Below are 72,089 nucleotides of genomic sequence, written 5' to 3' on the forward strand. Positions count from 1 at the left end.
TTACTTGAGGTGATTTTTTACCACAAGGTGTGGGACTGCCCCCCAACTGCGCACCTGGAACCAGATTACTGAGTTAATGGCGGACCTGGCAGAACATAGTTTATCCACCATCCCTGAATCTTGTTTTCTATGACTTCATACTAAATCCAAGGGAGACAAATTTGTTGACAGGTTTATGGATTTGGCATGCGTACTCTTCAAGCGCCCAATAGCAATGCAATAGAAGGCTTGTACTACCCTGGATATTACTAAATGGATACAAGCCTTACTACACTTGACCCATGTGGAGGCCTGTGTACTGCAGACTATGGAAGATAAAGACCTAGCCCGATGCAGCAGCGAAATATGGAATGCGTTCATTATAAAGATTGAAACCAAAAATGATACACATCCCACTTGACCGGAATGGTTTATCTCCTTAGTTCTCATCCTATACTCATAAATGACCCGCTACCTCAGAGGACCCAGCAATGTCTCTGCATACAGTAATTCAAGATACGCCTAACCGCACACCCCTACGGATGTCATTACCCCCTTACTGACTCAGGTCACCTCGGTATCTCACCCCCCATTCCCTTCTTTTGCCATACACAATTACCACATCGATCCATCCCCATTACTCTCTGCGTAGGGTACTCAACAATTTCTTAATCTCACCCTCACTATGCATGATTAAGTACCTATTTCCAATGTAATGGGATTCATTGTCGGTGCCACCCATGCAAATATAATGAGATTACAGATGGACATTCTGAATTCCCCTAAAATGCTCCTAACCTATATCCTCCCCAATCCCCCTTTTCTTCCCTCTTCCCTTGGACTCCCCCCACATCATGTTACTGCAACTGTTTACGTTTGTTGTTTTGACCTCAATAACAATTTTAAAAAATTTACAAAAAAATCCCTATGGTCTGCTTGCATCTAAATCGGGCTGTGGGATTATTATCTTGGTGGTATAGATACTATGTTGCTGTTGCAATGGAATATCTATACTGCCAAGATATAAATCAGCCCCTTCTTGTGGTAAGGCCGTAACATTGTCAAAAGGCACTTTTCAGGACAATGCCCTGCAACGGTCAGACAGAAGTATTCTTTAAAAAATGGTTCACCTTCTCAACCAAACAGTTGGGCTGGCGGACAATGCGATGCAGTCCATTGGTATTCAACCTCTAGTTTTATAAAGAGTGAAAGTTTCCTTAGCTGTTCCTGGAACTTTACCAAACCTCCTAAAGGACGTCCAGTTTAAGCTCACTAACATTTTGAGAAGAATACATCTCAAATGCCTAATTACATCTTGGTGGTTGCATGCTAAAGGACTGTGTTTGATGAATAGATGCTGCATTGAAGCCAGTTTAAGACTGTGGTAATGTACAGGTATTTATAAATGCTCCAGGTCTATGCACCTTGGCCCATATTGAAGAAGAAAAAGTGGTGCATCAGCTACGATGCGCCACTTTTTCTGTGTCCCCTTACTAGCACCTAATGACACCATGGTCCCGCTGTATTTATAATACGGCACACAATGGAGGTCGTTAATACAATAGTGTTAGAAATTGGGTTTTTGGTTGGCAGTCAGGTTACCCTCTGTCCAAGCAAGAACCCTCACTCTAGTCAGGGTAAGTCACACACAATCCAAATTATCCTGTGCCCACCCTCTGGTAGCTTGGCACGAGCAGTCAGGCTTAACTTAGAAGGCAATGTGTAAAGTATTTGTGCAATAAATCATACAATAACACAATATAGCATCACAAAAATACACCACACAGTGTTTAGAAAAATATATAAGATTTATCTGGATATTTGCAGGTCAAAACGATAAAAGATGCAATATGAAATTGTAGAGATATCACTGAAAAGTGATATAAAGTGTCTTAAGTCTTTAAAAAGTAAACAAAGTCTCTTTCAAGCACAAAGTACCTGGTTTAAAGTGGAAAATCTGCGCAAAGGGCCGCAGAGGAGGAGATACGTGGAAAAATGGTGTGTGCGTCGGTTTCACCCCTTCACACACGGACTTGCGTCGTTATTTTTCATGCAGGGAAGTGGTGCGTCATTTTCCGGCGCGCGGACAGTCTTCTTCTGTGGTTCGCAGGATTACCAGATGTCCTAGTGGTCTGTGCATGGAATCCTAGGCTTGTTTTCCGGCTGCGCATCGTTCCGGTGGGCTGTGCGTGGAATCTTCTCTCTCATGGCAGGCGTTGCGTCGATTTCCTCTCTGAAGTCGGGCGGCGTTGTCCAGACGAGGCCGTGCGTCGAAGTTCTGGTCGCACCGCAGGCGTTGCGTCGAGCGGCGTCTTTCCGGATCGGTGTGCAGTGAATTTTTCACAGTGGAGCAAGCTGTGCGTTGAATTTTTCAGCGCACAAGGCGTCCAGTTGAAAAAGAGAAGTCTTTTTGGTCCTGAGACTTCAGGGAACAGGAGGCAAGCTCTATCCAAGCCCTTGGAGAGCACTTCAGCAGCAAGGCAAGAGTTCAGCAAGGCAGCAGGGCAACAGCAAGGCCGCAGTCCTTTGTAGAAAGCAGTCAGGTGAGTCCTTTAGGCAGCCAGGCAGTTCTTCTTGGCAGGATGCAGGTTCTGGTTCAGGTTTCTTCTCCAGCAAGTGTCTGAGGCGGTAGGGCAGAGGCCCTGTTTTATACCCAAATGTGTCTTTGAAGTGGGGGAGACTTCAAAGAGTGGCTAAGAAGTGCACCAGGTCCCCTTTCAGTTCAATCCTGTCTGCCACGGTCCTAGTAGGGTGTGTGGCAGTCCTTTGTGTGAGAGCAGGCCCTCCACCCTCCCAGCCCAGGAAGACCCATTCAAAATGCAGATGTATGCAAGTGAGGCTGAGTACCCTGTGTTTGGGGTGTGTCTGAGTGAATGCACAAGGAGCTGTCAACTAAACCCAGCCAGACGTGGATTGTAAGGCACAGAAAGATTTAAGTGCAAAGAAATGCTCACTTTCTAAAAGCGGCATTTCTAGAATAGTAATATTACATCCAACTTCACCAGTCAGCAGGATTTTGTATTACCATTCTGGCCATACTAAATATGACCTTCCTACTCCTTTCAGATCAGCAGCTACCACTTCAATAATGTATGAGGGCAGCCCCAATGTTAGCCTATGAAGGGAGCAGGCCTCACAGTAGTGTAAAAACGAATTTAGGAGTTTTACACTACCAGGACATGTAAACTACACAGGTACATGTCCTGCCTTTCACCCACACAGCACCCTGCTCTAGGGGTTACCTAGGGCACGCATTAGAGGTGACTTATATGTAGAGAAAGGGGAGGTTTAGGCTTGGCAAGTACTTTTAAATGCCAAGTCGATGTGACAGTGAAACTGCACACACAGGCCTTGCAATGGGAGGCCTGAGACAAGGTAAAGGGGCTACTTAAGTGGGTGGCACAACCATTGCTGCAGGCCCACTAGTAGCATTTAATCTACAGGCCCTAGGCACATATAGTGCACATTACTAGAGACTTGTAGTAAATTAAATAGTCCAATCAGGTGTGATCCAAGGTTATCATGTTTAAAGGGAGAGAGCATATGCACTTTAGCACTGGTTAGCAGTGATAAAGTGCACAGAGTCTAAAAGCCAGCAAAAATGAGGTCAGAAAAAGAGAAGGAGGAAGGCAAAAAGTCTGGGGATAACCCTGCAGAAGGGCCATTTCCAACAAATAGCATCAAAAATGTTAACGTTATTGTGGCGCTTTGCTACACTAGCACCAAAAAGATTGACTATAGTGTACCAAAGTGTAAGGAGGCCCATAGATTTCCATGGGTGCGTCATTTTAATGCCTGCCCTGAGCAGGCATTAAAAATTATGCCAAAAATGATGCTGTGAAATTTGTTAAATTTCACTGCACCATTTTTGTTGGCCTCCTAGCGCTGGAATGCCCCTCTTGCATACATTATGCCTAGTGCTGGCACAATGTGGCGCAAGGGGTTACAAAGCAGCACAATGCTTGCATTGCGTCACTTTGTAAATATGGTGTGGGAAAAAGGCCACCTTAGCGTCCAAAAAATGACACTGAGGCGGCGCTAAGGCGATGGAAGGGGCTCTTAAATATGCCCACTAGTATCCTAATTGGGTGAACAAACCCTTTTGATGTATGTGCCGGTTATCAAGTCCTACACATACAGTACTACCCCCAGCTAAAGTTAGCAGTGGGCAGAAGGAGAATACCTATAACGTCTAGAACGGGGGTGCTGCCATTTCGATATTTCACTGGTATATGACACAACAGTTATGGATTCAAGGCTTCTGATTGCGGAGGCTTAGCAATGAGACTGAGCAACGCAATGTGAGTGCCCTGTCGTTTACATTGTGTACTATGCATATATTGTACCTATGATACATGACCAGGTTTTGAAAGATGAAAATCTTAATAGGAATTATGTCTAATTTTGCCACTTGCCAGGTGTGCTACATAATTGGTAACAACTAAAAATATATGAATTGTGTACTGATGAATCTGCATCAGCTATTGGCAATGTTTTCTCTTCTTCCTGCATAGCATATTAGAGGAAGTTCAGTTGTTTCCTATCTTTCTCTACGTGTTCAGCTAATGTTATCTAATTTCCCATGTGCCCGATACCAAATTAAAGGACTTTAAAGGGCCTAAGGCCTTTCTCAGCCACAGAATAAATTGATGTCAGATTTACTAACCTCCATGAGCAAATATGATGTGCACAAATCAGGATCTGGAAATATATGTTCAGCTTTCAAGCATGTCTCTTATGTTTGAAGGAAATATCTGTTTGTGACTTATGGGCATGAGCCAGGTGGGAAGAGCAAGTCCCTGAAAGCCTGTCCTTCAGCACATGAAATCATCAGATGCATGGCCCTTGTTCATTGTATTGTTTTGCAATTACATTTAGATAGTGCTTCATACGGATACCCTTAAAGTAATATGTCATGTTTAGCTTGATATACCCAACAGTTCACACATGTGCATGCGTCTACTGTTCAGCATGCAAAAAGAAAAATAAATCATGGATCCGAAGGGCTGCTATGTAATTTGACCATTGTGGCTTCAGGGCGATATCAGCCTCACCAGGCTTTCCACCTTCACTTGTACTACAGACTCACAATCTTCTGAGTTACAAAAGTAATTTTCAAATTGCTAAAACTCCTTGGATATCTTCTTGGCTGAGTCCTGTGCTTTCAAGCAGAGTCCATTATGCCTAGTGTGAAGGGATGGACACAATTTCCTTTTCCCCATTTACGATAAGCAGATGTGAAATTGCAGACAATTCTGCTGGTCTGCATCTGATGGTCCCAGGTTGGAATAAGGGAAGAAGGCACGCAAAATGCCTTGCAAAACCATAACTCCTCATTCCAGATATTGAGGAATGCAAGAAATTAGGAATTCTTGTTTCGGCCCTGAATGGTGAGGTGACAGCTATTGTAGCACATTTAATAGTAATTATAGTAAGCTATTTTCAATGCCTGGCCCCTGATAGTGCTCATCAAAGAAACTTTCCCAGCAGGGGAGTTTATGTGTGGCATCTGCCTGAGCACCCAGTATCAAGGTGCTGCACACAACCTTCCCTGTTGATCCACCTACACAGACCAATGGTACCAAAACACTCGGGCATGTTTACAAGCCCTTTGTGCCTTGTGCATTTTGCAGCACACATAGAAAGAGAAAACGCCTCCATGGATTGTTTTTGTGCAGCCCTTGCAGCAAATATACTTGCGGCACTGCCCTACGCCAATTCGTTGTAAATATGCCCCTCAATCTAGCAAGGTCCCCTTGTTGTGCGTTTCCTATTATAATAAAAGGACTGCGTGTTTAGGGCAGCAGCACCACCAATTGTGGGAGACTGAGCCCACTTCACACTGTTTGGAAGCTGTCGGCCTGACTCTTGGCTAGACAGCATCTAGACTAAAACCTAAAACCTGACACTCTGACTCCTCAGGGAAGTTGTGATGAAAAGATCACCCCCTTTCGCTCATTTACTCAGAGACTCACACATGCCAAGGCAGAACACAAGATGGAAACTGCATTTCAATGCATTTATTGAAGCAACTGCATCCTACTATTAAAAACATGAGCTGCGATAATAAGGCAGATGAAACATAGGCGGTCATTACAACATTGGCGGTAAAAGCCGCGTCCCGCCTTGCAGAAGACCGCCAACACACCGCTGCGGAATTCCGCCACAGGTATTATGACCCACATCTCGGAATCCGCCAAAACTCAGACACCCACACAAGTCCGCCACACCAAAGGTCAGTGATAAACTGGCGAAAACAAAACCGACACCGTCATGCCAACAGAAATACGCCCACACTATCACGACACACGAATCCACGCGGCGGTCTTTCAACCGCGGTATTCCATTGGCGGTACATACTGCCGTGCTCAAAATACACACACTTCTAAAAAACATTCCCACATTGGACAATTCAAAATACACACACCTGAGACACATACACACACCACTCCCACACACCCATTACAATATAAAACACACACCCACATCACCCACAAACCCCCACGACAAAAAATTCAGAAAGAAGGCCAGAGAGAGACACCACCAGCAAGTACAACAGCATCCACAGGCACATAACACCATCACCCACACAACTTCCACTCACCTCACACAACACCCCACCACATATCACCACACTTATCACCAAACACTCCACCCCACACATCACCTACACCACCCCATGGCACGGCAAAGACAACCCAGGTTCGCGGAGGAGGAGCTCAGGGTCATGGTGGAGGAAATCGTCTGGGTAGAGCCACAGCTATTCGGATCACAGGTGCAGCACACCTCAATAGCAAGGAAGATGGAGCTATGGTGAAGAATAGTGGACAGGGTCAACGCAGTGGGACAGCACCCAAGAAATCGGGAGGACATCAGGAAGAGGTGGAACGACCTACGGGGGAAGGTGCGTTCCGTGGTCTCAAGACACCACCAGGCGGTTCAGCGGACTGGCGGCGGACCCCCACCTCCTCCCCCACAACTAACAACATGGGAGGAGCAGGTCTTGGCGATTCTGCATCCTGAGGGCCTCGCAGGAGTAGGTGGAGGAATGGACTCTGGTAAGTCAAAGCTTTACTATTACATCCCCCACCCTACCTGCATGCTATCACATACCCCCACCCTCACCCCCAGCACCCCAACTCCTCACAAATGTCCCAATTTCACAAACCACACATCCCAACACCGAGGCCTGCATGCAACACCAAAGTATGGACACCCATCACCAAAGCATGCCCACTGCATACCCCCCTAAACCACCATCACACAAGCTCCCACACAGGAATGCTAGCACTGGGGTACACGGTCACCCACCCATTGCACACCATTACACACACAGATTTAACAAACATCCCTTTATACCCCTGCAGGACCCCTACCCAGCGTCACCGGACAGGAGGGTCCACACATGTCCACACCACCAACAGAAGAGGCCCACAGTGATGACACCACCTCTGTCCAACTGGATCTAGATGACCAGCCCGGACCATCGGGGACCTCGGGACAGTCGGTTACCCTCACACAGGCACAGGCCACCACAGACCTTCCCCCCTCTGGAAACACCAGCACAGCACCCACCCAGCGGGCCCATACCTCTGTCCCCAGGACACGTCAATCAGCTGTGTGTCCACCACTACAGGGAACCCAGGATAACCCACCACCCCAACAACAACAGGGACCTGGGGGCAGTGGCAGTGGGCACACGGTCCAGGGGACGGCGGCCCAGGAACACAGGGGAACTGGGAGGGCTGCTGTGCGACAGGGGGAGGACAGGCCAAGGGAACCCACTCTCCACGAGGCCCTCTCCTCCATCATGGGAGCATACCACCACTCCCAGGAGACGATGGCAACGGTACTGGCCACGTTTCAGGAGACCCAGCGCATGCAGGAGGAACAGTATATGGGCTTCAGGGAGGAACTCAGAACCATCAGCTCCACCCTGGGCACCATCGTAGGGGTGCTGAAGGAAGTACTCAACACCAGGAAGGACACTGTGGCACTACATGAGGCCTTGGGCCTCATTGTAGCGTTCCTCTGCCCTTGTCCTGGGATTCCTGACTGGGGTCAGTAGCCATGACAGGTTGGGGTAACCAGAGTCACCTGCAAATGGCAAGGGACAACTGTTAGACACACACTAACCTGTAGGGATATACCCAGACAACCATTCCCACTGTCTTGCTTCCAGGTGCTCACCTAATAGCCACACACGGTGCCTCTGGAGTTGACCCATCACATAAGGGATGCTGCTATTCCGCAGGATGTAGGCGTCATGCACTGAGCCAGGGAACATGGCATTCACATGGGAGATGTACTTGTCTGCCAAACATACCATCTGTACATTCATAGAATGATAACTCTTCCGGTTTCTGTACACCTGTTCACTCCTGTGGGGGGGGGACCAAAGCCACATGGGTCCCATCAATGGCACCTATGATGTTGGGGATATGTCCCAGGGCATAGAAATCACCTTTCACTGTAGGCAAATCCTCCACCTGAGGGAAAACGATGTAGCTCCGCATGTGTTTCAGAAGGGCAGACAACACTCTGGACAATACGTTGGAAAACATAGGCTGGGACACCCCTGGAAATGGAGCACTGACAGCACCTGCACTTGAGGGGGGATTCCTGTGGGATGGCGGATTGCTGACATCAGGTCTGGCTCCAACTGGGTACACAGTTCCTGGATTGTGGCACGGTCAAACCTGTAGGTGAATATCAAATGTCGACAGGTCCACCAACGGTCGGTACACTGGAGGATGCCGCCATCTCCTCACATGTCCCAGCGGACGGTGCCTATGAAGGACAACAGCGAGCACAGAGTCAAACAACTCAGAGGTACGTGCCCACAGTTTACACAGAACACCAATCATACACAAAAGGTGGCCTGTATGTGTGTTGAGACTAGGCCTAGGTATGTGTGACGCAGTTGAAAATGAGGCCATGTGGGCCCCTGAAATGGCGGCTGCCTGACCTGTAAAGTGGGACAATAGGATGTGAGGTAACTGCGCTGGCGTTGTACACCATCGCGGTACGCGGTCGGAGACCGCGGCGCAATGCTGCATTGGTTAACATTGGACCCTATGGGTCCCAGGAGCCAATGACGATGGACGCCGGCGGTGATGGTACGCACCGCCGCGGACGTGACCGCCGCGGACGTGACCGCCATTTTCTATCTGTTCAATCACTCGATACCTGATCTTCGACATGAGAGGACCTACACTGCAAGTGCTGCTGTGACCTCGCTCTGGAAGAGACAATGGCTCGTGCGTCTGGGGAAAGGGCCTCTGCCTTCACATCGGAGGAGTTGGAGAAGCTCGTGGATGGGGTCCTGCCCCAGTACACGCTACTCTACGGTCCTCCAGACAAACAGGTAAGTACACAGGGAGCATGTTGTATGGGTAATGCATGTGTGGAGAGGGCTGGATGTAAGAAGGAAGGGGGCAGAGTGCTGCGTGCATGAGAGACGGTGAATGCATGTGCCACATGGCAAGGGTAGGGATGGGGGCCAATCACTTTGACGGTGCAGTTGGTAATGACTTCTCTTCTTCCCCTGTTCATTTCATGTAGGTCAGCGCCCACCAGAAGAAAGATATATGGCGTGCCATCGCCAAGGACGTCCGGACCCTGGGGGGTCTACCACAGACGGAGCACCCACTGCCGGAAAAGATGGGAGGACATTCGCCACTGGAGCAAGAAGACGGCGGAGGCTCAGCTGGGGATGGCCTCCCAACGTGGGAGGGGTGCCCGTCTCACCATGACCCCCCTGATGTTCAGGATCCTGGCGGTGGCCTACCCGGAGTTGGATGGGCGCTTGAGGGCATCACAGCAGACACAAGGGGGTGAGTACACTCTCATTCTGCTGACTTTGCGTGCAGTGGAGGTGTCTGAGTGGGGGAGGAGGGCTGTGGGTTTCCCTAGGCCACGGCGAGTTCCGTAGGCAAGGCCCCTCCATAAGGCAGGCCATGTGGCACCACAGCCCACCTCTGTAGATTGCCAAGTACAGCTATTCATGCCCCTGTGTCATCTATGTGTGCAGATGTTGTCCATAGGCTTGTAGGCCATTTCCCAGTATTTGCACAGTGGAGCCTAAGAGCGCGGCGTAGTGCAGGGGGCTTCTGTGTCTGTCTTGTCTGCCAACTGTAGCAGTAATCCATGCACTCAACATGTCTTTCTTCTGTCGTACCCCCCCTTTTTGTGTTCTCCCTGTTCTTGTGTGCATTAGCATCATCAGGCAGAGGAGCAGTGGCACCGGAGCACGAGGGAGCTGCATCCCACATGGCCCTGGAGGGCGAGACTACGGACTCGGAATTCACCAGTGGGACAGAGGGCGAGGGGAGCTTCACGGCGGGGACAAGAGCTGACACCAGCGACACGGACACGTCCTCTGATGGGAGCTCCCTTGTGGTGGCGGCAACATCTGTGCCCCCGCATCTACAGGTACAGCCGCCACCCCCCTTACCAGCACCGCCCTCCCAGCAGCCCCTCTGCCTTCGCCCCGTGCCTGCTCACCCAGGAGGGTGGGCATCACCTTCGCCCCAGGCACCTCAGCCCCTGCCCCAGTCACCCCTGCTGCCCTCAGTGAGGAGGCCATTGACCTCCTCAGGTCCCTCACTGTTGGGCAGTCTACCATTTTGAATGCCATCCAGGGTGTAGAAAGGCAGTTGCAACAAACTAATGCATTCCTGGAGGGCATTCATTCTGGTCAGGCGGCCCTTCACCGAGCTTTTCAAACTCTGGCCTCAGCCAGATGGCAGCCATTGTCGCCGTCTCTAGCCTCCCCCCTCCAACTTCCTCCACCCAGACCCAATCCCCTGTACCTCTGCCTATCCCAAGCACACCATCAGACCAGCCTGCACACACCTCACCACACAAGGGAAGCTCAGGCAAACATAAGCACCACACATCCCACAGGCACTCACGCAAGCAACACACACATGCAGACACACCAACATCCACTGCCTCCACTGTGTCCCCCTCCTCGTCGTCTCCCTCCTCCCTCCCAGTCTCGTCTACACTCACACCTGCATGCACTACCTCTATAGCCACTACGTCCCTCACCAGCACACCCACCAGCACACCCGCTCACGTGCAGTCATCACCCCCACTACCATTCACACGTCCCCTGTGTCCTCTCCCAGTGTGTCTGTGACGCCCCCTCCCAAGGTACACACACGCAACCACACACCCACCCAACAGCCATCCACCTCACGACAGCCTCCAGCGCATGCACCTGCACCCAAAGTCACCAAACGTACACCTCCTACTACCACCACCTCTTCCTCCACTCCCAAACCCCCTCCAGCTACCCGTCCCAGTGTGTCCAAGAAACTTTTCCTGTCCACCCTTGACCTCTTTCCCACACCCCCCCCACCCCGTCCATCTCATAGGTCTCGAAGTAGCACCTCAGCCACATCATCTCCGGGACCAGTGGTGCCTGTAGTCACCGGTATGTGGAGTGCACCGGCCACCAGGACAGCCAGCGTGGCACGGAGCCACAGCAGAGACAGTCCCCCACCTGTGAAGCATCAGAAGTTGGCCAGTGCCCGGCAGGAGAGGGGGAAGACTCCAGCCACCAAAGGCGCTCCCAAGGGTCCCGGTGGGAGTGTGGAGTCAGCTGTGACACCTCCCAAGGTGGGGAAGGGCCACAAGAAACCCGGCAAGTCTGGGAAGAGCTGCACGGTGGAGAAGACCACCATCCTCCCCGCTGTCCAGGAGGCCACCGCCAGCCTCAGCCCAGCTGCCCAGGAGGCCACCACCAGCCCAAGCCCAGCTGCCCAGGAGGCCACCGACAGCCCCAGCCCAGCTGCCCAGGAGGTCACCGCCAGCCCCAGCCCAGCTGCCCAGGAGGCCACCGCCAGCCCCAGCCCAGCTGCCCAGGAGGACACCGCCAGCACCAGCCCAGCTGCCCAGGAGGACACCGCCAGCCCAAGCACCGCTGGGCCATGAAGGACCACCAGCACAAGCACCGCTGAACAGGGCACCATCAGCACAAGCACCGCTGGGCCATGAAGGACTGCCAGCAGAAGCACCTCTGGGCCATGAAGGACCGCCAACTCAAGCGCCACTAGCCCATGAGCAGCAGGGGCACTGACGCTACTGGGTCCGTCACGGGGTGAGTGATGCACTCTGGGCACCAGTCCCCCTCCAGAACCAGTGGAGAGATCCATCCACTACCTCTGTCCTTCACAGGATGAAGCACTCTGGGCAACAGTCCCCCTCCAGAACCAGTGGAGACATGCATCCACTACCTCTGTCCTTCACAGGATGAAGCACTCTGGGCACCAGTCCCTCTCCAGAACCAGTGGAGACATGCATCCACTACCTCTGTCCTTCACAGGATGAAGCACTCTGGGGGCAACCCACCCACTGTAGAGACTTGAGAGACTGTGGCTTTGCACTCGCCAGGATTGAACAATGGGCAACCCACCCACTGTAGAGACTTGAGAGACTGTGGCTTTGCACTCCCCAGGATGGAACAGTGGGCAACCCACCCACTGTATAGACTTGAAAGACTGTGGCTTTGCACTCCCCAGGATTGTACAGTGGGCAACCCACCCACTGTAGAGACTTGAGAGACTGTGGCTTTGCACTCCCCAGGATGGAATAGTGGGCAACCCACCCACTGTATAGACTTGAAAGACTGTGGCTTTGCACTCCCCAGGATATGGCAGTGGGCAAACCACCCACTGTAGAGACTTGAGAGACTGTGGCTTTGCACTCCCCAGGATTGAACAGTGGGCATGGAGCCCCCTCGTGGATCTGGCGTCGTACACTCATCCGGCTGAGGAATCCCCCCTTCCCTTCCCCCTGAGGTGCCTGTTGTATTTCTATCTGATGCCCCTGCAGTGTTCTCTCTGTTTTGATCGGGTATCGAGTGTGGGCCTCGCCCATGCATTTTGGGCCCAGTGGTCACGGACTATAAATGGTGCAATACCTGGACTTGTATTATTGGTGTAAATATTTGTTTATGGTGTATATATATTTTGGAGTACTGGATTTTAATAGATTACAATCGTTACAATAATTTCCTTTTGTCTTTGCATTCTTCCGGGGCCTTGGGGGTGTAACTGTGATGTATTGATATGCATTAGTGTGTGTGTTGTAGTGGGTGAGGGTGGGGGGGTGGGGGTGTTGCATGTGTGTGTCCCTGTTTTTTGCCTCCCCCCTCCCCTGTGTCGTAGGTGCAGTACTCACTGTGGTCTTCGCCGCCGGCGTTCGTGCTCCTGGTAGAGGAGCAGGAAGACTATCGCAGGTAGAATTTGGAGTTCCGGTTCCATGGTGTCCTCGTTCCTCGTGGGGTATGTAGAGGTGAGCGTTTTTCCTTCGGGATTCCTGTTTCCACCGTGTTTTTATCCGCGGTGATTCCGCCCCGGAAAAGGTGGCGGATTGGCCTGTCATAATAGTGTGGGCGGTACATTGTCTCCCGCCTGTCTGTTGGCGGTGACCGCCGCGCTGTTTGTTTGTACCGCCGTGGCGGTCTGAGTGTTAAAGTCGCTGTCTTTGTTGGCGGTTTCCGCCACGGTCGTAATTGCAATTTCTTTACCGCCGGCCTGTTGGCGGTCTTACCGCCGCTTTAACACCGTCCGCCAGGGTTGTAATGAGGGCCATAGTATGGTAATCATTACAACCAGTGTGACGAAGATAAACAACCCAGCCATGTTGTAGGTTTCTAGAGTCTAGAGATTCCTTCCTACCCCCTATGTCTAGGTCTGAGAGCATAGCAATTGTAACCAACCCTTCTGCCTATCCCGATCTAAGGGAGAAGCTTGACCCCATACCTGAATGTGATAGCTAGGGTCTGCCTGTTGTCTGGATGGCAAACCTCTTTGGGAAGCTGAAGTCAGTGTCAGGATTAGCAAAGCTGTCAGTAAAATGATGTGCGCCCCATAACAGCCATGACTGGAAGTCCTCTGCCCCCCCCTTAGGCCCAGGTGTTGTTTATATAATAACTCATACAGAGTTCTAAGACCAGGTCTGACACACTGTTGTGCTAGTAAATGGGAACTGACCCCTGAGCTCCTGGAGTGGCAAAAAAAAAAATGGGATTACAACTGTGGCGGAAACCGCGGTAGAAACAAACAGCGCGGCGGACACCGCCAACAGACAAGCGGTAGACAATGTACCGCCCACCCTAGTACAACAGGCCTGTCCGCCACCTTTTCTGGGGCGGAACCAATGAGAATAAAAACACGGCGGAAACAGTACACAGAAGGGAAAACACTCACCTCTCCACACCCCACGAGGAACCAGGACGCCATGGAGCCCGAATTGCAGATACTGCCGGTGATGGTCTTCCTGCTCCTCTATCAGGAGCTCCAACAACAGTGGCGACGACCACGGTGAGTACTGCACCTACAACACAGGGGAGGGGGGAGGGAAAAAAGAGTGACACACACACGCAACACGCAATACCCCACTCCCACCCTCACCCACAACAACATACACACAAATACATGCTGCAACATTACATATACACTCCCCCCACTCCCTGGAAGAACACAAGGACAAAAGGAAATGATTTGAACAAATGTAATCATGTGAAATATCATTATCAAAATTCTAAATCCAGTATATACAATTATGTACACCAACTACACAAGTCTGGGTAGTGCACCGATCATTGTCCGTGGACCACTGGGCCCAAAATGCATGGGCGAGGCCCACACATGATATCTGACTCCAAACAGGGGGAACACTGGAGGGGCATCAGATAGAAAATATACAGGCACCTCAGGGGGAGCGGGAAGGGGGGCACCTCAGCCTGATGAACGCACGACGCCACTGCTCCACGAGGGGGCTCCATGCCCATTGACGTATCCTGGGGAGTTCAAATCCACAGTCTCTCAAGTCTTTACAGTGGGTGGGTTGCCCACTGCTTTATCCTGGGGAGTGCAAAGCCACAGTCTCTCAAGTCTTTGCAGTGGGTGGGTTGCCCACTGCTTTATCCTGGGGAGTGCAAAGCCACAGTCTCTCAAGTCTTTACAGTGGGTGGTTTGCCCACTGCTTGATCCTGGGAAGTGCAAAGCCACAGTCTCTCAAGTGGATAACAGTCTCCACTGGTTCTGGAGGGGGCATGGTGCCCAAAGTGTTTCATCCTGCGAAGGACTGAGGTATTGGATGTAATACTCCACTGGTTCTGGAGGGGGCTTTGTGCCCAGAGTGCTTCATCCTGCCAAGGACTGAGGTAGTGGATGTGATGCTCCACTGGTTCTGGAGGGGGCTTTGTGCCCAGAGTGCTTCATCCTGCCAGGGACTGAAGTAGTGGATGTGATACTCCACTGGTTCTGGAGGGGGCTTTGTGCCCAGAGTGCTTCATTCGCCAAGGACTGAGGTAGTGGATGTATCTCTCCACTGGTTCTGGAGGGGGCTTTGTGCCCAGAGTGCTTCATTCTGCCAAGGACTGAGTTAGTGGATGTGATACTCCACTGGTTATGGAGGGGGCTTTGTGCCCAGAGTGCTTCATCCTGCCAAGGACTGAGGTAGTGGATGTGATACTCCACTGGTTCTGGTGGGGGGTTTGTGCCCAGAGTGCTTCATCCTGCCAAGAACTGAGGTAGTGGATGTGATACTCCACTGGTTCTGGAGGGGGCTTTGTGCCAAGAGTGCTCCACGTGCAGTGTGGCCGTAACAGTACACTCGCCTGGGTGTGTGTGCCACGAGATTGCCGAGGTACAGGTAGCATGATACGCCATGGAGGCAGAGACATACCCCACACTGCTGCGGCTTCACATTCCATATGCAGGTGACAACTGTGATGACAGTGATGCTTCATGGAAGCTGCCCAGGGTCCTGGAACTCACCACCAGCCTCGGACGACTGACCACTGGGGATGGTAGCCATGTCTGCGGTGGTGCCACTGTCTGAGGACGTCGCGGGGCCGCTGGCGGTGTCAGTCGTGGCGTTGCTCGCGGCGGGGTCTGTGGCGGCAGTGCTTGCGGCGGGGTCTGTGGCGGCAGTGCTGGCTGCGGGGTCTGTGGCGGCGGTGCTGGCGGCGGGGTCTGTAGTGGTGCAGGTGGTGGTGCAGGTGGCGGTGTTCTCCGCCGTACAGGTTGGCGTGGATGTGGACAGAAGGTGTGGCACTGGTCCCTCAGTCGGTGCCACCATGCCCTCTCCTGACCTGCCCTTCAGTTTTTGGCCCTTCCTCACCTTTGATGGTGGCGCAGCTGTCTTGCCACTATCCCCTTTCGTTTTCCCTGACCCCTTGGTGGCAGGTGTTTTCAGCTTCTCCCTCTGGGATGTTGGCATCTTTTTCACCTTGGCAGGTGGCGGAATGTCCTTGCCCTCGCTCCGTGGCACACTGGCAGCCCTGATGGTTGGCGCACTCCATGACCCCGCAGTTGCTGGCACCACTGTGCCTGGGGATGTGGTGGCTGAGGTGCTGGGCTGGGACCTGGAAAGCCTGGCCCTAGGGAAAGGACAGGGGGGGGAGGTGTAGGGAAGAGGTAAATGGTAGCCAGGAGAAGTTTTTTGGACACACTGGGACGGGTAGATGGAGGGGCTTTGGGAGTGGAGGAAGAGGTAGTGGTTGTAGGAGGTGTATGTCTGCTGAATTTGGGTGAAGGTTCATGGGCTGAAGGCTGTTGTGAGGTGGATGGCTGTTGGGTGGGTGTGTGCCTGCGTTTGTGTACTTTGGGAGGAGGGCTCACTGACACACTGGGAGAGGACACTGGGGATGTGTGAATGGTAGCGGGGTGGTGAGTGCATGTGAGCGGTGTGTGTTGATGGGTGTGCTGGTGATGGAGGTAGTGGCTGAGGATGTAGTGCATGCAGGTGTGAGTGGAGACGAGACTGGGAGATGTGGAGGAGGGGGACACAGTGGGGGAAGTGGATGTTGGTATGTGTGCATGGGTATGATGCTTGTGTGAGTGCCTGTGGGATGTGTGGTGCTTATGTTTACCTGAGCCACTCTTGTGTGTTGATGCGTGTGCATGCTGGTCTGCTTGGGGTAGGCTGAGGTACAGGGGATTGGGTCTTGGTGGGGGAGGTTGGAGGGGGGAGGCTGAACACAGGGACAATGGCTGCCATCAGTGCTGAGGCCAGAGCCTGAAATGCTCTCTGTTGGGCTGCCTGGCCAGAATGAATGCCCTCCAGGTATGCATTTGTTTGTTGCAAATGCCTCTCAACACCCTGGATGGCATTCAGAATGGTAGACTGCCCAACAGTGAGGGATCTCAGGAGGTCAATAGCCTCCTCACTGAGGGCAGCAGGGCTGATTGGGGCAGGGTCTGAGGTGCCTGGGGCGAAGGAGATGCCCACCCTCCTGGGTGAGCGGGCACGGGACACACGCTGAGGGGCTGCTGGGAGGGCGGTGCTGGTAGGGGGTTGGTGGCTGTACCTGTTGATGCGGGGGCACAGAGGGGCCCACCACCGCAAGGGAGCTCCCATCAGAGGAGGAGTTGCTGTCGCTGGTCTCTGCTCCTGTCCCTGCCGTGGAGCTCCCCTCACCCTCCGTCCCACTGGTGGCTTCAGACTCTGTTGTTTCACCCTCCAGGGCCAAGTGGGATGCAGCTCCCTCCCGCTCCGGTGCCAATGCTCCTCCGCCTGATGATGCTATTGCAGACAAGAACAGGGAGACCACAAAAAGGGGGGGGAGACAGGAGAAAGACATGTTCAGTGCATGCAACACCACTAACGTTGGCAGACACAACAGACACAGCAGCCCTCTGCACTACGCTATGCACTTATAGTTCCTAGATTAATCACATGCCCATGGGGTACAAGACCTAAGCCCGATTGCTGCACACCTGGAAGTCACAGGAGCCTGACTAGGTGTAGATGGCTGTTACCACTAGTGGGGTTGGGGTGCCACAGAGCCTGCCTCACAAGGGACCTTGCCTACCAAGGCCACCCTGGCCTAGGGGAACCCACTGCCCACCTCCCCCACCCAGACACCTTGTAATGCGTACAGAGTCAGCTGAATGAGAGTGTACTCACCCCCTTGTGGCTGCTGTGATTCCCTCAAGCGCCCATCCAACTCCGGATACGCCACTGCCAGGATCCAGTACATCAGGGGGGTCATGGTGCGACGGGCACCCCTCCCACGTTGGGAGGCCATCCCCAGCTGGGCCTCCGCCGTCTTCTTGCTCCAGCAGCGCAGGTCCTCCCATCTTTTACGGCAGTGGGTGCTCCGTCTGTGGTGGACCCCCAGGGTACGAACGTCCTTGGCGATGGCACGCCAAATAGCCTTCTTCTGGTGGGCGCTGACCTAGAGGAATAGTACAGGGGAAAAGGAAATTACTCACCCGTCCGGACCGTCATAGTCATTGCCCACCAGTTCCCACCCATGCCCTGATGCACATACACTCACCATCCGCACATGCAGGCCTCAGCCCCCCCATGTATCGTCCATCCACACCACTCAAAACAGGCATTGCCCACGCAGCATGCTCACAGTGTACTCACCTGTTTGTCTGGAGGAGTTGCGTGTACTGGGGGAGGACCCCATCCACTAGTTTCTCCAACTCCTCCGATGTGAAGGCAGGGGCCCTTTCCCTAGACACTGTAGCCATGGTCGCTTCCAGACACAGGTCACAGCAGCACTTGCAGTGTAGGTCCTCTCCTGTTGAAGGTCAGGTATCAAGTGAGTGAACAGACAGAAAATGGCGGTCACGTCCGTGGCGGTGCGTACATCGTCATTGGCTCCTCGGACCCATAGGGTCCAATGTTAACCAATGCTGGATTGCGCTGCGGTCTTCGACCGCCCACCGCAACAGTGTACAACGCCAGCGCAGTTACCTCATATCCCCTTCTCCCACCTTCCAGGTCAGGCAGCCACCATTTCAGGGGGCAACATGGCAGTAATATTAACTGTGTCACACCAATGTAGGCCTTGAATACACACAGTTACAGGCACATTGCGGATTAATAAATGTGTAGATATGACATTTTGTGATACCTCAGTGTTGGCTGACTCTCTGCTCGCTGTTCTCCTCCATAGGTCACATCTGCTGGGGCAGGTGATGAGATGGCGGCATCCTCCGGTGTACAGACCGCTGGTGGACCTGTCGACAATGGAAGAGAGACACATAATAGACACCTACAGACTTGATCGTGCAACAATCCATGAACTGTGTGCCCAGTTGGAGCCCGACCTGATGTCAGCTATCTGTCATCCCACAGGATACCCCCTCTAGTGCAGGTCCTGTCAGTACTCCATTTCCTGGCAAGTGGTTCCTTTCAAACAACAGTGGCCATTGCATGAGGGATGTCCCAGCCAATGTTCCCTAACGTGTTGTCCAGAGTGTTGTCTGCCCTTCTGAAACACATGCGCAGCTACATCGTGTTCCCTCAGGTGGAGGATTTGCCCACAGTGAAAGGTGACTTCTATGCCCTGGGACATGTCCCCAACATCATTGATGCCATTGATGGGACACATGTGGCATTGGTACCCCCCGCAGGAATGAACAGGTGTACAGAAACCGGAAGAGCTACCATTCTATGAATGTGCAGATGGTGTGTTTGGCAGACCAGTACATCTCCCATGTGAATGCCAAATTTCCTGGCTCAGTGCATGACGCTTACATTTTGAGGAATAGCAGCATCCCTTATGTGATGGGGAAACTCCAGAGGCACAGTGAGGGGCTAATAGGTGAGGACAAGGACCCTATACAGTGTGAAAAGGTGTCTGGGTACGGGGTTGTCCCTACAGGTTAGTGTGTGTCTAACAGTTGTCCCTCCATATTTGCAGGTGACTCTGGTTACCCCAACCTGTCATGGCTACTGACCCGAGTGAGAAATCCCAGGACAAGGGCAGAGGAACGCTACAATGAGGCACATGGGCGAACTAGGAGGGTGATTGAATGAACCTTCAGCCTCCTGGAGGCCAGATTCCGGTGCCTCCATATGACAGGTGGTTCTCTCTACTACTCACCAAAGAAGGTGTGCCAGATCACACAACCAGGTGCCTTTTCTGCAGGAGGATGGGCCAGATGGTGGTCTTGTGGCAGCTGTGGAGCCTGTGGACAGTGAAGAAGAGGAGGCAGAAGAAGAGGATATCGACAACAGAAACAACATAATCATGCAATACTTCCAGTGAGACACAGGTAAGAAGATGTCACTGCCTCCCATATCTCATACTATTATTGGAGCTAGCATGAGTCTGTCATTTTCACTCAGTGTATGGACCCTGACTTGTCACTTTGCCTTTCCATTTCACAGATGTGGGTCCCACTTTGTGCCCTCTGCTATATTTCCTCCAGGCCTACAGCTGTGTTACATCGGTATGTGCACAAGTAAATTGACATTGCTATATTCCATGGTTATTGCTATTACACGTTTGTGAAAGCAGACTGACTCCAGGTTGTTTTGTGATTGAAGTGTGTTTATTTCTGTGCAAATAAGTGGAGGGGGTTGTAAAATGGGCAGGGGTAATGGTGGAGGAATGTCCGTGGCAGAGTCCAGTCTATTTGTTTCACAGGTGCATTGTCCAAAGGGGCATAAGAAGTGGAGCAATGGCAGTTGAAGGATGGACAGGGTGACAAAGTGGGACAGAAGGGTGACATTCAGGGGGGTCTCATTTCCTGACGGGGGTCTTGGCAATGTTCTCTGTCTTGTTCCTGGATCTCAGGGACCGTTTGCAGGGTGGTTCTCCATCTGCAGGGGGTGGGTTGCTGGTATCGTGTTCCTGTGGCGGTGCCTCCTGTCCACTAGCACCGGCGGTGGTGGATGACTGTTCATCGTCCAGGCTAGTGTCAGGGGCCACTTGTTGTGCCACAGTGTCCCTCCTGGTGTTGACACAGTCTTGTAGCACCCCTGCAATGGTGACCAAGGTGTCGTTTATGGACTTCAGGTCCTCCCTGATCCCCAGATAGTGTTCCTCCTGCAGCCGCTGGGTCTCCTGAAACTTGGCCAGTACCGTTGCCATCGTCTCTTGGGGATGATGGTAAGCTCCCATGATGTTGGAGAGGGCCTTGTGGAGAGTGGGTTCCCTGGGCCTGTTCTCCCCCTGTCGCACAGCAGTCCTCCCAGCTTCCCTGTTTTCCTGAGCCTCTGTCCCCTGAACCGTGTGCCCACTGCCACTGACCCCAGGTCCCTGATTTTCTTGGGTTGGTGGGCTTGCCTGGGTTCCCTGTAGTGGTGGACACACTGCTGATTGACGTGCCCTGGGGACAGAGGGATGGGCCCGCTGGGTGGGTGCTGTGCTGGTGTTTCCTGAGGGGGAAGGCTCTGTGGTAGCTTGTGACTGTGTCAGGGGAACTGACTGTCCGAGGTCCCTGATGGGCCGGGTTGGTCATCTTGATCCAGTTGTGCAGAGCTGCTGTCATCACTGTGGGTCTCTTCAGTGGGGGGACTGGATATGTCTGGTACCTCCTGTCCGGTGACGTTGGGTTGGGGTCCTGCAGGGGTGTAAAGGCATGATTATTGCATCTGTGTGTGCCATCGTGTGCAATGGGTGAGTGACCCTGTACTCCAGTACTTGCATGCTTGTCTTGGTCCTTGTGTGATATTTGGTTTGGGGTCTGTGTGGGTATCTGTAGTGGACATGCTTTGGTGATGGGTGCCCATGCTTTGGTGTTGCATGCAGGGCTTGGTATTGGGATGGGTGGGTTGTGATAGTGGGGCATATGTGAGGTGTTGGAGTGATGGGGGTGAGGGTGGGAGTATGTGATGGCATGCAGGTAGGGTGGGGGGGTGAGGTAGTAAAGATTTGCCTTACCAGAGTCCAGTCCTCCTGCTACTCCTGCGATGCCCTCAGGATGCAGTATTGCCAAGACCTGCTCCTCCCATGTTGTTAGTTGTGGGGGAGGAGGTGGGGGTCCACCGCCAGTCCTCTGTACAGCAATCTGGTGTCTGGAGACCACGGAACGCACCTTCCCCCGTAGGTCGTTCCACCTCTTCCTGATGTCATCCCTAGTTCTTGGATGCTGTCCCACTGCGTTGAACCTGTCGACAATTCTGTGCCATAGCTCCATCTTCCTTGCAATGGAGGTGTGCTGCACCTGTGATCCGAATAGCTGTGGCTCTACCCAGACGATTTCCTCCACCATGACCCTGAGGTCCTCCTCAGAGAACCTGGGGTGTCGTTGAGGTGCCATGATGTGGTGTGGGTGATGTGTAAGGTGATGTGTGTGTTGTGATGTGTGAGGGGATGTGTTGTGTGTTGTTTGAGGTTCGTGGATGTTGTGTAAGTGATGGTGTTGTTTGTCTGTGGATGCTGGTGTTGTTTATGGTGGTGTCTCTCTCTGGCATGGTTTCAGAATTCTGGTAGTAAGGGTTTGTGGGTGATGTGGGTGTGTGTTTTATATTGGATTGGGTGTGTGGGTGTGGTGTGTGTATGTGTCTCAGGTGTGTGTATTTCGAATTGTCCAATGTGGTTGTGTTTTGTATATGTGTGTGTATTTTGAGCACGCAATAATTTGTGGGTCGTGATAGTGTGGGCGTAACGGTGTCGGGTTTGTTATCGCCAGTTTATCACTGACCTTTGGTGTGGCGGACTTGTGTGGATGTCTGTATTATGTCGGATTCCGAGCTGTGGGTCGTAATAGCTGTAGCGGAATTCCACGGCCGCAGCGGTATGTTGGCGGTCTTCTGCACGGGGGTAAGCGGCATTTACCGCCAGGGTAGTAATGAGGGCCTATGTCTTCTTGGAAGGAAGCAGCAATTCAAATATAAAAACAACAAGCTTAAAAGCTGGCTGTGCTAAAAATATTAAATGAATAATATGTGACCGGATGTAAAAGGCACAGGCTAAGGGCCGAATGCTAAAATAAGGGTGCCCAACCAAGATACTAGAGGCAACCATTAACACCCTCTCCTTGCTGGAACAGGAGTGAAAAGCCCAGTACCTAAAAAGCTAATGTAACACTCATATCACCTCTAAAAGATTTAAAACATTCAATGATAAAAGAACTAGAAACTATAAATCACAGAGAATCTATAAATCTAAACTGAAATATAAAGAATGTCTGTATCGGCAAGCAGAACAAGCCAAAGCATAAGGCCAAATTGAAATAATGCATTGTTTGAAGAAAAAGTGCCAATTAAAAGTCATCAGAATCCCACATGAGGTCACCAAACATAGTAGTAGTAGAAATGGGATCCAGGATATACCCGCATCTGGAACATCATCAGATTTATGTCCACAGAAAGTACTTGTTGCAAAGCAAGACACCCATCCAGTGCATGTTCGAAAGAGCACCATAAGCAATAACAGGCTACACAAAGCAGAATAGTGGTTGAAATGACAATGGCCAGTCCTTATCAAGTACTTTGGACTATGTAACACCAAACTACTGTATCATGCCAGTAGGCTGGTGGGAGGTCCATCATTCCTCTTGATTTAGATGTGGGAGCCGTTTCGAGTTATAAATAGGACACAGGGATACCGCCAGTTAATGCCAAAATAATCAGGAAACCTCCAAATACACTAAAAAAAGTGAGTGAATGGTTGAAGGTATTACTTCAAAGACAGTCTGGAATGTACTTACAAATCCAGAACCAACATCCTTAAAAAAAGGGTTCAATCCCCATGGTGTTAGATACATTAAAAATTTGACTCACCAATTCACCAAAGTGTCTTGAAAGTAAGTTTGTACTTAAAATGGACTGTATCTCAGCAGACGACCATAACACTTGCAGGTCATATGTCTCTTGGGCAGCTGTGAGCGCCACATGTTTTTGAAACAATAATGCTGTTAGTCTGACCAGCTTGTTGAAATTGACATTGTAAGTAGCAATGTGAGACCAAAAATCTGCTACTTTTATCTCTTGTGTGGGAGGGAAAAGTAAAATTCCACGCACGGTCACATATGCAACCCCTGATCTCATCCCACAACAGCCTTGATTACTCAGTATCATATAACTCCCATTCGAGAGTAAGTGAAATACCGGGCAGATCACAGAGAGGGGCATACCCTTCAAGTAGCAAGCTAAGTTAGCTACTGATGCATTACAAACGCCGTGCAATGCCACCTGTTTGCAAAGCATTGAATGGCTTACAGAATTTTACATTCGCTTCCGCTGAGAAAAACCTCCTTTTCAACACTCACACATTTGAAATCAAAGGGCAACTCCCACACCTCATGGATGTAACTATCAGCAACTGTTCAAGCCTGCCGAAGGGGAAATGTTTCAAACATGAGGCGAATTGTAATGTTGATATCAGCAGGGATATCACCCCCTGTATTAACCACACTGATGATGGTGTTTCAGCTACAGTAAAAGGCAACTTTTCTAGCTTTTCTATGTTAAGCATGATGTATTTAGCTTAATTCTTTACCATTATATGTTGTTCACATGTCAGGGTAAATGGGGCAAATAACCTTTAGAGTTAAAGTGCTTCAAAGACACACAGCTGGATTTAATAACTTGTAAAGTCCAACTGAATAGCATAATGCACCTAAGCTGACTTTGTCCATGTTGTAAGAGTGACATATTGTTTGAATAATGTCAATAGCAAAAAACACAATGTTGTTTAATGTGTATATACTAGTGGACAGTGTGTTTAAACCATTATTGGCAACGGCTAAAGCTTTCTCTAAATGTTCTTTATCTATTTGCCTTAAATGATCAGTAGCTTCCATGTGTGAAAGCTTCCAAATGTCATTATATATTGCATATAGAAATCTTTTGTAGCATGGTTTTCTAGGACCTAACAAGAAATCTTGTAAGTCTAAGGGGGTCATTTTGACCTCAGCGGTCTTTTTTAAAGACCGCCGAGGGACCGCCGTGCGGAAGACCGCCATTGGTGGCGGTTTGCCGCTCGAACTATCATGACCGTTGGCAGCTCTCCATCCTTTTACGGACGGAGAGCCGCCAACAGCCATACTGGCGGGAGGCGGGGAAGTGGAGGTTGCTCCACCTCCACCGCCACGCCAACAGAACACCGCCCAGCGAATCACGTTCTGTGATTCTCCGTGGCGGTGTTCTGTTGGCGGTGTGGGGTCGGCAGAGCTGCCCCCATGGCTCCCGTCCCCTTCCGGAGGATCGTCGGACCAGGTAAGTCGATAGTCCGTGAGGGGTGGGGGATGGGGGGGTGTTGTGTGTTGTGTGGGTGCATGGGGGTGTGCGTGTATGTATGTAGAGGGGGGGTGTGAGTGTGTGTATGCCTGCGGGGGTGTTGTGTGTATGGGAATGAGTGAGTGTATGTCTGTGGGTACGTCTGTATGGATGTGTGCGTGTATGTTTGAATGTGGGTGTGCGTGTATGACTGTGTGTGTGGATGTAGGCATGTATGTCGGCGTGTGTGCGTGTAAGTATGTAGGTGGTGCCTGCGTGCGTGTCGTGTGGGTATGGGTGAAGTGATGTTGGGGGTTGGGGTGGGGGGCCCTGTCACCTTTGGGGGGGTGGCAGGGGTGGTGGGGGGGTAGAAGGAATTCCCTGGCACTGATAGTGCTTACCGCCATGGATTTCTACCGCCATGGATTTCATGGCGGTTCAAACCGCTGGAAATCCACGGCGGTAAGCCGGGTCCAAATACCGCCGGCAGTATAGTGACGGCCGCCGGGCTGGAGACCCAGGTCTCCAGGCTGCTGGTCGTCTCCGCCGTGGCGGGCGGAAACGGAGAACTGGCGTATGACCATGGCGGTATCCGTCATGGTCATAATTCCACAAAGTAAGACCGCCAGCCTGTTGGCGGTCTTACCGCCGGTTCTCCGCCTTCCGCCAGGGTTGTAATGACCCCTTAAGTCTTCAAAAAGGAGAGAGAGGTGCTCTTTTACAGCGGTTAATGGTGATGTTTACAACATTGTTGACATAATTTACCCACATTGTATGTGGTGACAATATCTGAATGTTGTGAAGTAACATAATGAGGGTCCGATCTGCTTGCTCTAAAACCCCACGTGGAGTTGTGCATGACATCTATTTTTGTCCACTGGCCACAATAACCTGAAAGTGATGAATTAAAAGTACCGTTCTGAATCATACCATTGAGCTGTTCTTCGGAAACGTTCACAATTTGTTGCCAATTGTCAAATGTTGCTATGGTGGAAATACTTGGCATATTCATTTCTTTAATTTTTGCTAACCCAAGGCAAGTTGTTTGCTGAACAGCGTCATTTAAGAAAAGCATTTGTAATGGAATTAAACATGCTCTTGTTACAGAAGCATGGACTGACCTTACATTCCTGACTTTAATATTTCATTCCAGAGGGGTATAATACTTGTAGACAGGATCGGCTAGTCAAACGAGTTGGCAGGCTTGCAATAATTTAACAGGACTATCTCAAAGTATCATTTCAGCCTACTACTCATTTATACTGTGAAGCCCTTAGGTTTAATTGTAAATTAAATAATAATTACAGCTTTTAATGGCATTTTAATTTATCATCCTCCTGGATCCAGAGCAACAATTATTCCATTGGGCCGTTTGCGACCAGTAAAATGCATTTTGCCATGTAAAAAAGGCAAAATGTGATTCAGTAACTTGTTACCGAATCGCATTTTGCTTTTGCGATTCAGTATTAGGAAGTGGCGTGTTTAGGGCGTCCCTTCCTAAAACCGAATAGCACTGGCATGTATGAATGTTTTGCGACCGTGAATACGGTTGCAAAACATTTGCAGTTACCACCAACTTCAAGTTGGTGGTAACTATTCGCAAATGGGAAGGCGTCTCCAAGGGACCCTTTCCCCTTTGTGAATGGGGGCCCAAAACTCTTTTTCAGAGCAGGCAGTGGTCTCATGAACCACTGCCTACTCTGAAAAAATGAAGAACAGGCTGCATTAGAAAAAACCTGCTCTTCTCGTGCTAAATTGGTAGCCAATCCCAGGTTCAGCAAGGCTAGATGGGGAGGCAGATGTTTTTCCTTTTCCACTTGCAAACTGTGGAATTCATTTCCTTTTAAATTTAGAGCTCTATCAGATTTACGACAGTTTGGAAAATAGCTAAAAACGTGGCTTTTTCTGCACTCGTCCTCACTTTAGGTTCCGCTGTTTGGGGTTGCTGTCAGTCATTAGCGCCAAGACGCCCTCAGGCATTTGTGTGCTTTATAAGCCTTCTACTTACTTAGCTACTGTTAATAAAGCTTCCATTCCTTGTATCTGCTAATCTCTTGTTGCCCAAACCGTTTTTGAGTCAATTGTCTTTTTCTAATATTCCTATCCTTGGATGGCTAACTGGGAAACAAACAAGTCCAAATAAATGAATTTAGTGTCAGTTAGCAATATTTTCCATGTTTTTTGATGTTGGTAATTTGAAATAATATGACTCTGAAATTCGGACATCCTCACTTCCAACTCCCCACTGGTGGAGTTAGGCAATACTCTTATTGTGTATAGTTAAAAACTACTCTGGGAGTTCTAGCTCAATATTAAATAAACGTATGTCCATAAGAATGATAACAGTACATTTCCACATAATTTGCAGTGTTCATCCTCACTTTCAAACACAGTATAATATTCAAGCTCAGAAAGCATACAATCAACTGTTTTAACATCCCAGTCATCAGAAACAACCCCAAGTGTAATAAACTAATTAACTGAAATTTAAACGAATATGGAATTTGTATGATTTCAGTTGTTCCAGATATATCATAAGGTACTTTATCCCAAACAATCCCACCAGAAACTGGATCAGCAGAATTGTTCAAAAGGGACAAGTCCTTTCACACTTTATGGAAAGATAAATAAGGCTTTAAAATCTCATACACCAGTTCAACAGCAGAGCGTTCAGGAAGATAATAGTCATATATAAGCAGAAAAAGGCAATAACAAATCCAATCCCTAGAAGGAAAGCAAGCAATGCCAATATGATCCACAGATAGTACCATGGAGGAATCTAATAGGTGTGTTTAAGCCAATTAAAAAGCTTACACATACCATGTGCTGGTGCAATCGCTTGTGCTGAAGAAGTTGAAGAAAAATCATCAATGTCTGCAAAATAACCAGAAGCAGTCTATATTAAAACTGGAGCAGGTGCAGGTGAAAGTGAACTGGTAGATGTACCCAAAGGGTGTTCACCCCAAACAATCACATCTATTTGAGTTGCATTTGTAACTTGCAGATTAACATTTTGGACATTTCTTGTCGAGGTAGCGGTAATTGGAATCAACAAATGTTCATTCTCTGCCCTCCCCAACCTCAGGGAAATAATTTCAGTGTTGTTTCATGCTTGAAGAGGTATCTCCTGTATTGTAGTGAGAGGGGCAAGGGAACTAACCAGGAATCATTGTTGTTTACTGAGCAGTATAGGCCATATGATGCAACTTTATATGATCAATGGAGACAAAGGTGTTGTCTTTGGAACCAGGTAGTAGTAGTAGGATAACAGTTTTCATACCTTGTACTCTGTGAACTGGCATCAGTGTCCGGTAAGGTGGGTCAAATTCCTTCTTCACAGGTAACTTTTCTCAGACTAGGTCTGCAACTTTGGGAACAACCTGTGGATGTTGGTGACTCCCTCATTCCCAGGTGGCGGCATGTCCTGATGAGTGTTCGTCATGGAACTGTTGTAATTCCTGCAAGACAGTAACATGTTCATTTATGTCAAAAGGTGTTTCTGCACCACCGTGCCAGGACCATCAAGATCTGGGACGTACATAGGAATGCCAAACAGGACTTCATAGGGGTACAGCCTCCCAAAGATCTTCTAGGCAGATTATTTAATGCTCTCTGGACATTCAAGTGATAAATCCAGCTAGGACCTGAGTCTAGTACCCTAGCTATTAAGGGTTGCTTTAAGTCTCGTTTTTTCTTTCCGCTGCCAAATTTCCCTTGTAATCATAGGGTGAAGAATAATGCACCATAACATCAATTGTTCCCATGGCGTTCCCGTATGCCCTAGAGCGAAATGCCTGGCCGTGGTCTGAGTGGAATGCTGCAATTGCATATGTCCTGATAAAGACCTGCAAATCTTTAATAAAAGTTTGAGCGTTAGCCAATCATTGGGGCCACACCCATAGGAATCCGGAGCATGAGTCTATTGGAAGTAGGGCATATTTGTATGCACCATCTGAATTTAAGGGACCGCAATGGTCCAGGTAGACACATTGCATAGGCTTATTTGCTGTTAGGAGCGGTGTCTGCGATGGCCGTTTGGTGGTGGAACCTTTAATTTGTTGACAGATTTACAGCTAAGGACATAGCGCTTGGCCTGTTTGTATAGACCATGCCACTAATTGCGTTTTTATGGGCGAGCGTAAAGCGCTCCGTCCATTCTGCAATCTCTCTTTGGGCTTCAAACCACGCCCATGTCACGTCAGTCACCTACATTGGTTTGTGGGCTTGCCTTTTAAAATCCGCTTGCTTTCATTTGTGAAAGGCATGCATACCTCATGCCTTTTCCGGTGTTTAGCCCACCTACACAGCACTGGTAAACGACTAAAAACATACGAGGCTCGATATTTTCAACCTGGGGTCAGGACTACTTTATCTGTTTATTTTCCACGCAGCGCAATCACGCTGCATTCTACATAGTGCGATCGCGCTGCGTTTATTTTTCTTTACAATGCTAATAGCTCTAACTCGAGCAAATGTGAGACACTTTGCATTGAAAATGCTTGTTTTAGTAGGGTGGTGGTAGCTATCAACCGAGCATGGGTAGAAGAAACACCCTCATAAGCTGCCTGGATCACTTCTAGCCTATGATCTTGGTTGGGTATCATACAATCACCCATCCCTGGTATTGTAACAAAAGAATGTTTTGGGCACTTAAATGGTATGAATATTTGGTGAGGTATGCTTTTGATAAAGGCTTGCCATCAGTTGAAACATTCACAGCAGCCGAATGTCATCATCCAACCTCATATGAGAACAAGTTATCTTGGCAACATAAGCCGTTGCAACTGCAGAGTTGGCAGCTTTATCTGTAAACAAGTTTCCTACAATGTGTATTCCAATACGTTGATGGCCCAGTGTATGTATTACATGAGCCCGCGACAATTTGTCTTTGAGACCTGCCACCTTCCCAACAACAATTTGTGTTTTATGGTGTTTCCTTTGGAATCGCTGAACCCATTAAGGCACCACTAGTGTAAGTTTTCATTAAAGGACTGGGCACAATAGTACGAATCACACACAATAAGTGTTGGAAGGTCAAGATCTGTATGTTCCATTGCCAAAAGCAATGCTTTAAGCTCAGAAGTTTGTGCTGTACAGTACCCTAGGTTTTTAGAGGGTGGAAGTTTCCATTACTCATCACTCCGCAAACAGCTGCACAGGCTCAGAGAATTGGTGTTTGGTACCTAGAGCTGATTGAGCTGAACCAGCTGTATAAATGATGATTCTGTAATGGTCAAGAGGCCTGACATTAGTGGGCATTGGGTAGTCAGGTTCATATTGAAGAAATTCTTGGGTCTGAAGTTTTGGATCAAAAACATAATCAAGATCAGTGGCAGTGAAGGAGGTAGCGAACAGTATCCACTATGGATGTAATGCATTAGGATTTGGTACGCTAGTTTTAATAACAGTGACAAGGGCTGGTGTTGGGATAACGACAATGATACATTTTCCCTGGGTTAGTGGTCTCTCCTTGATGACCCCCATCCGAACTACAGTCAGTAATTTTTTCGGTTGATGTAAAATGCATTCACGCATTGGAGTAAAAGTGTGATTTGTACACTATGAGTACTGTGTCACCTTCATTGAATGTGACATATGTGAAACTGATGTCACCTGGGATTACCCGGATCACCAAATTTATTTTGTTTTCATGTGTATGTATATGTTTAGCTTCAAGCATGTCAGTCTGTAATGATAAGAGAATTTGTGTATGTTGTGGTGTCCAATGTTTGCTTGAGAAGTCAGGATGTATCAAATCATAAAGTGGTTTATGCATAATCTGGAATGTATGTTCTGGCAGAATTAAAGAATCTGAGCAAGGATTGCAGTTTTTGATATTGTTTGATAGTTGTAGTTGTGCACTCTTCTTTAAGAACTGTGGTGCCAGACTTTTCTCCTCATTAATTAGCTCGTATTCTAAAAATAGGACACTAAGGAAAGCAATTTTAGTTTTCTTAAAACTGAATTTGTAGCCATGGTTGGCAAATCCCAGTACAATGTGATCTACCCTGGCCAGATGTGTGTTGAGGTTGTCATCTGTCAGATAAATGTCATCTACATAGGACAACACCTAAGGATCAATATCATTTACGGTAATATAGATGTCACATGAGCTGAGAACAATCCTGGACTGTTCTTATACCCCAAGGGAAGTCAACAAAAATGGCTCTGAGGGCCTAACGTGGAAAATGGGCTTAGATACTGGCTTTCAGGTGATAGATTCTGGCAGAAAAACCTGTTAGAGAAATCCAGGGTTGTTTTGTATTTTTTGTGTACAATATTGTTCATGAGAGCTGCACTATGTGAATTTTGTATAGCAAATGTGTGTGTGTGACTGTTTAAATGTTTGTTATCTAAGACTTTTCTGTAAGAATGGTCCTGCTTAGCTACTGGAAACAATGGATTACTCATACCTGATACACAGGGTTCAATTACTCCCTGCTATTTAAGTTGTGAGAGAACACACTGGAGCTTTTGCATCATGTTTCAGTGGGTATGGAGGTTGTACTTGTGGACTGGACTGTGTAGGTACGACATGATAAAGAGAATCCCTATCCCAACCCACATAACTGCAGTACAGTGCTAGAGCCTATGCCAAAGCCCAATCTGCATCATAGGTTTCCTTTACTGGTTCTGGAACCAGGACTAAGAAAGAAGGCAAAATGACATTTTCCCCTTGTGGAAGCATTCAGACAACTCTTGCTCAAATGTGAATTTACCTTGGAAAAACAAAAGGCATTTGGCAAAAAAGGAATGGTTTGTATAATTACAAATTACAGCCAGGAGAATAGTTACAGAAATGGGGTCGGAGGACTATCTCAAAGTACAATTGATCTGCTCTGTGTTTTCTCTGAATATCATAAAAGAATTACAAATGTTTTTGGGTAAAGAATGTGAGCAGTTGGCTTGGAATCATAAATAAGGTCCCTGATGACAAATGCGGATGTGCCTCGACCTTGTGTGGACACAATGAGGGCCAGTGGGTAACGTGTCCAGATGTCCGGCACGAGGGGCATGTGACTGCAGTGTGTTACTCTGCATGCTGTGTTCTGATTGGCTGAGTGTTCCTAACTTCATGTGGCATCTGACTTTATGGTGTTTTTGAAATGTGCGCACCCCTCTTGCCATGTGTGTTTTACAGGGGGCCAATCTCCTGGGACCACTGTGGTTTTGCTGCGCCTATCTGTGGGGATGATCTGAGTTTCCTGTTTGTGCGTTTGTCTGCTGGCTATGTGCTGCCCCACCTGTGACCTCTCAATCAGTAACCTCAGGCCTAGGTCTCAGAGCCTGCATGACCACGAATTTCTGAGTCGGGTTTGATGGAGAGTTCATGATGGGTGAATTCCATAATAGTGATGCGATTTCGTTTTCAGATATGAACATATCATGGTGCAAATTGACACTGACTTTTCCACACTCTAGCGGCCAATCTTTTTCTGCCAGAAGAATGTTATAGCTAAGCATTAGTCTTTCCCACAGAACTATTTTAATTGTGCACTTGATGTCCTCCTCAATCTGAATTTTTAATTTGTAGACCCTGTCGGGTGGGGCGACGTGCTTGTCTGGTGTTTCGACTTCAAGGTCGTAATGAACCTCTGCTGCACTGTGTAGCAGAGTCACTGTCCACATTCTGTTCTTCAGTACTATTCTCAATATTTGTAGCATAATTAGCTGAAGGTGCTGCAACCTTCTTCTTTTTGAATTGGGATTTGTGCTTTGGAAGTTTCTCTTCCTTTTTTATTGTGACATCAGAGTAGCGTTGTGAGTCCTTTTTTGGTTTCACATGCTCAGTTCTGTGTTCTCACCACCCACCTCTCTGGGTCCGTGTATCGGATGAGTCCTGAAAGTTACAAGAAGGGAGTGTATCAGTATACTGATATCTGTCAGGAGTTTTCAAATTGTGATGCTTTCTAGGAATCACATTGTTTCTCTGAGGTCTCCAAATGCGGAGATTCTCCTAATTGTTTTACTTTATCCTTATTAGATTTTTGTTTGTGCCAATGTTTTTTAACCCTCCTGCACTATCTTGGCATTATCCTTTTTGGAATTACCTTTAAGCTGTGGCTTAGTTGGTCCGCTCACCAGACTATCCTGACCTATACTTGTATAAGTTTTGGCGATGATCTTTGGTCGCGTGAGTTCCTGAGCTATTTGTGGAATGTCTCTGGGCCACTGGCCTATTGCCAATGCTGCTGCTTCCCCTTTAATATGGCTTAACATAATTGAGGTGACTGTGTCAAAACTTCCCATCAGTTTAATCCTCAAATCCAGGGGAGGAGTTGCGCTGTGTTAATTTTGAATTTGTTTCAACAAATCCGGTAAATTTGCCAGTGTCGGTGTACCATGTGTCCTTGTGTAAATTGCAGTAAATACTGTGCCCCAAGTGGCACAGTCATCTATGGAGGGAACCATTCCAAATGGCAAGCACATTGTGAGAATTCTGTGTATGTCTTGGGGTCCCATATGGGGAAACACTGCTTTCAGCTTATTCATGTTTGGTGAATAATTGAATTATTAGCAAACAGATTTACCCCAGGTGTAGCCAATTGTGGAGCAGCTGGAACAGCCCTCGCTGGGGTGGAATTAAAGGTCCGCATTACAAATTGTATTGTGTCTATATATTCTAACCAGATTATCATAGAGTGTGCGCAGATCTGCTGCCTGTAAATTTTGTTTGTTTGGAAATGGTGTGTAGGTGGCTAGAACTGGCTGTGAGTCCCCATCATTTGTGAGGGGTACTAATCTAACATTGTGAATAAAGTGTGGGAGGATGCCTTGAAACAAATTATGTTTTCTTGATATGTTAATGTATTTGTGTGGTGGGATACACGTTGTCCAAAGAATTGAAGAACACATTCAATAAGTTGAAAGCAGTACAGGAATTTATTTCAGTTATATGCAAAGAAAAGGAAACTCCATCCACAATGTCCAAGATCCCTCTGCCAACGATCATCAGTCATATTGGAATGTCCAAACATTCCAAGCTGCTGAAACAATTACAAAGTGCGGGAGGCAGGAATGTACCAATAAACATGATACAGAAAAGAAAGAAGCAAATACAAAGAAAAGAAAAGGCAAAAACATTACACAATACTACACTACAATACACAATACTACACTATGTAAATATTGGTAAGCTCTGTATTGTGCAGGAGGGTTTGCTACAGTGTATATATGAGAAGTATTTGTATTTGTATCAACTGCAGGAAATGTGACCCATGAATACAACATTTCTGTTCTATACGCATTGTGTGCCTCTACTACAAACGTAGCATCTCAAGCCTGTTTGCTAATAATTATTATTTGACAGGTTGTCTACAATTTACTGGAATTACCATGGGTTGTGGTTGTGCCATATTTAAAGGGCAAAATTCTGAGATAGAAACACCAAATGGGGTATCCTTTTAAGGCTCAAGCTTGAATAACCTACAGACTAAGATAGGTATACCTATTTAGCTGAGAAGGATGCTTCCCTAATACCACGGATATCTCCATATAAAGGTAATTAGGGAGCCTCTTGCATGCAAGAGAGAGTTACTCACGAGATATATTAAATTTGTACCTCACCAACATTGGTAGCGTCATGCTGTGGTTACTATTATAATAAGTGTTTAGGGCGGCAGCACTACGAATTGTGTGAGACTAAGTCCAATCCACACCATTTGGAAGCTGTCGGACGAACTCCTAGCTAGCCCGCATTGACAGCTTTGAGCAAAGCATAGAGTGCATTGTGTACAAAGGGCTGATAAAATGTGCAGCACAAACAAATATGTTTTCTTGGAAGGAGGCAGCGATTAAAATATTAAAGCAACGAGCTAAAGGGGGCTGTGCTAAGAAATATAAAACAAATAAAATATGTCTGAATGTGAAAGGCATAGGTTACAGGCCTAATGATAAATAGGGGTGCCCAACCTAGCTGCTAGAGACAAACCACAACCCCCTCTTCACCAGGACTAGGCTTATCATCCAGTCAATGTCCCCAAGAAGCTGAAAGTAATAATCAGAAATCAAATAAAGCTTCCCCAGGAAGCACCACCTGGCACGTCCAGACAGAATAAAAATGATCCGCACAGGCAGATGTTTTGGTGATAAATCCTGGATCACTCTCAATACAGACTCCCAAATAATACAGTGAATTTGATCTTTCTACTTTGTCAGTGAATACTATTGAGTCCAAAAGCAATACGACGCTTACTAAAGGCACCTCACACAAGCTACCAGTGTACTTAAGAATAAATAGACAGGAACAATCCACTCTAAATCAAAGTTCTACAATGGTTATCAATCAATCACAGGGTCTTGTATAGTGAGAGCTTGTCACACCGGGGGGTCTCTAAGCACTGGGGGCATGCTGCTGGTCTTGTCATGCTAGTGCTGGCAGTTGAAGAGCCAGGTCTTGAGCTGCTTCCTGAAATCCCCCAGGAAAGGGGAGGTGCCCAGGTGGAGGTTGTTCCAGGATCTGGTGGCAAGGTGGGAGAAGGAGCGACTTCCATAGAGTTTACTGCCGATGCGGGGATGTGGGCCAGGGCCAGGGAGGCGAGAGGAGGTCTTTAGTTGGTTGGTGGAAAGTGAGGCAGTTGTTGATGTAGGTGGGTCTGGCAATGTGGGGGGCCTTGTACATGTGAGTGAGGCGCTTGAAGGGGCATCTTTGCTAGACAGGGTGCCAGTGGATGGCCCTGAGGTTGGATGCTGGCTCTTCTGGGGAGGTCGAGGACAAGTGTTGTTGCTGCGTTCTGGTTGGTCAGGGGCGGTTCATGAGCTATTTTGTGGTTCTGGCATATAGCGCGTTGCAGTAGTCAAGTCTGCAGGAGATGAGTTGAGGGCTTGTGTGACAGTTTTCCTGGTAGAGATGGGGATCCATTGGAAGATCTTGTGGAGCATGCAGAGGATGTGGAAGTAGGCAGAAGAGACAGTATTTATCTGTTGCTTCATGGTCAGTTGGGTATCTAGGATGATCCCGAGGTTGAGTGCGTGGTTGGTGGGTATGGGTGGAGTACAGAGGGTGGCAGGCCACCATGTTTCATCCCAAGGGAGGGTTTGTTACCAAAGATGAGGATCTCTGTCATGTCTGAATTTAGCTTGAGGCAGTTGGACCTCATGCAGGCAGCAGTTAGTCATAGTGTTTTCGTGTAGTGGTGGTGCCGTCTGTGAGGTATAGATTGAGCTTGGTGTCGTCCGCATAGGAGATGATGTTGAGTCTGTGGATGCATGCGATGTCTGCCACTGGAGTCATGTAGATATTGAAGAGGGTGGGGCTGAGAGAGGAGCCCTAGAGGACACCACAGATGATGTCTTTGGCTTTCGAGGTGTAGGGAGGGAGGAGGATTCTATGTGTTCAACTGGAGAGGAAAGAGGAGATCCAGTTGAGTGTGTTGTCTTAGATGCCAATGCTGTGGAGTCTTGTGATGAGAGTAGGAGTGACAGGCTCTCTAAGACTGTTGATAAGTCGATGAGGGCCGCTGTTGCTCCTAGCTCGAAGAGGTGCCTGATGTCATTGATGGCTGCGATCAAAGCAGTTGCAGTTCTGTGATTGAGCTGGGAGACGGATTGTGATGGGTCAAGCATGTTGTTGTGTTCGAGGAAGTCCGTGAGCTGGCAGTTGATGGCCTTTTCCAAGACTTTGGCAGGGAATGTGAGAAGCGAGATGGGTGATGGTTTTTGAGTTCGCTGGGGTCAGCTGAGGGTTTCTTCAGGAGGGGCTTGACCTCAGCATACTTCCAGGCACCAGGGACGGTGGCTGTGGAGATGGAAGTGTTGAGGAGTTCTGTGAGGGATGCTCTGTTTGTTTCCCCTCCTAGGTTGTAGAAGCTGTGTGGACAGGGGTTACAGGAGACCCGGAGTGGATGGAGGCCATGATGGAGATGTTGCTTCTATCGATAGCTGCTTCCATTGGGTGATCATGTGGATGAGTCCTGGTGGGATGGGGTGAGGGAGTGATCGAGGTCAATGGGTTGAGCGTCGAAGTTGCTGTAGATGTCAGCGATCTTGTGGTAAAAGTAGTCCGTTAGCATGTCGCAGAGGGCTTGGGAGGGGTGGATCGTGTTCTCTGTGGGGGAGGGGCAGGAGAATTCTCTGACAATGCTGAAGAGTTCTCTGGCATGCTTGGTGCTTGCCTCAATGCGGGTGGTGAGTGCCTCTTTCTTGGTCTCCCGGAGTCGGTGGTAGAATTTTTTAGGGCGGCCCTGAAGGAGTTGAGGTTGGCGGTGGTCTTGTTGGAGCGCCAGTGTCTTTTTGGTTTCCTCCAGTGTCAGTTGAGGGACAGAAGTTCTGGTGTGAACCATTTGGCTTGCTTGGTGGGCTTGCTGAAGGTGGTTCTCTTCAGCTATAGGCAGAGCTGACTAATTACCACCATCATGTTATCTAAAAGTTTCAAGTAAGAACACACCATGTCTATGATACACAAGCCAATCCATCCCAATCATCAAAACACTGTGGCCAAGGCTGAACTAATACAATAAGTGAACACCCGTAAGAAATAGAAAACGCTCCATCCCAGTGAAACATGACTGTTCCCTCCAGACCCACAAACATATCACAAAGATTCCTGAAATGCATGCTCATCAATACAAGATCAGCCAAAGCTCTCCGAACAGAAATTCACAACCTCATTGAAGAACGTAACTTCGATGTCATTTGTATCACTGGCTACTGGCTCAATGAACACTCTCAACACCTCCTTGATGTCCTAATGACTAACTCCTATAAAATATTTAGAATACAGAGAAAGAAAAAAAGTGTTTGAGTATAGCAGTCATACATAGAGCATACCTCAAATGTAAGTTCATGCCATCAACTACCTCTGACCCATTTAAATAGCTTAACAATGAAATCTCCACCTTACGCATCCTCTCTACTGACCCACTAGAGATGGATGACTTGTCCCTACAAGCTGGTATTCCTCCCTACAAACCAAGTCCACATGTGAAATTCACAACAGATCCCTGTCTGACTCCCAGTAACACAGATGCTACCAGGATCTCACTTCCGCTGCTGCCTCATGAAGAGGCCCCCAAGCACTTTATACCTCAGATTCAAGGTATATCTAACACCACTGCCACAGGCACCTAGCAATGACAATTGGCTCCCACTGTTACTGAAGCCACTTTGAAACAGCTGAACACCGCTTGATTCTTTGTCCTCGGACACAATACAAACGAATGAGATATATCAGTCTGACTGTCAGTGGGCAAATGAAGTATTATTGTTGAATCATGTACTTTTAAGTGGGCAAATGAAGTATTATTGTTAAATCATGTACTTTTAAGTGCCTTGTGTTACAGAAATATATAGATTAATGTTGCTTGATTTGGTTCTAAAGTGGTGCTACCTAATTACTGTTAGTGAATGTAATAAGAATCTTTGGTCAATATTGTTTTTTTATATTCTAATATTGATTATTTAATTGCTTTATGGTTTTGATAAACTAAGGAGACACATAGTTGTATTTAAATACAAGTATCTTAAAACTCGTCTTGCCATTTTCCCCTCAGTAGCTTCTCTCTGTACAACCTCATTTTTTCCCCATACTTCCTTGTCACTGCCATCTCACTCACCTTGATTACCCTGAAACACCTCAGCAAGATTGCACACTGCTTTAAATGATTCAGAGAGAACTGCCGCAGAGGGTGCAAGATTCGTCAAAATCCCCTTTCTGGATTTCCTTTTCTTATCTTATTACCTGGAACTCATTTACCTCACTCTTTTACAAATTAAACAGTAGGTACAGAATGTTGGAACAATGAAGAAACTTGTGAGTCTGAACCAAGTAAGGAAGACAATTAGAGGGAAGGAAGCAGAGGAAGAAAAGGAAAATAGGGTCATCGCAATAAAATTAAAGGAGTAAAATACAACACATCTTCCAGAGGATGAAAGAAATCAAATAGCACTTACCTATTCACTATGCCACTTAGGAACATGTGTGACTACAAGATTCTCTGACTGACAGGTGGGTTACCTGAAGTGGACACATTTTTGGACACCCCACCATCCTGTCACAGTAGAGCAGAAGCTTTCAACGATTTGTCCATGCCCTAGGTTTGCCCATACTCCAATTTTACCACATTCTGCCCCACTTTCACAGTTCTGAGGGGTTGGAAGCCACCAGCATCCACCTGTCTCAGGACTTCTGCGACAAACTCGCCTCCTTTATCCACCACAAGATCCAAGACATCTACAACAGCTTCCTCCTGGAAAATCCTGGCACCGGAACCTGTGACTGACCCACCCCCCCAGAACCCAGCCATACGTTCCACAGCTGGTCCACGCTCACCACAGAGGAAACAATCAACATCATGAACAGCACCCACTCAGGTGTCCCCTTTGACGCCTGCCCGCACCACATGTACATCAGAGCCAGTGCATCCATCGCCCTGAGCTCCAAACACAATCAACTGCTCCATCAACACGGGCACCTTCCTTGAGGACTGGAAACACGCCGAAATATACCCTCTCCTAAAGAAACTTTCGGCCAACCCATAAGAACTAAATAATTTCTACCCCATCTCGCTGCTACTCTACCCTGTCAAAATACTGGAGAAAGCTAACAACACACAACTCCGGAATTTCTTTAAGGCCAACAATGCCCCGGACAGCTCCCAGTCTGGCTTCAGCAACAAGAAAAGCATGGAGACAGCCGTCCTAGCCGCCATCAACGACATCAGATTACTCCTAGACCACGGCCACACCGCAGCACTCATACTCCTCGACCTCTCAACAGCATTCAACACGATCTCCCACAGCACTCTGCGCACCAGACTCCACGACATAGGAATCCACAGAAGATCCCTAGAATGGATCCACTCCTTCCTCTCCAGGAAGACGCAGAGGGTCAGACTCCCGCCCTACATATCCAGACTCCCAGGAGTCAACTGCGGAGTCCCCCAAGGATCCTCACAGAGTCCCATACTGTTCAACGTACACATGGCCCCTCTCGCTGCCATCATCAGAAGCCACGGTATGAACATCGTGTCATATGTCGATGACACTCAACTCATCATTTCCTTCACCGAAGACCTGGACACGGCCAAAAGGAATTTCCACTCAGGAATGGAAGCCATTGTCACCTAGGTGAGATAAAGCTACCTCAAGCTCAACGCCACCAAGACTGAGCTCATCATCTTCAGAAACGCCATCTCAGCTCATGATGACTCCTGGTGGCCCACATCCCTCAGCGCCCCCCCTGCACCGACTGAGCATGCCTGCAACTTAGGAATCATCCTCAACTCTTCCCTATCTATGACCAGCCAGGTAAACTATTCTGCCTCCTCCTGCTGGCACACACTCCGCAAACTGTGGAAGATCTTCAGATTGATCACAGCAGACTGTCACAGGACAGTCACCCACCCCTTAGTCACTAGCAAGCTTGACTACGGCAATGCCCTCTACGCCGGAACCTCAACCAAGAACACCAAAAAACTACAGCTCATCCAGAACGCTGCTGCCAGACTCATTCTGGACCTCCCTCACTGAGAACACATTTCCCAACACCTGAGGAGTGGTCGAGAAGCGAATCACCTTCAAGCGTCTCACCTACACATACAAGGCCATACGCAACGCAGGACCAGCCTACCTGAACCACAGTGTCTCCTTTCACACCTCCGCCAGATCCCTCTGCTCTGCCAATATGGCCCTGGCCTCCATCCGCTAAGCCACTGCCGGAGGAAGATCCATCACCTACACTGCAGCGAAGAGCTGGAACAACCTCCCCCTGGACCTCAGACAAAGCCCGTCTCTCACCATCTTCAGGAAGAACCTCAAGATGTGGCTCTTCGGATGAGGCCCCTCTACTCCCCCCCAGCACCTTGAGACCCTCACAGGTGAGTAGCCGCACTCTACAAATACTGATTGATTGATTGATTGATTGAAGAATCCTAAATACTTGGGTTTCTTGCTCTGCACATATTCTTCCACAACCCAATGCATTGTCATAATGATTTTTGTACTTCCACTAATGATTCTTAATCCTATCTATGATGGTATCACATTCCACTTCACCGCAGTTCCTACACTTCTAAAGAGTCAGCTAAGAATCAGTTTGGTGTCTGATTGCCAATCCTTAAGAGAGAGGAACATCAATGATGCTGTTGGATGTCACCTTATAGGACCAATGCAGGTCCTGAATAGCTTTCTATCTGCGTTCCAGACATGCTGGCTATTTGTATGCATTCCTTGGTCAGACGATTCACCCATTCCACAGGACCCACTCTATGACAATAAAATGCAATGTTATGATGTATGACTGACCACTCATGCAGAACACTTGCATGCATTGTGACGTGAACAGCACTTTTTTTTTTACAGTAACTAAAATCTCAGGTGCCTCTTTGGCAATGAAGTCATCTCTACAGATGATAATGAGGACACTTGTCATGATTTGCTGAGCAGCCTTATTGTCGATCCACCTAGAATGTCAATGAGCCTGTCCAGTAATGTATTTAGCTATGAACATTAGGTGAACATAGTGGGCCTATTATCCCTAAAGCCAGTTTGATCCACAGTCTATCTGGTACTTCCACTGTGGACAAAGGAAGATTCCTAGTTTGCGTAGTTTTGCCACTGGTGGCACAGCTGGCACATTTCCTGGACCTTCTGCTCAATGCAGCTGTCAATCTTCGGCCACCAATAGTGACTACAAACCTTGCTCTTAGACTCTTTGATTGCATTCATGGCCTATCTCTATGAGTTTATCCTGCAACGCACTGCACTGAAAGGAACAATCTTACTGTCTCACAGCATGTTACCATCAACTAAACTCAATTAATTGCTAAGCTCCCAAAAACCCTGGATTCTTTCTGGCATCTCATTGCGCTTGTGGGCCACCCTTGTGTTTACATTACTGAACTTGTTCCAGCTAAACATCTTCTTCCAGGCTTCTATCCTATTCTTTCTTGCTGAGCCCCTCTGTCGAGAGCGCCATCTTTTCTAGATGGTTTTCTAAATGATCAGAGATCAATGGTCTAGATAAACAATCAACAGACAGATTGTGAAAGCATTAAAATTATATCCTTCTAGCCTCAGCAGCCACGCAACAATTCTAGGAGTGATGCATTATGCTCTGTTCAAGGAAAACACAAATATGAATAGGTTGTGATCAATGCTTAACTTGAAGGGAATGCCTCACGGGAAAAGGTGAAGTACATTAGTGCCCATTAACAGGCTAACGTTGCTTTTTTCATGGCAGAATAGTTGCATTCCGATCCTTTAATCACATGGAAGGCAAAAGCCGCAACCCTACTTTACCATTCACAATCTGAGGAAGAGTAACTCCCTAAATCCTTCTCAGTGGTGTAAGTGGTTAATTGGTATAATGTTGTACTTCAAAGTTACCTAATGAGGGTGCCTGCTCAATAGATTTCTTGATTGATTCAAAAGTCTCACTACACTTAGAGGTCCATTCAAACAACACTCCCTATTTAGCAGTCCACAAATGAGTTTCACAATATTGCAGGGTGTGTTTTTTAGAAATTTAAAATTCCGTGCCTTGAAGAGGAATGGGTTCTTTGTTATATTTGCCTGGATTAATATCTGCTTCTTTTAAAAAATAATTATTTTACCGAAATTTATCAAAGAACTTTTCACTATCAATTAGCGTAAATGGTGAACAAGAGCCTACACTAAACCTTTACAGTTCTTCCTTACCATACATTTTTGCAAGATACATTTCCTTTGGTTTTGTTTGACGTATTCTTATATACAACTCCCTTATAATCATCTTCTAAAGCTTCAACAGCATTCTCATTTCTGTTGTTCGACTCCCTACATACCCTATCAATGTGTCCTCTTTTCCACACTTCCTATAAATAATTTCTTTAGCAGGACAACTTGGATTAGTGAGCCACCTACAGTTTCTGCAACTTGGTTTGAGCTCCATCTTGAGGGTGTTTAGCCCTGGAAGTCTCACTGTTTTTACATTAACAGTATCTTATTGTCTTTTCACCATACAGACTTGCTTAGCACAGGATTTCATTTCTTTAACACGCTCATCTGGATGCTCTATCCCTTTATTGATGTCAATGACCTTCTTAAGATCAGGACTGTGACTGTGACCTTATAACATTTCCTGTATGTGCAGGTTGTTGATGCATCGTATGAGTTTGTCTTTAATCAAACAATCACAAAGAGCTCCAAATTCATGTGTTAGACAAACTACATAGAATTGCTATATAAGTAGCCACTTTCTTATTTCTACCTTTAATTTTGCAGAATAATTTGTGTCTTTCCATGAAACCCGTAAGCCTGTTTCCAAAATGTCCCTCAAGCTTCCTCGATGTAGACAGATAGACATCAAATTGAGGTTCATCACCACCACCCTCAATTGATCTGGTAGAGTTTAGTAACATTTTCTGCTTTCCATGCCTATATAATGGAGAGAAAAATTGCATTTTAAGGAGAGAAGTGTGTGTTTGTACCCCTGTTGTAATCAAGTATGACTCAGATATCTTCATCCACTCCTGCCACATTATTAAGGGCTCAACATCCTCGTTTAGGAATGGTGGAGGCTGTGTCATTCTCACTGTAGCCTTTCTAGAGGATGTACAAAGAAGAGAAGCAAATTAGTTAGGAATACTAGAGGCATCTGGGAAAGCACAATTGAGTCAATAAAGCGCAGTGGCGAAAGTGCATACAAAACCTATGGGAACTGTGATCTTGAGCACAATGGGTGCAACATCAGTGTGTGTGTGGGGCTGGGTAAATTAAAAAAAACTAAATATTCTGTAGTTACATTATTGGACATTTACCAAGAGTAACTCCATATCAAATATGATGTACATACCTTGAAAAATAAACTTTTACTTACAATGCAGGAGAGGAGATTCCCTTCCTTCATTTCAACCTGTGACTACACATGCATTGTGACTTGAACTGCAGTTATTCTTTGACAAAAAATATGGGAACTTTCTTCAATAAATTAAAAGAAGATTGGGAATTTAGCTCCCAACAGATACCTCCCACATCGATCTCAGATAGGCGGTGTATGTGGAAAATATGACTCCCACGTCATGGGTAGCTTGTGAAAACAGAGGGAGCAGGAGCATAAACAAGTATTTGCTTATGCAATGGGTCTTGCATTTGCTCGAGTTAGCGCTATTAGGGTTGTAAGCTCCTAACCGGATTTTTCTTGCCACATAAACTGAAAATTAAAAGTAAAACAGTTTCACATAAGCGAGCATCAGTGTGAAGAGACACTCAAAAGGAAAAAGAAGTTCGCTTGCAGTCAAATTTATCGGCAAAAAATAGTAATTAGCCATGTAACAGGGACCATGGACAAAGAGGAAACAAAATCTCCCCAAGGAGGGACAAATGTAAACCTTTTACCAATGTCATCAAAGGATTTTGAAGAGCAAGCCCACGAACGAGTGGTAGTGATGGGCGTGAGGTGGGTGTTGTCGGAAAATCAGCGTATGCGCGCTTCTATGCTCGACCTAAAAAATGTTGCTGTAGGTGCTTGAAAGAGAATAGACGAGGATAGCCAAACACAAACACGGGAGCCGTATGACACATAAGAAAGCTGATCTGGAGTGAGAAGGTCCTCGCAATGTTGCAGGTTTTGTATTCACACAGAAGGTGAGAGTGGATGGACTGTTGGGATCGCTGGGTGCGCTTCATTCGTGCATGGTCATTTCTGTCATCTAAACTGACAGGACATGGCGGCTCAGCTGCTATCCTGGCATGCTATGCTTTATGCTATAATATGCTCTAATATGTTTTGATCTGACAGCGTATGCTTTGTTATGCTTTATTTCGTTATGCTAGATCATGTTATGTTGTTATGAAATTATGCTACATTCTAGTGCTATGTTGTACCACGATATGTTTTGAAATGTTATAATACTACACGTTATGCCTCTTTATGTTATACTGTTGTGAATTTCATAAATATTTGCATGCCAGGTAGCGGCCTTAGAGTTATGTTTTATATGACCCACCTTATGCTTGCATCATACTGTCAAATCCAATCCACGTTTTGGATCATATTGGATCAGACATTTTTGTGTATATTAGGTTTGAGACATTTGCTGCAGCCGATGCTGCATGTCCCATGGCTCTTAAGAGTACAAGCATCCAGCACACATGAGTTCATAATCACATTAGCAGATCTCAAGTCCCATTTTCCTGACACTGTTCCAAGATTCCTCCCTCGCCAGTGCTCAAAAGGGCTTTTATGTGCTAACCTTGTAAGTGTAAAGCCCGTTTATAAGCTGGTCGCGTCAATGGCCTTCTGTGCTGCGCCATCGCTAAATATATGAGAGGAAAATTAACTGCCCACACTGCCCACGCGCCTTAGAGATAGAAACATGCCAGCTGCATTAATGATAAACATTGAAACTCGAAAGTAAACATTTGTAAATGCTCTCAGTCAAGCAGTTAGGTATTTACTGAGAATGAGGCTGGCTGCCAGGTCACTTTGGCCTGTCACACAAAGATATGCACATCATAGTTTCAGCTTTTTAAAGTCGGAATTCTGTGGGCTGAAGGCCTGTTCAGTGCGCGTGACCAGGACGGCAGGGACGTTCACCTCTCCCGAAAGAGCTGTCGAACCCCAGGGGTCTTTTGTGAGCTTTCCCACCATTATGACCCTGACGGGCGCATGCTGGGTGCGCAGTGGCACGGGGAGGTGTTAATTAAAGGATACGAGCCGGAGTCTGTGCTAATGTGACAGCCTAGGTGGATACAACTTCACTGTATTTTACTCACATTTTGATGATCAAAACCTCCTCTTATTTGGCTGCCCACGTCTACCGCTCCCCCTCCTCCCGGAGCAAAGTTACAGGAGTCATGCTGGCTCGTTTCAAGACATTAATCAAAGCGGATTACAGTTCTTTTTTCTGATCTGTCTTCTTGGAGTCTCTAAAGTACATCACAATTGAGTCACTGGTGCTAACACCCACAACCACAGCGCTCTATGTTGAAATCCATTGCTGAGACAACCATGGAATATCGAGGGCATAACCATATGGTGAGGCAAAGGTACGGTAAATGCTTCTACCCCTGCGAGTGGAACTTTGACTAATAGGTCGCCGTGTCCACCAGAGGCCAAATACTTCTTCTTTTCCACACATTTTATGAATGAAGTTCAGTCCTAGTTTTGGAATTATAAAATAGCCAACACGTGTTTTGCTCCATGTGGCCTGCACTGCCTATGAACGTTTTGAAGGTAATAATGTGTTTGCCTAACACCATCTGAGTAGCCAGTCAGCAGTAGCATCTTTTGTGCATTCTGTTTTCTGTCTGTCCGTATTTGGGGGGTTCGCTTGACTAATAGGTCTCATACCTCGGGCTTCGGCGAGGAAAAGAAGGATATTTGGATAGCTCTCACATGCTCATGAATGCACATTGTACATAGGGCAGACCTACTACCAATATAAGCAAGCACACATTAATACATCATAGCATAAGCAATCAGGCTGATAATAGTTTCAAACTGAGAACTCCCCTCACACATAGGAACAGAGGGACCCTAAAGAAATCTTGACCTGCAACAAGACGTGAGTCTTTTGTGGGTTTTCCAGATTATTCTTAAAGCCAGAACTAGACTGCAAATATACATATTATCTTGAATGTCCAAGGATACACAGAAGGAAAAGTGAAACAACCAATAACGCCACCTAATTTTAAAAATAACTAAATCGCTAAACAATTGTCTGCAGTTACCAGCTGCAAACAATTATACAAAGTAGTTCAACATTGTGACCTGTGATTTGTTATTAATTGTTCTAATGGAGTGTTGAAAAGCACACCTGGCCTTCGTCAAAAACAAGGCCATTCATCCTTAAAAGTCGATAAAGGAGGATTTTGGAGTGATCCCCTCTTTTATAGATTGATCTTTCTGCTAGACCATGGGTACTCGCAAACATTTTCCCAGGGGCCAAAAAGTTTGGTCTGTGACGTGCCTGGGGGCCGCATTGATGCCAGGGCAGTGGCGGTCGGGTGGGGTGGCTAAGGGTATTGATGGCAAGGTAGGTGTAGGGGAAGCAAAGGATATACATCTAGGGGCTGAAATAAACAATGAGAAACCAGAAAACCTGGAATTAACCCCGGCTTACCCACTTTTCCAAATTGTGTGATTCTAGACAATTGTTTAGTGTCACTTTCCCTCCCTTTTCTGCATTATTACATTTAAGATGACCTCGAAATACATGATTCATGGAGTGCGCTGCACAAAACCTGCTTCTATGTTTGATTTAATAAACTATAATGTTGTTTATGTACGATAGGAACTGATGACGCAGAAATGAAGGTTTTACATTTATTAGCGCTTAAACGTAGTACTGCAATAATCAAGTGTGACTTTAACAGAAGTAATAAAGATTGTACGGGGACAAATGTGCCCTCAGAGTAGTTTGCCAACATTTATGAGCGTGCTTTATATAACGTGATGTATTAGAATCGTACTAGTTTGACATAATCGTAAACGTGTGCCATAATTTGCTTGTTTGAAATGTTTAGCTTAGCATAACTTTAGTGGAGGCTTTGGCCTAGCTGCCTTGTCTCACGGTTTAGATGCTCATGTTTTTCCAATGTGCGAATAAACGTGTATTCTTGCTTGAAGCTGTACTTTTCCAGTGAGATCGTTCACATGCTTATCTTTAAGGTTTCGTGCCAGCCTGGCATCTTCTTCTTTGCTCCAAGGTCAATCTGCAGGTGCGGACAATGGAAGCTCTGAAAGTGAGTTAATTGGTAAAATATGTTGCAACTTACGTTCCCGACTCCAAGGATAATGTATGCTTAGGTAGAAACTTGTGAATTGTTGTTTTTGATTGGACAATTTGAAGCCAACCTATGAACCCTCCAATGGAAGACCCTACTGGATTTGAACTGTTGTTTATTTAAACCCGGTGCACAAGAAGAAAGCAGCCATTAGCCAGCGGCCATTGGCCATTACCCGGACATTATCCATCAGACATTAGCCATTTGCAGGACATTGCAGCCATTATGGCCCATCTTGCAGACCTCGTCATTTTGCCATCTTCTACGATGCCAATTGATGTTCGATGAGACTTTGATGCTTTCTCTAATCGAGAGAAAGAGACTTTAAGTAATTCTCGCCCTAGAGACTTTAACTTTGATTTGCCCCTTTGCATGAAGTAATAGTTGTCCTTTTACCTTGCCGCTGTGAGGCAATTGCCCCGTCCACCCTGCCCCTTTGCCCCGTCCCGATGCTGATCGAAACCGGTACCTGTGAGACGAAGACTTCCTTGAATGCTGATTGAACTTGGTAAATATGAAAGGAAATATGTACAATTGCATTGTGTTTTCTTTTTAGGTAACCAACTGCTGATTTTTGATGAGAGCCCTAGTTAGGAGTTTTCCAAATTAATGTTGCTAAATTGTTTTTTGCATGAAGTCCCACATGCTGATGCTAATTTGAGGTTAGATGAGGATTCATTTGATGCACGATGCAATTTGAGACCTTGTTCTGCTGACTAATGTATGCAATTAGTTCATTACAGATTATAGTTTTAGTGATTTGCATTGCTATTATCGAAGGTATTGTTATTCAAATGCTGCATAGATTGCATCTGTTTCGCCGTTATGGACAGCTATTAATGTTCATTTACATATATCATTTGGTGTTGAGACACATTTATATTGTGCTAGCTTTGTTAATATAGGGAAATAAATTCACTAACTTTGAATAAACTGGTGTGGTTATTCGTGGCCGAAAGGTCACGGTTCGCCGAAATGTATTCTGGATTAATTGTGAAGTGTTATGTTGATCAAGGTATTGCTTATGTTCGTTATTGATTATTGATTTGATTAAATTGATTACTCTCGGGTGAAGAGAGCCCCACTTGGTCAAAAGATTCATCGACCTAAGAGCGTCCAAATACAGGTAAATTATTAGGTCGGAACGCTCTATCAGTAGATGGTAGCAGAGGACGGTTTCGCCCTTTGGGACCCCATTCGAGAGGTACATGGTGTTGAATTAACGGTTACGCTCTTTGAGACCCCACTCGAGAAGTTGAATTAGATTTTTCTTGGGTAAAACAGATTGAGAGAATGATGATGGGCTAAGTCCCCCGCGACTTTCCCGGGATCTCGGAACTTGCGAATGGAGAGAATGGAGGTGTGGAATCAGCATTGGCGGTACTAGTGATGGTATGAGTGAAGTTAGGATTTTGCGCTTGCACAGCTTATTGCCGCAGATTGTGTGAAAAGGTTGTGAGGATTTTAGAGAATAGCGGAGGTGCGACTCCGAGTGTAGGAGTAGGGAAGTCGTCGAACTTCATAGAGAATAGCGGAGGTGCGACTCCGAGTGTGAGAGTAGGGAAGTCGTCGAACTTCATGTGCGTGTGGCGCTTTGTGCAGAAAAAGGTCCACGTGGTTGTTGTTGTTGAGACGGGCCCTGCGAGGTCAAGAGACTCCGGAGTATGTTGAAAAGTGTATGAGACACTTGTTTTATGTTGTGGTCTGGTCGGTTTAATAGGTTGACCGGGCGTGGTCAACGAGTCGGTACGTGTGTTAGGGGAGTGAAAGAAACTTCGACTTCGGGCTTTGACAAATTCTAAGTGCACTAGAATAGATCACTGACAAGTTGAGAGCAGAGTCTGCGGGTCAGATTTGCTTGCGAAAGTGGGGACCGAGAAAGATGGAATAACTGCCGAGGCTAGTGAAAAATCCCTAAGGTCCTGAAGCGATTGTGTTACCCTTCCTGTAGTAAACCGACAGATCTGTTTTATTATTATTTGGTTGCTCGCGATACATGCTAGAAGTTGTTACGAGAGGAGCTGAGTGAAGGAGGACAAGCCGCAAGGCTTTGTCAGCCGCAGTGTGTGTGAGTGTGACGTCACTAGGAGCCGCGCTGGGATAGGTTGGTTGCAGAGACGGGTCGCGCACGGATTGGACGCAGTCCGTGGGGCTCGATTGGAAGGGGAAAGGCAAGCGAAGAGTATTCCGGGAATTAAAGTCACCTTTTGATTAAAAATTTTGTGAAATAAAAGACGAGAAAATGAAATTTTTTAAAGTATTAAAGAGTGCGATGAAGGGGGAGTCTTACATTAAAGCGAGCGTAGGAGAGGAGACGCCACCCGAAGGTACACCAGCTTACATTGTAATGGAGGAAAAGGGGGTAGCTCTATGCCTTTGGCTAAAGCAATGGCACAAGCTGACAGAGAAACATGGGAGCGTAGCGTTACCGATCCATGGGACATTCAATATAAGGATCCTAGAGAATTTGAGATTCGCGATGTACGACATGAAGGTACCTCCAAGGCCAGCACAGTTTGAGGCTCTAGCGATTTGGGAACTAATGGCTAGACAGCAACAGCAAAAGAAGTTCGAGACCAGGATAAGAAAGGTAGAAAAGACACTAGCGGACGCTAGGTGGGATAATTCGCAGAAGGTGTGGAGGTCAGATGTATTGCAGGGGATAAAATTGTTTCCCGCAATTACTAAGGAAGAAGAGGCAACAGGCAAGAAAGCTACCTGTAAGACAAACAGGAGGTGTTCCAAAGATAGAGAAGACGAGTCAGATGATGAGGAGTTCATCATGCAATTGCTGAACGACCGTCCACCACCCTATGCAGAGAGTGGACAAGGTCCAAGTACCAGTTCTGCCCTTCCGGCACCGGTACAGAATAATGAAACTCCGAATTCAGAGACGCAATCGGGATCTAAAGATCCGAGTTTACTGTTCACCCCGCAGATACCGCAGGTTAGGAGAATATACCCAGATGTGCCTATATTGAAACCAGCGGAAAATTATCAGCCGCAGGTCCCAAGGTACTACAGCAGTGACAATGGTACGGGAATGATTCTAGATCCAACCGTCATGGGAGTACAGAATGGTCACAACCCAACATTGGCACAAGCTGAATCAACCCAGCTTCTGATGCCTCAAAAGCAGATGCAGGGGGGAACCGCACATGCTCAGATGACGGGGAGTCAAATGGGTATGCCGGCAATGATGACCCATAGTGTGGGAATGAACATGCCTCAGAACATGGGGAATGGACAGAACCCAGATGCGATATCCCTACCCATTACTGTAGGTCCACCGGTACCTTTGTATACCCAGCCTAACTTGGGTATGAGCGGTCAAGGGTCAATGGTGCAGAATGGGACGGAAAGGAGGTGCATAGAAAACACTCCAGAGACAACTCCGATAGCGGCTCTGCCAACTGGATCTGGGTCCTTGATGGAGTTTAGTCCCATATGTGCTCAGTCAACCGTGGTGAGGTCGAGTCCCCCACTGATGATACCGCTATCATCGCACACTGAAAAGTTGCCGCAACCATCAATGGCAGTCGATGTGAATGCTACACTGATGGGGTTGAATGCGCAACAGCTAACACAGTAATTCAACAGTCTGAATTCCACACAAAGCTCAGCCAGTGGGAAGGGAGAAGACTATCTGAATAGGGTAAGGTTGAACATGGAAGCAGAAGAATTGGTGGAAGGGACTATGGGTTTGAACAGGTTAGAGTCCTACTCGGAAGAAGAGCTGAGGTATCTATGTCCCAGGATTACGAGAGAAGTGAACAAGGTACATAGAAGGTTGCAAGAAATAGCTGACAAAAACGGGGTTGAGATAGACAAGACAAAACACTTGAGCAGGAGCTATAGATTGGATTTTGGGACCACAGACTTTGAACACATGAGGTCAGCAGGCATGAAAACGCACCTTAGAGAATTGCTGCAGAGTGCACAAGTGTGGAGGTGCTTAGACAAATGGGAAAGCAGGTGGGCAAGGAAAAAGGAAAAGAAGAAAGACAGTGTCCCAGAGCAGAAGGAGAAAAGACCACAGAGTAGTGATGCAATATCCATGTTACCAATGAGGGAGACAGCAGGGGGAAAATTAATACATGTACCGTGGCACAGAAGCGACATTCAGGGGGTTATTCTAACTTTGGAGGAGTGTTAATCCGTCCCAAAAGTGGCGGTAAAGTGACAGATATACCACCAGCCGTATTACGAGTTCCATAGGATATAATGGACTCGTAATACGGCTGGTGGTAAATCCGTCACTTTTCCGTCACTTTTGGGACGGATTAACACCTCCTCCAAAGTTAGAATAACCCCCTCAGTCTTTTACGGATGATTTTCCCAAACTGAGAGAGAAACCGATTGAATGGTATCAACAGACTGATAGGTTTGTGAAGCTTGCGAAGTGTCTTTGGGAAGACCTGACCACCCTCTTTGAGATTGTGGTTCCGGCAGATTTGTGGGAAGACTGCAAAAGGGCTGTAGGTTGGCCGACAAGTGAACCAGAGAGAGACAGGGATACGGGTGCACCATCACCTATGGTGATGAGCTTGTACTATAAGGTGATTGAGCATTTGAAGACAAAGGTTGCCGCGAAAAATGTGGATTGGCAGAAGATTGATCGAACTGCCCAAGAGGCTAAAGAGTCGATTCATAGTTACTATGAGAGGTTGTTGAAGGCGTTCAAGAACTACAGTGGCACGGAAACAATAGAGGCGAAGGACATGCTTCATTTTGTGTTTAGATTTGTGGAAGGACTGAGACCAGAGATAAGTCAGATGATAAAGACGCATTTGATTTGTTGGCAGTCGAGACCGATTGATGAGGTGTTGAATTATGCGAAATACTGTAGCGACGAAATTGAAGTGAAACAGAAAAAGTTGAAAGAGAAAGTGATGATGATGCAACTTAAAGCAGCTCAGACAGGGTTGCAAGGGTTGCAAGGGTTCCAACCGCAGGTACCGCAGCCGCAGCCGCAGGGAAATATGGTGTTTCAGCCACAGGCGAGAGGCAGAGGCAGAGGAGGTTTTGGGAGCAATGGTCCGGATTTGAACACTGTTGTGATTCCGAATGGTGTGCAGGCAATGAAAAAGGTGATGCCGTGCCACGTGTGCGGAATCGTCGGACATTGGAAACGCGAGTGCCCGATGGTGGTGCAGGAAGGTGCAGGTGTTGGTCAGCAAAACAATGATGTCAATGCATTCCAGACAATGAAGGGACCGAAAATGAGAGGTCCAAACCAAAATTTTCAGACCATAAATGAGCTGCAGGGATTACAGCCCATGCAGCCGCAGCAGATGCAGATGCCCCGTATGCAGATGACGCAAATGCAGCCAATGCAACAGCAGTTTCCCATGGTACCTAATCAGCAAATGCAAATACCTTTGGCACCAATGAGTCAGCAGCAAGTGATGGTTCCTCCACAGGTCTCGGGTCAGGTAATGAGTACGAATGGCACAGTACAACAGTTCCCATTACACAGTGAGAATGGAATAAACAATGTATGGGAGAGTGAAAGTTCAGAAGAGGAGGGAAATTGTGTGCTTGCAGCATCCTTGGAAGTTGATCAAAAGGGTCCGTATGTGGAGGGAAAAGTTATGGGTCATCGTGTTTCATTCTTGGTTGACACAGGAGCCACACGTTCAACTGTTAGGAGCATTGAAGTACCGAATTTGCCCCTTTCAGGGAGAACAGTTCAAGTAGTGGGAGTAGCAAACAGGCAGCTGACGAACCCAATCACAGATCCAGTACAAGTCAGCATTGGTAACTATCAATGGTTACATAAATTTGTGGTATGTGACTCAAGCCCGATAGCACTGTTAGGGAGAGATCTACTGTGCAAATTGGGATGTTCGATCATGTGTTCGGACAATGGAATTAGAATTCAAACGAACAGTGATGGGGAAGAAGAGGAAAGTGTAGAAGGGGATGAGATGGAAACTGTCGATGAGGAATATCCCCTGATTAACCTTTTCCCGATGATAACTGAAGAAGATATTCCAGCTGAATTACGGGAGACAGTCGGAAAGGAAGTGTGGGATATGACAGGAAAGGAGGTGGGATTGGTGAAAGGAGTGGAACCAGTGAAAGTGACAGTAAAACCCAATGTAAGTTTTCCCCAGACCCCACAATACCACATGGCACAAGACACCCTCATGAAAGTCGCCCAACTCATTGACGAGTTTGTAAAACAGGGAGTACTGAAAGAAGTGTTAAGCAGTCCATGTAATTCACCAATCATGGGACTAATAAAGCCGAGTGGAAAGGTCCGAATCGTGCAGGACTTGAGGAAAATAAATGACATCATAGTTAAATGCTGCCCGGTAGTACCGAATCCAGCTGTGATAATGTTTCAAATCCCTTGCGATGCCGAGTGGTTTTCAGTCATCGACTTGTCACAAGCATTCTTTTCAGTGCCTCTTCATGAGGACAGCCAATTTCTCTTTTGTTTCAAATTCCTAGACAGAGTTTACAGTTGGTGTCGAATTCCTCAAGGGTTTTCTGAGTCACCGTCAATTTTCAATCAGATTCTAAAGAAAGACTTGGAAGCGTTAGAATTGCCATTTGAGTCAATCCTAGTACAGTACATTGATGACTTACTGATTGCATCTAAAACAGAAAGTGGCTGCACAGCCGACACCATTGCTTTGCTGAACCATTTGGGAAGGAATGGACACAAGGTGTCTCCTTCAAAGTTGCAGTTCTGTCAGAAGAAAGTGAAATACTTGGGACATCAAATAGAGAAAGGGTCACGGAGAATAATGAAGGAAAGAATAACAAGTGTACTTCAAATGAGTCCACCAAAGACGAGGAGGGAGGTGAGGAAGTTTTTGGGGATGGTGAGTTACTGTCGCCAGTGGATTCCCAACTTCTCAACTCTAGCAAAGCCTTTACTGAAACTGACCCAGAAGGATGCATTGGATGAAATTGAGCTGAAAGGAGATGAGATGGATGCTTTTATTGAATTGAAAGAATGCATGTGCAGGGCTCCAGCTTTAGGTATGCCTGATTACACAAAGCCTTTCACATTGTTTTGTCATGAACGTGATGCATGTTCTTTGTCTGTCTTGACCCAAGCCCATGGTGGCATAAACAGACCAGTAGCATATTTTTCAGCTACTTTGGATCCGGTCGCAGCAGCACTTCCAGGGTGTTTGCGCGCCGTAGCAGCAGTTGGTATCAGCCTCACTCAGAGTGAAGGAATAGTGATGGGACATCCAGTAACAGTCATGGTCCCTCACTCAGTTGAGATACTTTTGACCCGCTCCCGAACGCAACACATGACTGGAGCAAGACTCACAAGGTATGAAACAATAATTCTGGGCTCACCGAATGTGCAGCTGAAAAGGTGCACTACGTTGAATCCAGCAACCTTGCTTCCCGGTGAAAATGCTGAAATTGAGAACGCTGAAGACGTCGAGCATGACTGCCTTCAGGTGACTGAATTTTGCACAAAACCCCGACCTGACATTAAGGATACTAAGCTTGATGAAAATGACCAAATTGTCTTTGTTGATGGGTCATGTTTAAGAGATGCATTGGGAATATTGAAAGCAGGATATGCTGTATGTACTGTAACAGGTGTCTTGGAAGCGTCCTGGCTTCAAGGAGTCTATTCCGCACAAGTAGCAGAGCTTGTAGCCCTTAAAAGAGCATGCCAACTGTCTACATTGATGAAGGTTACCATTTATACTGATAGTCAGTATGGGTTTGGAATTGTGCACGACTTTGGGCAACTATGGTCACAGAGAGGTTTCCTAACCTCTTCAGGGTCTCCAGTGAAAAATGGGGAGAGAATAAGGGAATTGTTACATGCCATTCAAATGCCAGCCGAAATTGCAGTGGTAAAGTGTAGTGCTCATACAAAAGGACAGGACTACGTTTCCCTGGGAAATGCATATGCGGATCAGGTCGCAAGATTTTGTGCCTTGAACTGTATATTGCTCAGGGATGAATGGAATTCGATAAGTGAGCCAGAGCTCGAACCAGCTGAAGCATTTGCCTTGAAGGTCGTGGATACAATAGATGAACTAAAAGCATTGCAGAATGGCGTCGGAGAGGATGAGAGAGTTTCCTGGATTAAGTCACAATGTACAAAGAGACCAGATGAGTTATGGGTTTCAAATGAGGGAAAATTTGTTTTACCAAATTGTCTCTTATCGCAGCTTGCGCGGTTCTATCATGGGCAGGCTCACCTAGGGAGAGATGCCATGATAAGATTGTTCAAAACTGATTGGTTTAACCCAAGATTCCGTCAAGCTGCAGAAGCAGTTTGCCATCGATGTGTCATTTGCCAGCAGATGAACCCAGGGAAGGGAACAGTTGTGAACGCGAGCCACATTGGCAGGGCGAGTGGCCCGTTCAGCAGAATGCAGATGGACTTTATTGAGATACCTGTGCATGGAGGTCTGAAGTATGTGTTGGTGATTGTGTGCATTTTTAGTCACTGGATTGAAGCATACCCCACGCGTAGAAATGACAGCCTTACAGTTGCAAAATTATTGTTGAGGGAGTTGATACCACGTTTCGGATTCTCGATCTCTTTAGAATCAGATAGAGGAAGTCACTTCAATAACGAGGTGATAAAGTTACTTTGCGCAGCGCTGAACATTGAGCAAAAACTGCATTGTAGCTATCGCCCAGAAGCCTCAGGACTGGTGGAGCAAATGAATGGTACACTGAAATCAAGAATGGCGAAAATATGTGCATCGACAAATTTGAAATGGCCTGACGCATTGCCTTTGGTGTTAATGTCAATGAGAAACACCCCTGACAGAAAGACTGGATTGTCCCCGCATGAAATTCTCATGGGCAGGGCCATGAGACTTCCTGCAGTTCCCGCAAACGCGCTTTTGAATATTACAGATGATATGGTGTTAGACTACTGCAAAGGTCTGGCTGACGTGGTTCGCTCTTTCTCTCACCAGGTGGAAGCAACCACCTTGCCACCGATCCAAGGTCCAGGACACACACTGAAAGCAGGTGACTGGGTCGTGGTAAAGAAGCACGTGAGGAAGTCGTGTCTGGAACCCTGTTGGAAAGGCCCTTTCCAAGTGATCCTGACGACCACTACCGCTGTGAAGTGTGCGGGAGTTCCCAACTGGATCCACGCCAGTCATACAAAGAAAGTGTTGTGTCCCACAGATAAGGAAGTTGAAGCGCTGAAACTGCCAGTTCCTGATAATAAAGTGCTGAGCGCTGAGACAGAACAAAACAGAACTGGAAGCGAACAGGCAGAAATAGAGGAGAGAGAAATATTCTCTGAGGACGAAGCAACCGATTCACTTGGGGAAGACCAAGGTGAAACCTCAGACAGCGACGAAGCAGCTGAAGGCAACAAAGAGCCTGAAGCAGCCGAGGGTAACAAAGAGCCTGAAGCAGCTGAAGGTGACAAAGAGCCTGAAGCAGCTGAAAGTGACAAAGAGCCTGACGAAAGTAACGGTGACAAAGGGCTCGAAAGAGGTGAAAAAGCAGGAGAGCCTGATCAGAGGAGTGCTTTCCCAGAAGCAGACGGTACAGAAAAAGAAAAAGAAAACAAGGCAGAACAGAACGAAGCTGTTCAAACTTCTTCAGAAGAGATCGCAGGTCCATCGAGTGGACACAGTGCAAAGAGAAAGCCGAGTATATCACCAGTAAAACTGAGAACTAGAGAAAAGTTGAATGACAGTGAAGGGCCAAGAGTGAAAGAGAAAAGAAAGGCGGTGTCTTTTGTGATACCAACGTCAAGTGAAGGAAAAGACTTGGCCAAAGAGGAAAGTACCAGTGAGGCAGAATCGAAGAGAGAGGCAAAATTGAAGAGGAAAAGGATACCAAACAGGAGATATTCCGGTCCAGAATGGGCATATGTAGTCAATGACGATTGGACTGACGAATTTGTATCTCTTAGCCTCGAGAACGAAGAAGAAGAGATACCAATAGAAAAGAAAAGTTTTATGGACACTGTTGATTGAAAAACTGATAAATGACATTGCTTGCTATAATCTAACGTGATACAACCAGCTGAGATATTGCTAAACCGGATGAGACATTTGCTAACTTGATAAGACTTTGATAACCTGATTGACTCTTAAACACGATTTGAGACAACGTTGCTAACTGATAAAAGACTGAGTTATTGCCGAATTGAAAGAAAAATTGCTGAATTGAGACAAATGCTGCTAACCGATAAGTGACTGGGCTCCTGAAGAAAACTGTGTGAACATTGCGCTCGTTCAGCTTTGTAACTGATTGCTAAATCGTTTCTTTTATAGGTGCTTCTAGCTCTCTGATTCTATACAGATCATGACACAAAACAGTAGAGTGAAATATTGTAAATATGCGTGTATAGGCTTGGTAATTGCATGTGTACTAATAATAATGGCAATAGTGCTTGCAACGCATGGTAAGAGTGAGAATGAGAAAATTGATGCTTCTACTTCTGTTCCTGTTACTGTCACTGAACTAACCGCATTGAAAAGACTAGAATTAGATGAGAGACACTTGCATGATAAGAAGGAACTTTCGTATAATGTTTTCTATCGCCTACTAACAGAATATGTTGAGACTATGGATGCGAAAGATTGTTATGTGTGTACACAGATACCGACATCGGTAACGGAAGGGGTGACTTATCACCACATGCCTCTTACATATGGGATTACATGTAGTATAGTAACTTCTAGATTTTATGGTCAAACCAACATACAGTATTTTTATTCAAATTATGATGTTACCTTTGCATATGTTCCTATAATCACGGAGCTAAGTCAGATTGCTAAAGATTGGGATGCTAAAATAATGAGGGAATTTTTCGAGCCAATGCAACCTTTTGAAACAGCTCACGCTCATAGGGAGAACCTTACTTGCTCCCTCTCTGCAGTAGAAATAAGCTTTTTAGATCGCACAGATGATAGACGGGCACAAATGAATGCGAAATTAGAAAAGGAGCTACATAAGAGGACTTCAGTAGATAATTATGCTTTTGCCGCAATAAAAACACAAGGGAGAATAGCTTTAGACGCTTGGCATGTAGGGAAATTTTGTATATATCGTGGTGAATCTTATTATGATAACATTTTTGTAGGAGCGAGTGAATGTAAACATACGTTTATCTTTAAGGACAAATGGACATTCATGCTGAACGGACTTGACCCTGTCATACCGGGTGTATATTACATTTGTGGGCATAATGCCTATTATCGTCTTCCAAAAGGATGGTGGGGGAGATGTTATTTGGGTATAGTGTTCCCAAAGGTTTATCAACTGGATGACCTATCGGTGATTCCAAAGACGTCTGGATCTCATCGTATCCAGAAAAGAGAGACCGCAGCTGCTGTGGTAGGTGATATATTTGGAGCCATGATTCCTTCATTGGGAGTTGTGTTGAATTCCATCAAAATAAGAAAGTTGTCTACTATAGTGGATAACATGTTGACAAAGTTTTCAGGTGCTATAATCCTGATGGATGCTGAACTTGCAGCGGAAAGAGCTATGACTCTTCAAAACAGGCTTGCCCTAGACATTCTTTTAGCAAAGGATGGCGGCGTTTGCAAAATGCTTGGTGCGCGTCACTGTTGTACGTATATACCCGACAACAGTGTGAAGATTAAAACAATGCTTGCTAATCTAACAAAAGAGAGTGCGGACTTGAAGGAATTGAAAGAACCAGGAGTGTGGGAGAAGGTTGGAAAGGGAATTGCGTCAGTAGGAAATTGGCTTGGTGGCATTTGGAATGGAATATTATTAAAAATAATACAGGGAATATTAATAGTACTGATATGCATATTTGGAATTTGGGGAATAAAAAGGGGAATAATAATGATCATGGCAAGAATTAAGAGAAGGAAGGAAGAGAAAATGATGAAAAGAATGGCAGAAGAATACAAAGCAAGAACAAGGGGAACTAAACGGCAGAGAGAACTGACAGAATTTTAATTGAATAAAATTTGTGGGCATGGTTTTGTGTGATGACAAGTAGTCATCAGAGGAGGGATTGATGACGCAGAAATGAAGGTTTTACATTTATTAGCGCTTAAACGTAGTACTGCAATAATCAAGTGTGACTTTAACAGAAGTAATAAAGATTGTACGGGGACAAATGTGCCCTCAGAGTAGTTTGCCAACATTTATGAGCGTGCTTTATATAACGTGATGTATTAGAATCGTACTAGTTTGACATAATCGTAAACGTGTGCCATAATTTGCTTGTTTGAAATGTTTAGCTTAGCATAACTTTAGTGGAGGCTTTGGCCTAGCTGCCTTGTCTCACGGTTTAGATGCTCGTGTTTTTCCAATGTGCGAATAAACGTGTATTCTTGCTTGAAGCTGTACTTTTCCAGTGAGATCGTTCACATGCTTATCTTTAAGGTTTCGTGCCAGCCTGGCATCTTCTTCTTTGCTCCAAGGTCAATCTGCAGGTGCGGACAATGGAAGCTCTGAAAGTGAGTTAATTGGTAAAATATGTCGCAACTTACGTTCCCGACTCCAAGGATAATGTATGCTTAGGTAGAAGCTTGTGAATTGTTGTTTTTGATTGGACAATTTGAAGCCAACCTATGAACCCTCCAATGGAAGACCCTACTGGATTTGAACTGTTGTTTATTTAAACCCGGTGCACAAGAAGAAAGCAGCCATTAGCCAGCGGCCATTGGCCATTACCCGGACATTACCCATCAGACATTAGCCATTTGCAGGACATTGCAGCCATTATGGCCCATCTTGCAGACCTCGTCATTTTGCCATCTTCTACGATGCCAATTGATGTTCGATGAGACTTTGATGCTTTCTCTAATCGAGAGAAAGAGACTTTAAGTAATTCTCGCCCTAGAGACTTTAACTTTGATTTGCCCCTTTGCATGAAGTAATAGTTGTCCTTTTACCTTGCCGCTGTGAGGCAATTGCCCCGTCCACCCTGCCCCTTTGCCCCGTCCCGATGCTGATCGAAACCGGTACCTGTGAGACGAAGACTTCCTTGAATGCTGATTGAACTTGGTAAATATGAAAGGAAATATGTACAATTGCATTGTGTTTTCTTTTTAGGTAACCAACTGCTGATTTTTGATGAGAGCCCTAGTTAGGAGTTTTCCAAATTAATGTTGCTAAATTGTTTTTTGCATGAAGTCCCACATGCTGATGCTAATTTGAGGTTAGATGAGGATTCATTTGATGCACGATGCAATTTGAGACCTTGTTCTGCTGACTAATGTATGCAATTAGTTCATTACAGATTATAGTTTTAGTGATTTGCATTGCTATTATCGAAGGTATTGTTATTCAAATGCTGCATAGATTGCATCTGTTTCGCCGTTATGGACAGCTATTAATGTTCATTTACATATATCATTTGGTGTTGAGACACATTTATATTGTGCTAGCTTTGTTAATATAGGGAAATAAATTCACTAACTTTGAATAAACTGGTGTGGTTATTCGTGGCCGAAAGGTCACGGTTCGCCGAAATGTATTCTGGATTAATTGTGAAGTGTTATGTTGATCAAGGTATTGCTTATGTTCGTTATTGATTATTGATTTGATTAAATTGATTACTCTCGGGTGAAGAGAGCCCCACTTGGTCAAAAGATTCATCGACCTAAGAGCGTCCAAATACAGGTAAATTATTAGGTCGGAACGCTCTATCAGAACCCAGGCCACCCATAAAGTGCACATACCAAGTGACTTGCCTCTTTAATTTACTATTGGTGGTATTCTCAGGGTAAAGAAAATAATTAATGTTTCCAAATGTATGTTTGAAAACTATCACTTTTAAATGAATACATTGCAATGCACTGATAAATTGTACTAAGACAAAAAGGTTCTGCATGTTAACTGAATGCACTTTTTTAATTTTGAAGCAACTGTCTTAGTTTTACACTTATGCTGCAAGATGCCTTTAAAAATGAAAGCGTTTCTAAAGTTAAGTGCAGGAGTCCCTAGTTACTTCCTTTCTTTAACACCAATTAAGTTTGAAATAAATGATTGTGTGTGTATTTATTGTGTGTGTATTTAATATGTTTGTTAGTGCAGAGTCCAGCAAACAGCTGCCCAGTGCTCCTGTTGCCCCAGGGGCCGCATGTAAAGGTCAGAGGGGCCGCATGAGGCCCGCGGGCCGTACTTTGAGTATCCCTGTGCTAGACGGTGCAATGAAAATCTTTGCCTGTGTTTATCCTGAAAAGTCTTGAGAGTTGGGCAGCAACAAGGTAAATCACACTTTCTGAGCAGTGAGGGTTATAGACTCAACTAAACACTGTGTGTCAATGCTGTACTCGTGGCACTTAGCTCAGAAGTCCATGTATAATGGCAAAGAACAGCAGTATTGTTGTTCATAAAATTCAATGGGACTTCCATTCCTGTAGACCAGGTGGTGCTGAGAATGAAGTAATCAGTTCTGGATATTCTGAATTCACTGCAACCTGAAGACACTGCCGACTTAACCGAGATACCGCTGGGTATGAAGACCGGTTGTCAGCCTAGCTTCTAAACAGAAATGTTTAAAAAAAAACTTTGTACTGGCCCCTTTGTTACTGTGCTTGCTCCTTGTGAAACTACCAAAATGTTGTCAAAACCTGCAGCTCTCACTCCCAGGAAGCAACATACCAAAGAGCAAATATATGCAGGTAACCTGGACATTCTCTATGATATGGGATGCTCGGACTGACTAAGGGCCCTTTATGTTATTGTATGTTAAATAAGCCGATAGTCAATATTAAAATCCCCGGTACTTGTACTTAGATGCAAAGGTGTTTCCTAAGCATAGTGACTTTAAAAACCCAACAGCTCACGGTGGATACTTATGCTTACCTTGGATTGACCTTTCAAGTCACGGTGAGCAATTTATACCATTCGTGGTTTGACATGATTCAGCACGGCATATAATTCTTCTGCTACAGATGAAACAAGCAGTGACAAAATCAATAGGCTTCATCTTTTGTGGGCACAGGGCTATTGGATTTGGCAATGCTTGTTTTTGTGGCATAGTTAATGGTCAAAACCTTTCTAAGATGGTTGCCTGAGCTTTTGCATGCATGTCGTAGAGGCATGGGTGGACATGAAATGTTTTTCAGAGATTAAAAACATGATTGATTTTTTTATATTTTGAAAATGTATTAGGATACTAGGAGTTGAGGCATGGAGAAGAGTCAAATAGTAATGATAAGTCTGTTTCAGGCATAGAAAGGGCAGTGGAGGAAAGAGAAGCGAGAGGAGAGGGAGAAGAGGCACAAGTATTAGAGATCTTTGAGATGAAATAAGTGGTAAAGCCCTCTGTTGAATGGGAAGAAAGAAGTATGGGGTAGATAGTAGGAGGGGAACATAATTGGCTGAGAAGAAAGAAGTGATGGGTCAGGAGTGGGAGGAGAAAGTAACCAGTTGACAGTTCAAAACAAGCGATGACAGTCTAGAGTCTGATGGTGAATTAGTTCCTGGAAAATAGATTTCTATCAGATTTGAGTTAAGGTGCCATAGTCTGACAGGAAGTGAGGTAGGAAGACATCACTTATATGCTTACATCATATGCACTGGAATGGAGTGCAGAAGTGTGAAGAGCGTAGAGCTCAGGCAGAAGCCAGCACTGAGCAGTATTCCCAGGTAGGCTGGAAAGCCTTTAGAGAAAAGACAGTCGAGGTAAATGCAGAGCGAATCAGACAGAGGAGAAGATTCATTGTCTGAGAGAAAAGAAGAGTTTAGTTAACGGTAATGAATTAAGAGCAGTAGAAACATTTAAAGCTGGGGAAATGTTCTTCAGATTACGTCAAATGTACGTAGGGCAGGAAGAAGCTGGATCAGAATCATTGCCAAAACAGAGAGTAGTCCAAATATGAAAATAATTACATGGATCACTATGAAGAACAGAGGAAGGAGAAACCTCGAATGAGGTGGAGAAAAAGATGAGATCCATGATGCCACCATAGATGTGGGTAGGTGGTGGAGCCAAGGGAGTGAGTTTAAGAGACTCAGTAAGAATACTGAGAAGAGAAATAGACGTGTCTTCAGTGTGATGAAAAATGAATTTGTGAAGGAGTAATTAAGGAGTGACTGAAAGACATGAGAGAACATATTCAAGTTCATCAAAGAAAGGCAAGAAAGGTCCTAGGGGTCTGTAAATGGTTATCAGAGACAAGATAAGAGGTTTAGTGAAAGAAACAAAATGAAAATGAAAATATAAAATAGGGAGAAACTTAAAAGAAGAAGTCAAAGGAGTCCGTTGAGGGCCCAAGTGCATGTGTTTGGGTAACATGTGAGGTGGCGTGCCCTTTTCGGCGTCATCTCTGCATGCATGTAACCCCTAAAGATGCTGGGTGCTTCATAGGGCTAGGGGTAGCTAGAGTTAGTGGTCTCTCCCCTTTCTGCATGTTCCATTGTACTCATTAGTGTAGCCCTCCTGGGACTCTTTGTAAAGTCAAATGCAATGTCTCTCTTTGAATAGAAGGACTTTTCCTGCAAGGGAATAAAACTGAATCAAATCCAGCATGCCAAGAAGGTGTGACCTGGGCACAGAGGAATACAAAAAGCTTGGCCTGGAAATTTGGCCAGAGGCTCCCCAGGGACATCCCACCCAATATAGAATTCAGGGGCTGCCTGTCCCTCTCGTATTTCCTGTCTTTAAGATGAGAAGAGGAGCTGTTAACCTGTAATCCACAAAAAGAAGGTATCAATGTCACCTCCAAATAGTTGCTGTAGAGCTGATGCGAACCAAAAAGAGCATGTACTTTACATTAATCTATACCCTACAGAGCTTGTTATGAAGTTCTAAATTAAATGGATTTTTGCAAATAGTAACTGTCATGTAGGTGCTCCTGCTGTTACCTGTCCCACCATGTGGCTCAGACTGGAATTCTTGGCATCTGCTGACCAGGAATTGTGTGACCTCTGCCCTGCCACACCACCATCCCTGTGTGTGCGCGATCCACCCTATCCCCTGCAAAAAAACATGGACTGTCAAATATCAAACGGTGATAACTCAAACACTTGCAAGCATGTTTTGTGATTGGCTAGTTTTTGGGAATTAGATCTCCTGAGGTAAACTTTCATTTGCATAAGCTTACAGTCTGTAACTAGTCCGAACTAGTAAGAGAGTAACTAAGATACAGTCAATTATATTTGTTAGTGCCAAAGGTGTATTAACTTTGATTGGTGTAGTTCCATAAAAACAATAAAAGTCGTATATCTTACATAATAGTAAGGCTTGAATTTTCAACATCAGTACCCCCTGAATGTAAAAGTTCAAGAGGAGATCTCAGGCATTTTTTGTGCTTGATCAGACTTGAGAACCTAGTTACAAAAATTGCCTACCAGCCCCTGAGTAATGCAGGCCCCAGAGGAGTGACCGGACACAAGCTAAACGGCTTAGAGCTAGAACTGCATTTTTTCACAATGTAAGCAGAAGTGACAGCCTAGCATATTTTATTACTTTTTTCTTAAACTGAGACATGAAAAATCATTTTATATAGACACTCATCCTTTTGTCATGCTCCTACCAATTTTTTGCCCTGGACATCAGTTGTTTTTAGGTGTAACCTGCGCAGCACCTGCACTGTGCTTGCAAAATCTATTTTAAATTAAAAAAGGCTTAAAACTGGCTTAGAGGCCGCCAGTTACCTACTATTACATACCATTTCTTGGCTCCCACGTCACTCTTGTTTCCATTCTTTTCATTGGTCGGAGCATCCTCTTTGCCTCTGCTTCCTCCTGAGGCTTCTGTGTGTGTAGGCTGATACATAAGTAAATGACGCTTGTAGCAGCCAAAGGCTAAGGAGGACTAAACTGTTGTAGATTTCTCTAGATGTAGCTCATGTAAGTTTTGGGATACAGCTAAAGCTATCTGTAGACAGCAAGACTGTGTAATAATTAGGAATAATAAGAACAAGCGTTTGCAATGCAAACGGTCTCGCGTTTGATTGAGCTCGAGCAATTAGCATTGTAAACTCCTAACCTGACTTTTCTTGCCACGTAAATTGAAAATGAAAATAAAACAGTTTCACATAACTAACTGGACTTTTCTTGCCATATAAACTGCAAAGTAAAAGTGTTACCTAAGCGAGCTGACGGCCGCCATCAGTGCAAAGCAGACACACAAACGGAAATAACAGTTCACTCGTAGTGAAACCTATTGGAAAAAGTGCAATTATCTACGAAACTGGCAAAAGTGCAATTAACTACGTAACAGGGTCGATGTCATGCAAAGCGCTTGACTTCTGCCCAGTGAGATCGCGCTGCGAAAAAAGAGAAAAAGTAGTCCACAAGCGGGACAGAAAACAGCGAGCCTCGTATGTTTTCAGAACTTGGTCGCTGCGCTCGAGGAAGGCTTACCACTGGAAAAGGCATGAGTATGCATGCCTTCCACTAATGAAAGCAAGGAGATTTTAAAAGGCAAGCCCACGAACCAATGAAAGACACTGACGTGCCATGGGCGTGGTCAGAAGCCCAAAGAGAGATAACTGAGAGCTTTGCGCTTGCCCGTAAAAATGATTAAAGAATCTACAGACTACTCGCCGAAAAACGCTTTGACGCCTTGTCAGGGGTAGTAAGCGCTATATAAATACTATTACAATACAATACAATACAATACAATACAGAAAAACACAAAATACCAGACTGGAGATTAAATGAGAAATTGCAGAAAAAGGGGGGCAGAGCTTAAAAAAGGTACAGATAAGGAATACAAGAACAAAGACTAAACCGATACAAAATAGATGAAAAAACAAAACAAAAGAAGTCACCAATATGTAAGTTTTTAACTAGAGAGATACTTCACACAGCTGAGACCCATGTTTAATTTGCATGAATGCAGTTACTATCCTTTGTGGGTAAACAACAATTCAAATAATATTTTGCAGAGGTCTGTGTTTAATCTACAGGTCTCTGGCTCCAATTCTAAGGAGCCCAATGAGAGGGGTTGAACTACTTACCATACATGAGTGTTTATCTGTGTTTAACCAAAGAGCACAAATTCTAAGGCAACTGCATTAATGTACCTACTACATAGCTCTGTATGTAACCTGCAGTTCACATCCTATTGCAGCAGCTCCCTTCAAGACGTTCATAAGCATTTTATGTAAAGGTACCGTGATTTAGTTGGTGAAAATTAGTTCAGACTAAATAACTATTAAACCTGAATGTGTGTTCCGTGACTGAATTCACAATGTGGCGTGTAAAAGTAGTGTCCTTGATAAACATATTTTAGTAGCCCGTAGAATGCGTGGCAGTGGCATAACAAAACTTGAGGAGGCCTCCCTGCAAAGTACCTTGAGGGGGCCCACTACCTCCTGGACTGAGCCAGGGACCTCCCGCCTGTGCATAGTGTATTGTGCTGAGGGGGTCCCCCCACTGCACCGCGAGGGCTGCTGGGGCATTTGTTACTCCACTGATGAGTAGTAGTCGAAAAATGACAGGAAAATAGTGGTTGGTCAGGGGAAACTCAATGCCATATACATTAAAATAATATTTGCAGCTTTGCCCAGCAGGGAAAAATTCAGGCCCCTTTATTCAAGCATTAAGCAAAAATAGCCGATAGGGCGCAGTCATACTTTAAAAATAGTAACCCCGCAACCAGAGATGTTAAGGGGCATATTTATACCCCATTCGCCCCGAATTTGGGTCTTTTTTTTTTAATGAAAATTCAACGCAAAACTAGCTCCATATTTATATTTTGATGTTAGACCCATCCAATGTCAAAATATTGGAGTTTGCACAATTTTTTAGATGTGTGAACCTACCTTGTGTCAATGAGATGCAAGGTAGGTGATCCATCTAAAAAATGGTGCTAACCCCATAGCCCTATATTTATCCCCTGGGCTAAATAATGGTGCAAAGCTTGCTCATCTTTATATGCTAACATAGGCTTCTTTGGGGCCATACACATGTACTGGTCTCAGATTGTTGATCCTAGTGGGTAATGCAGCTTCCATGCCTCCTGAATAAGTGAGTGCCAATCAGTTTGCGGTATTACTGCTTGGCAATTATTCTGCCAGGAATCTGTGCTATTCTAAATCAAAATAAAATATCTATTGCTAGAACCAAACTTTGAAAAGTTCTCACATGAGATGTCGGAGGTACAGAAAAATGGCCAAAAAGTTAGTTGCCTTGAAATAACTTAGCAAAAAATAGTGTTCTAGTATGCAAAGGCTACACATATTTCGTCAAGCTCTAGAACGCATAGTGTGGCTGATGGGTGATGTTATGCAAATAAAGCATACTTCCTAATAGTATATCTTAAAATATCAACTGCCATGCTTTTGAGAATGTGTATTATAAAATGCAACATTTGTTACAGATTTCTCCAAAATTGCTTTGAGAAGAATGACCACAGTGTCTATCATGGGAGTTCATACATTTATTTTCAACTTTTAGCAACTAGCCTGGCCTGTGAAGAGAAAGGGGCAACCTTGCATGGGGCACAAGAGAGACAGCACACAGTTACCAGTTTGTCATTGTAACAGTGGAACAAGTAGCGACAAAAGTAGTGTTTTGATTGTGGAACACTTGCATTGGGACCTATTACACACTATATAAATATTAAGACTCTTTTGACAGACCCAGGATAATTTTTTACAAGCATTTTACTCCCAAACCGCACTCGTTTAAAGAGGTAGGGCACAGTGATGCAATACCTACGCAAGGGGACTGCAGGTTTACTGCGACTGCAAAGACACCATTCCGGTGAAAAAACACAAATGCCTATATGAAAGCAAATTCTACATCTATCTTGCATTACACCCTGAGAAGCTGATCATAGAGGCATTTGCCTAAGGAAACAGAGGTATGCCTCTGGTTAGACATAAATTATATGTTCAGGATTCACATAGTTGAGCTATATCTCAGTCTACTACAGGTCAGGTGGCAGACAGATTTGCTTTATCCCAGGTAACAATGCTCCATCACTAAAGAACAAGAACCAAAACTCATAATTCCTGCCAATTTCTCCTAAAAGTTCTATCTGCCCTGTGTTTAGGGACTAAGGGCAACCATTAGAAATATTGAAAGCCATACATTCGAGGTATCAGTTGAGCTGACTTGTTACTTAAAAAGTGCAATAAATGTCCTAAGGCACCTTGGCACTGAGCTACAACATCACAAAAGATATGAAGATAATAAAATAAAACAGTCTAAAATATAAGTCTTTTTAAACATAGAAAGGTCCTCTATTTCATGCAGGCCAAAATGAAGTACATTCCTAACAGAGGAAGCAAAAAAAGAGAAGGACCATCCCACCATTCCCCTGTAAGAAATTGGGTTATTGGTTGAAGGGTGTGAAAAACCCTACTCAAGCAACAATCATAATACTTGTCCAGAGGAAGCACAAAAGTCGTCACCAAATGAATCTGTGTGTAACCCTTTGGTAGTTTGGTACAAAAGTAGTCAAGCTTAACTTAGAAGCAACAGGTAAGCTATTTGTGCAGCACACAGACAGTAATAAAGTGAAAACACAACACAATAAAAACCCCAAACCAATTTAGAAAAATTGAGAGAATTGCTATGAATACAATGATAGCAGAACAAATGAATTCCAACCTGTAGAGCCAGAGTTTTGAATTTTTTAAAATGTCAAAGTTTTCAGTGCAAAATATCACCTATAAGCATCAACTGCAGGTATCTGGTCACCTGAGACCAAGGCAAAGTCAAAAGTTAAGGCTGACCACCACAGAGCATGGTTCAGGTACAAGAGGTGGATTGGACCTGGTCTTGGCTTACCTTTAGAAAAAACTTGAAGAACAGTCTAGGAGAAGGTATAGCTCAGTGAGGCAAGGCACCAGGCTGTGTCAGAGGAAGAGACATCATCACAGTGAGCACTGAATGAGGTCTCAATGAAGCCATCAACAATGGCTGGATTGCCTGGCCAAAGAGGTCATTGTAAATGATGGGGAGCCTGACGCTGTTGAGCCTGGTGAAGATTTTTACCTTGGCATGTACACAACATTTTAGAAGTTTAAAACTTCTATCAGGATGAAGCTGTGAGATGAAGCTGAAGAGGCCTCCACGAGGCCAGATACTGCAGTTTGAAGGTCCTGCTGAATATGAATTGCTGCTGCAGAGAAGAACATGGTGGGAGCTATTGCGAAGTCAGGCCAACCGGCGATGCACCTTGTGCAGATCAGCTGTCAGGTAAGTCCCGGTCTTCTGTCAGTTCTTCTGACACTTTTTGGTGAAATCTTTTCTAAGTCCCAACTTTTAGGTATAGGAAAGAGCAGCCCCTCTAACACCACTTCCAAAGGTTTAGGACTTTGGGGGGCACCACTTGGGTTTGGACTCACTCCATCAGAGACCAGGTACAGGGTTCAAGGTCTCTAGAGCTTGTTGTGTCCCTGTAGCTCACACAAGAGGCCAGCCAACTAGCTCTTGGAATCACTCTGGTAGTCCTGGGTTTAAGCAGCCAGGCGGACTTCAAGGAGCAGGGCACCCCTTTGGGGAGCAAGGCAGGCCTCAAGCAGCACAGCATTTCCTGGGGTTCATGGCAGTCTTTCTGAAGTCTTCCACAGTTCGAGGAATGCACTGAAGAAGTATTCTAAGGGTCCACTAACTATACCCGGTGTAAGACTTTGAAATGGGCAATATTCTAGGCTACCTCCCATCTGTTTCTGGAAAATTCTTCTCTTCCCTTATCAAGGCTCCAGAAGTCTAGGGTGACAGAAGACTATTGTCAGGTTCCTGTGTAGGTGTGTGCTAGAGGCAGCCCTTTGAAATGTAAGTGGGGCAGGGAACAGCTCCACCCCCAGCAATCCAGACAGCAGAATTCATCCTGGCAACACCTAGTCACTTTTGACTCACTGTCTGGGAGGAATAATGAATGCCCAACATCTAACGTGACCCAGTACAGTGGCAGGAGGAATATATAATGTATCCTATCCACTTTTACTGATATGATCATGATAAACAATAACATATACATGATAGAGAAGAACAAATTTGCATATTAAGGTTGTGATTTCAAGGTATGTTTTGTTTGGGCTATAACTAGTGCACATGGTAATTGCTGCTACCCTAGTGTGGGATACATATTCTTTTTAATTTATATTTATTAGTTTTACCTTTTACAAAGAGAAACCAAACAGTTTTCACAGATAAACAGCATTTAGATTATTAAGCAGTACATTCAGCGAGTACCACATTAAACATAATGTTGGCGTCCTGACAGTAAACACATATCCAAAAGGGATTGAGGGGGAGACATGTGAGCATGTAATGTTCCTTCTACAACCAAGCTGTATTGAGGTATTGTATGTACAGTGACTGGAGCCAGCACAGCCCTATAGCACTCCTATATGTCCTTTGGACGTGCTGTGGGGTGCAACTCCTCCCCATATTGCTATGCCATGTCACCACAGTAAGCTAAATCTTGGAGCAACTGAGCAACATGGGCTGTATTGTGCATTCAGACCATAGATACTTGTCTCTTAGCTCGTCTCTTACCTAAGACCAGCGATAAGAATGCAAAATGTTTGAGTGTTGTGGGAACAGCGGATGCGTCATTCAACAGAGTGACCCAAGGGAAAGGCTCCATTGCAAATCAAACTTGTCACTCAACACTCGGAATACCTCCTGACAATTTTATAATACACAAAAAAAAAGAACAGGACAGATGCAGAAAATCTGCCTCCTCCAGCCCGCACCTTTTGCATGTGGCCTCAACGTATATGATCCCCCCTGGTCAACACCATCAGATCACACTGACTCAATATCATCTCCTATGCTGCAGACACACAGCTCATCCTCTCGCTGTCAGAAGACCCCTCCATCACCAGAACCAGCTTCCACAGATGTATGAGTGTCGCTAACTGGATGAAGGACAACTGTCTCAAGCTCAACATGGACTAGATGGAAGTTCTCATCTTTGGGAACAACATCTCGCCATATAACAACACTTGGTGGCCTGCTGAACTTGTCCCTTCCCCTGCCCCGACAGACCAAACCCACAACCTCTGCATCATTTTGGACAACAAGCTATCTATGCAGAAACAGGTAAATGCAGTCTCGTCCCCTTGCATCCACACCATATGCAAGCTCTGTAAGATCTTAAGGTGGCCCCCAATCGACACCCAAAGGACCATCACTCAAGCACTCCTCACCAGCAGGCTAGACTACAGTAAAACTCTTTATGTAGGAATCACTGCACGCCTCCTGAAGAGACTACAAACAAAAGAAAACTCAGGGGCAAGACTTATCCTTGACCTCCTCAGATGGACTCACATCATCCTGCATCGCAAAAAGCTACACTGGCTCCCGATCCAGAAGAGATGCAGTTCAAGGTGCTGACCCACACATACAAAGCCCTGCACAACAAAGGACCAGCATACATCAACAAATGAATGACCTTCCACCAACTGACCAGACACCTGTGATCCACCTTTCTTTTCCTGACACAGCCCACAAATCCACCCATCCAACAGTGGAGGGTGATCCTTCTCTCACCTTGTGGCCAGAGCAACCTTCCTCTGCACCTCAGGATCGCTACATTGCTCTGGGAATTCTGAAAAGGACTCAAGATGTGGCTGTTTGAATGAACA

The sequence above is a fragment of the Pleurodeles waltl genome, chromosome 8, assembly GCF_031143425.1.
Source record: "Pleurodeles waltl isolate 20211129_DDA chromosome 8, aPleWal1.hap1.20221129, whole genome shotgun sequence".
NCBI lineage: Eukaryota > Metazoa > Chordata > Amphibia > Caudata > Salamandridae > Pleurodeles > Pleurodeles waltl.